The sequence below is a fragment of the Conger conger genome, chromosome 5 (genome assembly GCF_963514075.1).
Source record: "Conger conger chromosome 5, fConCon1.1, whole genome shotgun sequence".
NCBI lineage: Eukaryota > Metazoa > Chordata > Actinopteri > Anguilliformes > Congridae > Conger > Conger conger.
This window is the reverse complement of record NC_083764.1, coordinates 21,701,091-21,772,647: the sequence shown is the minus strand read 5'-3', so window position 1 is coordinate 21,772,647 and position 71,557 is coordinate 21,701,091. Positions and strand designations below refer to the sequence as shown.

General features: G+C 40.1%; 1 protein-coding gene across 1 annotated transcript; it reads right to left on the bottom strand.

Moving 5' to 3' along the window:
* Positions 1-25,800: 25,800 nt before the first annotated feature.
* Positions 25,801-47,252, bottom strand: LOC133129288 (synapse differentiation-inducing gene protein 1-like). The gene is made up of 4 exons (XM_061243256.1): positions 46,963-47,252; positions 37,919-38,443; positions 31,990-32,127; positions 25,801-29,371 (listed from the first exon to the last, which is right to left on the bottom strand). Exons 2-4 carry the CDS (start codon positions 38,342-38,344, stop codon positions 29,213-29,215), a joined length of 723 nt encoding a protein of 240 aa, XP_061099240.1. The 5' UTR covers positions 38,345-38,443; positions 46,963-47,252; the 3' UTR covers positions 25,801-29,212.
* Positions 47,253-71,557: the final 24,305 nt, after the last annotated feature.

Below are 71,557 nucleotides of genomic sequence, written 5' to 3'. Positions count from 1 at the left end.
TCTCTGGTATGACAGCTGCATGTTCAGCTCGTGGCTAAATTTTGGTGAGACAGTGTGCTAGTGATCCCTTACCGAATTGATTCAGATGTTTGCAGTAATGACCTTAGCCCACAGGCATTCCGCATTTGCAAGGAAGAAGAATTGGGATTTAAAAAGTCACTGTAAGAAAAAGCAATAGTGAAAAGTTGTGATGCACATCAGAACGGCCATCCCGGTGTGCTAAGTCGCCCGTGTATGAGGGGTCAAGACGCCAGGAGTCACGTTGGGTGCGATGGCAGCCTGCCATTCCCAGCTGGCGCTAATGGCTACCTGGGGCAGTCTGTATATCACTCTCCTTCCTCCCAGTGACAGCATTGCTCTCTGAGTGCGATGGATATTTGCCTCTCTCGCTCCAATTCGGGTGCTTACACAACGTCATCAGCCCCAGCAGGAGCCTGCTCCGTGCTCCAAGCTGGCTGGACACATCGCGAACGTGGTTTGCTGTCGGTCCCCGACCGTGGTAGACCGATGTCCTTTGTGTTGTTTTTTTTTTTTTCTCACGAATTCCAGGTGATCTGCAGCAGAGTCAACATGACATGTGAGGTTAATCACTGCCGGTAATACGATAATCCTCTCATTACCACCACCCTGTCACTCTGCGGTTGCTGTGAAAGGGAGCAATTATCTAAAAAGAAAAGATTAGCCCCGGCCGTGTGCACTTACTTGCATTCTCTGCGTTTAAAAAAAAAAAAAATCCTATTTTGATCCAGTGCACTCAAAATTGGGACTTTGGGACTCTCATTATGCCGCTGACACATAGGCCTACACTGCTGACAGTCCTCGCTTTGTGGGATTTCGTTTATGAAACTGTAGAGAAATGTAGGTACATAATAAAACACTGCTGGAGTTATTTTGCATGTAAATATAAAAAAGCAGGACTTTGGGATTCACGGCCCCACTTAAGGCAATGACCAGATGGCTTTGCATACTATTCCAACACCAATTATGCACATATTTATGTGAAGACTTTTTATTGCAAAACTGAAAATATTACAATGACCTGAGGAGTCTATGGTGAGAGGAGCCCCTGCTCTGAAAATGTAGAGCATTGGCTTGCTTATATCCAATTTTGAGGAGAGAAATTGATGGATAGTGCTGGCTGTGTTGCCCTGGAGAATCAACACTGAACCATCACAACACTGAAGAATCCTTATCTGCTCCCACACCTTTGTTGCCTGGCAACCAATGCTTCCCTGATATGGCAGTTCTGTCCTGGAGACATACCTATCACAGATCTCTGGCCCAACCAGAGATAACTCAGCTTCGTGTTTGATTTGAAAAGCAGCCTAGAAAAGTGGCAACCAAATGGACAGAAGCCAACTGCGGCCTGAACATGAGACTTGCGTAGCTGTAATTTTTATTTTTTTGTTACTTTTTGTTTAGAAATTTTTTTGCTTTCAATATAAATATGTCTGCTTCTCTATGGAAGGATAAATCCTCACCCTGATGAACAACCACCTTTCTGTTTGTGAAGGTCAAATCAGGAGGCTTCTCAGTCAACTTCAAAGTGCATACAGTATTTTTTTTAATTGAAATGTAGATATTTGATCAGATGTTTCGTGTATTTCAGTTTTGTAGCTTTGTCCTCATTAAAAATAGATTTGCAGAGAGTGATAAAGTGGAGGAATTCATATGTTATTTTTGTTTCTTGGGTCTCATAACACCTAGTCCATATGGCCAAATAAAACACACCATTAAAAGATAAATACAGATCAGTACAACTTTAATCAACAGTCTTCTATAAACAGACACTCTTGTAAACATCTGTTAAATTACCCGTTTTCTAAATGACTTTTTCTAAGTTACCTGTTGTCTCAGAGTGAACACTTCCAATGATTAAAGAGGTGCAGTAACATGGTACACTGCATGGGGGCGCCATAGTACTGCAGGTTGTGCACAAGCATATTTTCGCAATACAGAACACTTTTTATAAACTGGTTTATGCCTTCCTTGGAAGTCAGTACAACAATTTAAATCTCACTGATCCCACAATTAAGGCATTGGAGGATTAGTGAACCAGTGTCACATTTACTGCAGACAGCAGCCAGTTTAACCTATTACTGTACACGAAGATACAATAATGTGTTTGGCCTGTCTAGGCTAATTATTTCTGTCCAGAGAACTCAGAGTACAGTGTCTTGAATGGTCTTGAGCACTCCCTAGAATAACAGATTTTACCTGGTACATTTACCTCTTTCAAAATCTTTATGTGCAACATGGTGTCTACTCCCTTACCAATGTCATCTACTTTCCATCACTATTTTCACTCCTTAATGCATATCACTGCAGTGATTTGAACCTGTAGTGTCTTTCACTGCTACAGCAGCTTATGTAAGCAATGGAGTGGGTTGAGCACAAAGGACAAGGTTTTAGTACAATAGAAAAAAAAAAAGAAAAAAAACAAGGCTGTAATGATAGTCTTTGAACAGCATTCAGTAATTTTCAGTTTTATGTGCAGATGAATCAAAGACTTAATTAATTCAAAAGCTGGAATGCATACTCATTTCATTTAATTTCATGTCAATGTCGCCGCAGTGCTACTCTTATCATATGTTTTTCTCTGAAATATGTCAGGAGGAATAAACTGTTGAATGTGGACTGTTGTCTGCTGATGTTTAGCTTGTTTTGGGAACTTTCATGGTAGTGCGTGCGTGCTCACCTGCATGTGTGTGCACACGTGTGCATGTGTGTGTGTGAGTATATTTGTGTGTAGTTGGACTTGGCGTCAATAGGTAGGCATGATTACTGAGTACCCAAAAATAAATAAATTGTTAAATAAAAAAATCACTTTATCCTGTACAATGAATCATAGGCAGATGTCATCAATGAGTATACATAGTCACAGTTGTAAACTAGCTTGGAACTCAATGCAGATTCAGTGGTCTATAAATTACACTGCACTTTCACAGAACACAATATCGTATTGTAGTACACGTGGAGTGAGTCAAGACAATGGGACAGAACAGCTCATAGAAAGTACCTAAGTCATACAGTAACTGGAGAAATAGAGTAACACTAGTATTCTTTAAAATAGGTAGATAATAACAATAATGGCTTATTTAATCAAAAGCCAGTTAAACATAAATAGTAATTATATGTTTTGCAAAGTAAACTAGCCATGTCCTTTAAATCCTTTTTTTTTCTTCAAAATGGTAAAGAAAATAAATAAATTGAAGGTGTAATACATTCGCAGAAGATCAAAAAGAATAAGATAGGTAAAATTAAATGTGGTAAAATTAATTAAAATTAAGATGAAAATCTAAACCAATGCTTGGCTGCACATTTAATGGTAATGCTTTCTGCCAAGGGCAGGTGTTACTAGGGGATGAGAGTTGCCATTTGCAGACTAACTCAGTTCCTTTCCTTTCTTCCTCCAAGCCTGGCATCTCCCGCATGCGGCAGCAACAGGAAATGAGTTGTCAGGGAGAGGGTTGTCACAGGGCAGGCTTGGGGGACAGTGGTGGAGGGTTGTGTTGTTGTTTAATAGGATAGTGGTTTAGTCTGGACTTGGATGCTGATGGTCAGTACACAGAGACCTGGGTCTTTATCCTCAGGGGAACAGAAGCCCCAGAATATCACACCTATGATCTTTAGAGTGCAATTCTCAGTGCTAAATCAAGTCTAACAGAGTGCAGTAGGGACAGAATGTACTCCATTAGACTTAAAAGTATTGCAGTAGTACATTTTATATGGAATATTTTGTTGTGTACACCCAGTATTCCGAAATAATTCCAACTAAACTACCATAATGTAATTTTCTAATCCCTGGAAACTACAACTACACAGGTATGTTCTTGGTATTTTGTTGGTTAAAGTGGAATTGTAGACCAGCAGGGGTAAATATTACCTGGTAGTGATGTGGCACGTTTTGGTGAGATCCTTACTTCCGAGACTATAAAGGATCCCATGGTAGGGGCAGAGAATTGCCTCTTGTCCTTATATCAATTTCTTAATTGGTCCACTTTCAAATTATTTTAAATAAAATTGTGAAGAACAAATGAAATATCAACAGAAATATATATGGCTATAGTGTTATAAAGTTAAAACATTAATTTAAACCAACTGCCTGACCACAACCCTAATCTTGCCTCAATTCTTAACACTTATGTTTTCCAAACACTAACCCAATAATAATTTGAACCATAAAACCATAACCCTAGGTTATCTTAAGTACATATCTTAATCACAATGTACCCATCTTCTACTGGCTACTTCCAGCATGATAATGCACCATGCACCACAGAGTAAATTCATCTCAAATTGGTTACATGAACACGACAATGAGTTCAATGTTCTTCAGTGGCCTTCCCAGTCACTGGATCTGAATCCAATAGAACACCTTTGGGATGTGGTAGAACGGGAGATTCACAGCATGAATGTGCAGCTGACAAATCTGCAGAAATTGCGTGATCCATTCATGTCAACATGGAACAGAATCTTAAAGGAATGTTTCAACATCTTGTGGAATCCTTGCCACGAGGAATTAAGGCTGTTTCAAGAGCAAAGGGAGGCCCAACCCAGTATAAGTATAGTGTTCCTAATGAAGTGCAAAGTGAGTGCATAAGGCTATAGTGTCACATCCCACTTGTGATTAAATTGTCAAGTCAAATTGTCAGATGTTTGGATCATCAAAATGTAATGCTTGCCCTCGCCTTTTGCCAAGATCTTGAACACAACCCTAATCTTGCCTCCATCCTCAGACCTACCGTTTTTTCCTAACCCTAACCCTATCTGAACCCTAATCTGAATCTTAAAGCCCATTACTAGCCCTAGCCCCTTTTTTTATTAAATATACTCTCTCCAACCACCTGATGGGTGACAAGTGTTCTGGCTGACTCATCTCCCAAATGAGGACTACATGTTGGTCATGGTCATAATTCCAGCCACCCCTCATTCTAAGGCATTCCGAAGCTTAGCAAAGGCACTATATCAATGCAGTTCCTATTAGGACTATCACTGCTCTCATCCTGCTTTCTAGATTCACCATTCCAGAGGGACATGACCTTTTCAAGCTTTGCTGCTTTTTAATCAACCTCCCCATCGCACACCTATCCACTAATTGCTTCAGGGAGTTACAGGATCCAGAGAAGATAACAAATCTACAGCCTTGTCTTGGCACTTGCTTAGTTTCTACAGTTACAGAGGAAAGCCACGCCTCAGTAATATCTGAATGTATCTTTTTCATGTTCATACTACAGAAATAAAAAGCTTTTGGAGGATTATAATGTGAGACTTTAAGTTTATTTGAGGGCAATACATACGTATAGACCAGCCTTGAATATATGATGAAATGGGCCTTTCCAGCAAAGAGCTATGTGCTCTTAGAGAACCTTTTAGCCCTTGGCTATGAATCAAACTAAAGTCCTTGAGTGTGTGTGTGAGAGAGAGAGTGTAGGTGGGTTTTTTGGCATGAATCATAGGCATTGTGGTGGGTGGAGCTTGTAGGATGGAGGACAGTCTTCACCTTAATCTGAACATTTTTATTTTCCATATACACTCACCAAGCACTTTAATATGAACACCTGTAGACCTACTAATTAATTGTGTGGCAGCAGTACAATGCATAAAATCATGCAGATACAGATCAGGAGCTTCAGGTAATGTTCACATCAACCATCAGAATGGGGAAAAAACGTCCAGTGAGAGGAAGTTCTGCGGACAAAAACGATTTGTTGATGAGAGAGGTCAACGGAGAAAGGCCAGACTGATTCGAGCTGATGAGCATGCTAATTGTCATCCAAAAAGTTAATAAACAAATAAACAAGAAGATACGCTTCTCTTAGAATTCACATAATCCCTGACAACCGGCAGGTAGTGACAGACCTTTCATGTTACCCTGAAAAACATGTTTTTTTTCTCACGGTTATATCCCTTTGATCCTTTTGAGAGATATGGGTGTTTTTCGACGGAAGCTGTTTGTAATTTTGAAGCTCTGACTGAGTGACAGTCCTAATCAAAACCTGGAATACAACCAAGTGGAAGGATTTCCACATCCAAACAACAAAGCTGTTTAGGGTTGAGTCTTCAGAAATATGTGAGCTGGGGTACTATGTTTTCCTTTTCAATTGATTGGAGTATAAATACCCTGAGGGCGATTCAGTTAAACAATATCCTGTTGGCTTTTATCCTTGTTAGTGTTTAAAATTACTGACAGTTCATTATTCTGCCCATGCTGTGTACTTCTTATGTCAATGTTGGATATACCATAAATCAGGTAGTGCTTATGTTTTTGAATCTTGCCTTTCAGACTCTCATTCTCACGGGTTGTTGTGGTTGATGAATGGTGTTTTTGGAATAGTAATTTAATTGCAATGTTTTTCTTAAATCTCTAATGCCTCTAAACATTTCAAAATGCTGCTGAGAAGTAATTCATCGTGTGTAGATTAAATCTGCTAAAATGACTCTCAAATCAACCTTTATAGGTTGTCCTTAGACAATAAACAAAATGTGCAAAACATAATAATCTTTTGAGTCTGTGGATTCATCAGTGACAATACATGCCATTGTCATTTTCATAAGTTCTTAGATTTTTTTGCAAACCAGAGACTGGGGACCATACTCCTTTCATAATTGAGTTTTATGCCTCTGTTTACCACATGCCTTTTAGAAAATGGCAATCATTTTGTGGGATCTACTTTTTTAATTCGAATATTTGCAATTACCAATGCTTCTAAATTACCTAATGCTGTTAAACTAAATTCACTAATGCTGCCTGTAACTGGCCTCTTTCTCCTTGTGCTTTTCAACAGCTATTTTGCCCCGTCATTGTCTAGCTTGTTGTTTATGCTTTTTGTGCTTTTCCATCTTTCTGTGTTGGCCTATTGTAATCTTTGTGCTGTGGTATCAGCACAGATCTCTGACAACATGCTACAGCCATGTACAATGTCTACTCTATGTCAAACAACATGTGTTCACCACTGGGCAGATTGTTTAGGATTCAAACCTCAGAAATAATTAATAATACTTGAGTAGTGCACTCTAAAGTATATTGGCAATTTTGCACATTAAAGTTAGAGGCAATATAATTATTTTGCACTTTTGTAAAACATGATTTATTTCCAACATGTCCAATGTGTCCTCTTTGGGACCAGATATCTTGTAACACTCTTTCAACATAGCTTGTCCACAAACTGTCGGTACATAGTATACATTAATTGATTAATTGATATGCTGCCTGGAATCAATCTGGTTGCTCTTCTCTGAACCTTTTTTCAGTGCCTATATCTCCTGTATATTGAATAATGATGATAGTTCTTGGACACCATGATTTCCATATTTCTGACTTTTCCAGAAAAAAAAAAAATCAATAAATAAATAAATAAATAAAATATAAAATGTAACCTTTCCAGCCAGGCAGCACTGGCTTGTTCTGATTTGGGGACAGGAAGTCGTAAGTATTAGAAAAAAGACTTTTGATGAATGTGTGTGTGTATGTGTGTGTGTGTGTGTGTGTGTGTGTGTGTGTGTGTGTCTGCAATGCAATGCAATGCAAACGGTAATCCCTTTTCAATAGCTCAGGCAGACTGCCAATTCTGACTTAAGCCGCAGTCACACTTATAAAAAAAGAAACTATGAAATGAAACTATAAATAAGACATTTTATGGCCACCACAGAGAAAATTCCATTATTCAATGCATCTGTCAATCAGTCCCTTTTCTAGGCACTCGGTGTGGAAAGGAGAATCGAGCAAGGAAAATGAGAGTAACAGAGGTAGTGTTCCTTCTGTATCTGGGAACCAAATAGCTACAGACCACCCAAACCCTAACTAGCCAGGCACAGTATAAGCTACCAGGTCACTTTTCACTATTTTCCAGCCCTCTGGTCTTCTACTTCTAGCCATTTTCATGCAGAATGCTTTATTTCAATCAATCATGCACATTCTTACACTTCGATCTATATCTCATTGAGTAAAATACAGGGATTGTGTGAATTTCTGCACACACCTGTGATTGGATAGCAGCATTTACATGGAACCTTACCATGAATTGCCTTGAAAGTGAATAAGAGAAAAGGTAGACCAGTTTCGACCACACACGGTCTTCATCAGGGTATGCCTTGAAAGTTATGCTGATGATGATCATAATTATCGGTCCAGGTAATTATTTTACAATTATCACTGTGGTTCGATTATATTCATTCACTTGAACTGCTGTATGTTCTGCTACTACCATGTAACTGGGCACAGCAACCTAGTAAAACTATTTTATGACACCCAAGTTATTGTATAGAACATATTTTTACCAAAATGAATGAATGAATATTAGCAACAATAAAATAATAATAAATAATAAAGTAATTATAAATTATTGTGTCAAATCAATGGGGTACATTGACGGCCATTGGGGCAGTTTCTCAGATATTCATAGACACTTCTTCACTTGCCCGTTCTTGGGTATTTGTCTAAATGCTTCCCTCAAAAGCACCCAACCTATTTCCATATAAAAAATGAACATTTTATACTTTACAGATTACATTTCTAACAGTGCGTTTTTGGAAGGACTACATTTTGACCAAATAGTGCAATTTCATCTTTGACTGTAAATCAAATTCAATGCATGCAGTGTGAATATGACAGTTTGTCAGAACAGGTTACTCTGCCTTTATCTATTGGCATGCAACAGCAGTATTAACATAATATCCTCTAAATGCCCCTATTGGAAAAAAACAGTACCTCCAGTGTTCTAGTTTTCAGAAACTCTCTTACCCTGGTCTGTCAAGACGACAGACAGCTCTCGTTGTTGTAATTTCACACTTGGCTGTGTTTTGCACTCCGTGTTTGCTGCTCGAATGCCAGTCAGGCTATCCAAGGAAACACACTGCATCAGCATCATGCAGAAGAGCATGTTCTCACTGATACCAGATATTATGGCAAAAACATTATTCTGTGACAAGTGTTTTATTAAGTTTTATTAATATTGAGCTACAATGCAATGTTAAAATAGCCTCTGTTTTCTTTTGAAGTCTGTATGACAATGTAGGCTAAGGAATCAGAGCAAGGCGATCAATGAAGACTGGTGATGTATTCTATCTTGGGAAAACAATGTGAAAATATAGCGACCAAGCCAAAAAAAAAAAAAAAACAAGTTAAAAGGAGAGGAAGTGCATCATGCTAACATCTTACTGAAATAGACACGAGGTGACCCACATGCTCAGTGAGGTTTCAAGCAACAGCTATGAGAAAAAGGTACACTCCATTCCAAAAGTAATTCCCATCCCAACACGAATCTGCAGGCATCGATATTCTCTGTCAATTTGCCACAATTTTTCCCAACTGCAAAAACTTCCCCTAAACCTACTCAAATTTGTAGTTGTTCCTATGAAAATGTCTCCAGGTTTTTAAAGAAGAGATCTAGCTGATGAAGTTTTTCTTTCCCATCTTGCTATCCATACAATAATTGCTGACACTGAAATATGTACATGTTCAACGTACAATTCGGAGACGAGAACGAGAACTGAGTAATTTTTTATTTATTTAACACAAAAAGCCATTAGTGCAGGATCAGTGACTTCAGAAAAGTGATTAATGCACAGCCTGGTGCTGAAATAGATAAAGATGCTCGTGTTTGCATACCTAGCCAGTCTTGCCACAACATGAGATGCAGAAAATTATAATGCCCCGAGCTTGTAAATGTCAGCGCATGGACCGTGTACAAATAAATCTACCTGTTCCACAGTGCAAAGGACAGGCTCGTAAACATGAACAAGCGTGAGTGCGTGCTGCCTGTTGTCTCTTTATAGTGGGCAATAAACACCGCGACACATTATTCACTTCGCTCCCTGTTTAGCGTTTTACAGAAAATGCCGATTCCTTATCATGTTATTTCCTTGGATGGAAAAACCAAAACCACTCACAAATAAAACAGCAATGCGACTAAAAACAAATGAGACTCTTTGTCTGATAAAAAGAGCGACTGATGACCCAGAGCATAATGTAAAAAAAGGATTAACGCAGAGGAACTGAAAAAGAGCACCCAGAGAAAGCGTAAGACACAACAGAATTGCAGCTTCATCGTGTGTGAGCAGCAGGAAGCTTCTATATCCCAGTACAGCCCAATGCTGCCAATTATAAATGTCGGGAACAACGACCCCCCCCCCCCCCCCCCAACTGACTTTTCAGCGGAAGTGCCTCAGTCTGCAGTTTGAGGCAGCATTTGAGCGTGCAAGCGTAAGAAAAATTGAAACGTTTAACTGCTTTATTGCTGAGAGATACACATTAATAATAGAGCCTGTGTTTGTCCATTTAAAAAAAAAAAATTGTGCAATCTTGGTCCCTTAAGGTCTAAGTATGTAATTGTAGATATTACATCTCCCTAAACATGAATACTCTGTTTACTTCATGAGTAAAAAAAATAAAAAAAATAAAAAATAAATAAATAAATAAATAATAATAATAATAATAAGGTAAAAACAAACATCACATCACATCCCAGTCTTTCTGTATGGGCTGCCATTTTGACCCTCAGGTTCGCATCAGGTCTGACATGCTTGACATGATGAAGACCTGAGGGTTGAAAAAATGTTTGTAACATAGTTCAGTAAATGGGAGCAAAGAAAAGCAGTGTGCAGGGGTTTCCTTCTTTTTAGAATAAATAATGCTGCCACACATGCATCTCTATTCAACTCTATTCACATTTCACTCAGGGTTCTACAGGGCCCCAGCTGTATCATATTTCTTGTAAACACCATGACATACATACTGTATATATGAAAACATTTGTGAATAAATTTATAGTTGACCGTATGATGGGTGGTTATGGTAGGTACTTTAAGTTGTTCTTGAAGGACACCACCACCATGCGTCTGCCTTAAGTGAAGAGAGGAACTAGTTTCCAGCCAGAAAATAAATGCCTTCTCATTGTTACTTCCCCACATACGGTATGGCGTCGTTGCATGTCGCAGTGCACTGTTGCCAAATTTTGTCAGTTGTTAAAATCTAGACCTCGGTTACCATAACTGGGCTGGTATGCTACAGGCATGCTCGCTCTCGATGTTCAGCCCACCCGCCTTCACTGATACAAGCTCTCAACGAAGAGGGTTGTAGCAGGAGCGGCGCGATAGCCGTCAATCACACCAGCCTGTTATTTTCAGCTTGGCTCAACAGCCCCCAGGCCTCCATTTCCCCTACCCACCAGACTTAGCGCTCAGTGCACAGGCCACCCCGGGCACCGCGTGGCATAATGAAGTGCCTGCTTCCTGCGCACACGGAGGGGTGTTTATAAGCAGTGTTTATTAACCGCCTCCTCTACCCCCGTGCTTATTTACACTGGCAGCCCAGCTACTATCCCCAATATGGCTCCTCAGGCTCTAAATTTAGCCAGCCCCCAGCACACCCATATAATCGTTCTCTAATGCTTCCTCTGCCCAAAGCTGCGCGTTCCTCCTTTCACGTGGATTATTTCTTCTACCGTATCTCTTCATTGCTTATTTCTGTGCCGTTCCTGGGAGGTGAAGCTCTGTTCTCTTTAAATCTGCTTAGCAGTGACAAGGCTGCACTTTAGGGTGTGAGGCCAGGATGTGCGTGGCCCACTTCTTCTCAGTTTTTAAAATGTTTGGGATTTTAATAAAGGCTTTTAGCTTCATAATCCACTGTGAACTTCCATGTGACAACTTGTGAATATATTAATAGTGATTGATTGGCTGATTTCTTGATGTAAGATGATGTCTGGTTTTGACTGACTGTTGGAGGAATCTCAGTCCATGTAAACAAACAGAGAAGTTGAAGCCAACATTGATGAAATGAGCGTGAATTATGTTTTTGTACACATTGTACCATCGAGGAGAGAGCCTGAATATTGACGGGGAAAGAGCTGGTGGGTGGTCCCCATTCAACAGAAAGAGACGTTGTAAGCAAGAGTAAGAAGCGAAAGAGTTGTTGATGCTGCTCGCATTGATTTCGCAAAAGATTTACCATTTCTACTTTGTCCTCAAAGTTCTTGAACTGATAAGCAATGTGAAGGTAATGAGGACTAAAAAGAGTGACAGATTTTTCTTTTTACTTTTCAGCATTTACTTTTAGCCACCCGCTGTTCCCCTAGTTCATACATAAATGTACTCCAATCAGTGAATTTCTATTGATTGATGCCATTGATTTCCTGATGGTTTGTGTATGTTTCTTTTTTCTTATCATTTTTGGGTCCCATTTAGACACCAGATGGTAAATTACATGTGTTTAATAATTACATAAGGCAGCTGGATGCTAGATCTTTCTTAGTGATTGGTGGCTGTGTTGATGAGTCATTTTTAAGTAGTGAAAGCACAGAGGGTCTATTTTGGAGAGTAACTGTTCTTGAGCTGGGATTGGTCCCATAGCAACCTCAACATACACTCAGTGATCACTTTATTAGGTAAACCTATATGCCAGCTTGTTAATGCAAGTATTTAATCAGCCAATCATGCGGCAGCAACAAAATGCATAAAAGCATTCAGACGTGGTCAAGATGTTCAGCTGTTTTTTAGGCCAGATATGTGATTGAAGTGACTTTGACCGTGGAATGATTGTTGGTGTCAGACAGGGTGGATTGAGTATTTCAGAAACTGCTGATCTCCAGGGATTTTCATAACTGTCTCTAGAGTTTTCAGAGAATTGTGCGAAAAACAAAAAACATCCAGTGAGCAGCAGTCCTGCAGACAGAAATGCGTTGTTAATGACAGCGGTCCTAGGAGAATGGCCAGACTGGTCAAAGCTGACATGAAGCTGACAGTAACACAAATAACCACACATTACAACAGTGGTATGCCGAAGAGCATCTCTGAACACACAACACGTCAAACCTATAAGTAGACAGGCTACAGCAGCAGAAGACTTAATAAGTCTAAAAAATAAGTCTAATAAATACCTAATAAAGTGCTCACTGAGCATAATCAGGATGAATGGTTTCATGTTCCACCGTCCCTATGGTTTGTTCTGAGCTTAAGGCTGTTTCAGCCAGACCAGCTCCCCTTTGGCTAAAAAAGCCATTAAAACCTTTTACCTGTTGATTCACTGATGAGGGATTTGTTTGAGTGCACAAGCTGCTCCCCTCTAATCCACTCTAATCCTACCTCTCGCCCATTTCCAGACTTCCACAACAGTATGTGCTCACAGTTCATAACACTCAGAAGATACAAACACTCAGTGACCACTTTATTAGCTAGACCCGTAGACTAGCTTCTCCAATATCCGATCAGCCAATCGTGAGGTAGCAGCTCAATGCATAAAACCATGCAGGCGTGGTCAAGAGATTCAGTTGTGTTTCAGACCAAACACCAGAATGGGAAAGAAATGTCCCTGATTTGCACTTAATCGTACGTCGCTCTGGATAAGAGTATCTGCCAAATGACTGCAATGTAACGTAAAAAATGTGACTTTGACCGTGGAATTATTATTGGTGTCAGACGGGGTGGTTTGAGTATCTCAGAAACTGTTGATCTCCTTGGACTTTCTTGCACAACAATCTCTAGTGGGCAAAAACAGCATTAACGGTAATGAGAGTGATCAGAGGCCTTGGAAGTCTGACGTAACCCAGAGCAAAACCTTTGCCCGTATATGAAAGCACAGTTTCTCTATGGAAAAAAAGAAATGGGGTTTTCACATAAGCGTCTCAGTCACAGTCTGTGATTTAAGCTGGCGTTTAATACTTGGACTTTTTTATTTGAACTCATTTCTCTCTTAAGCGACTGAATTCCAATGCCATTTCCAATAATAAGCCTATATTCGTCACCCCTGTTGGTTCCGTGAAAAGGGTTCTCAGGCAGGCTACTCAAAGCAACGACTCAAATAACTTGAGGAAATTACTAACATGAACACCAACAAAAACAAGAATGAAGATGCTTGCAGCAATATATACAACTGTAAGTTGTAAGTAGAAATACATATAATTTATTACACGAACGGATAATAAAGATCGGCAATGTGTGAGAATGGTAACTGAAAATACAGCCAGATACAGCCTTGTGCATGATATTGTTATTGTGCAATGGGTTGCTAACCACTTAGCCATAGCAATTTGCTTTTTTACCACAGAATATTTTTAGACTATAAAAACTGATGAAAAGCATTTTCATATACGGACAAACATCCAAATGTCATAATTTATTTAACAGGACCCAAAAAACACTCCAGGCGGTATGGATGGTGCAGTGGGTAGCACTGCTGCCTCACAGCAAGGAGGTCCTGGGTTCGAATCCCTGTTGGCCGGGGCCTCACTGTGCGGAGTTTGCATGTTCTCCCCGTGTCTGCGTGGGTTACCTCCGGGTACTCCAGTTTCCTCCCACAGTCCAAAGACATGCAGGTTAGGCTGATTGGAGAGTCTAAATTGCCCATAGGTATGAGTGTGTGAGTGAATGGCGTGTGTGCCCTGCGATGAACTGGCGACCTGTCCAGGGTGTATTCCTGCCTTTCGCTCAATGTATGCAGGGATAGGCTCCAGCCCCCCTGCGACCCTGTTCAGGATATGTGGGTTAGGATAATGAATGAATGAATAAAAACACTCCATTAATTTCTCCCAGAAATCGTCAAATTTTTTGACCAGTCTTTTTCTCTTTTGCTTTACCCATCAATCCAAACCAGACTCAAAAATATTGGCAGAAGATAGTCGTTCACACCATGGGAATATAGAAAACAGATTGAGCAGAGTGTCTAGGATGGGTCCCAGGCTGCACCAAGCTTCTAGCCGGGCTTTAAAAATCGAGATGAAAGTCATGACGTGCCAGGAGACCTTCTTCATGTCTCCGGGCCACACCACTGCTGTAGTCACATCCATCAGAATAATTCCGGAAAGCTCCACAGCTCATTTCCATCTTCCTTCATGAGATGGTTCAGCACGGGGGTTAAGACACGCGTGCTTATTAAACCAGTTTTTTTTGGTGCCTACTACCCACGGCTGAGTCCCTGACTCATCCATCACAATCTGCCACGTCCTTTTTAGCGAGCCCTGCCCGTTTTTCCTCGCCCCTACATTTCAATTCATTTCTCTCCGCAATATTCTACCCCTGACTGCAGTAACCACAGGTGTCCCATACGTTTCTGCATCAGTTCACCAATTATCCCATTACCAAACCGAGACGGCATGCTGGTTTAACGGAACTGCTGACATTTATCCTCGCATTCACGCTTTTATTAGACAGTCTGCATAATGATTATGAGGGACCTGACATATTTTCAGCTCTGTGCCAAGACTATAGCCTGGGAACGGTAGAGGAATTAGCATTAGTGAGTTACATTTTGCACATTTTTTAATGCTTTTAACAGTCCTTCTTTATTCTCTGGAAATAATGAGCTTAGAGTCAGGATGCTAATCTGCATTGAAGATGAGTTGTGCTTTCTACACGACTTGATTGTTGACTGCCCGCCTGCAGATTTAATATCCTTTAAGCAGATGCAGTACAATAATAACAAATTAGAAAAACTAGAGGGCTGACCGTAAGATTGAAACACAAATGACACTGGACTCTTTTTCAGGAAATTCTAAGATGTACTTCAGTACTGAAGAAACCCTTTGCTTTTTTTAACTCTTACATCCACTGCTCTTGCAGGTGAAGTATGTAGCGCATTTCCCAGCAGATCAAATATCTATTTATCTCCAAAAACTGTGTTTTAAGTAAAATGTATGCATTTGCTGAAAGCCTCAAAAGACAGGAATTTAAATTGATCAGCCATAACACTAATATTAGCCTGCATTCCAAAGGTATCTGCACAGATTTCAGACAACTATTATAGCCATGTATAGTGTCTTTTGTATATGTAACAACATGTGCTCACCAATGGGCAGATTGTTTAAGTTAGAGGCAATATACTTATTTTACACTTTTCTAAAGGATGTTTTATTTCCAACATGTCCATATGTCCTATTTGAGACCACATATCCGCTGTGTTGCTGCTGTGTTGGTACATAACTTTATTTGATAGATCCTGCATTAAAGTATACACTCACCGAGCACTTTAGTAGGAACATTTTTACTTTATTACACCTACTTATTCATGCAATTATCTAATCAGCTAATTGTGTGGCAGCAGTCCAATGCATACAATGTTCACATCAGCCATCAGAATGGGGGCAGACAGGGAGGTTTGAGTATCTCAGAAACTGCTGATCTCCAGGGATTTTCAAACACACTAGTCTCTAGAGTTTGCAGAGAATAGTGCAAAAAAACGAAACAAAAATCCAGTGAGCAGCAGTTCTGCAGACAGAAATGCCTTGTTAATGAGAGACGACAGAGGAGACAGACTGGTCAAAGCTGACAGGAAGGTGACAGTAATGCAAATAACCACACTGGTGGTATGCAGAAGAGCATCTCTGAACACACAACGCATCATAACTATAAGTAGATAAGCTACAGGAGTAGAAAACTAAAAAGTAAGTAATAAATAATTATTCTTATAAGTAATAATAAGTGCTCGGTTAGTGTAAATGGTAAATGGTCTGCATTTATAAAGTGCCTTCATCCAATCCGTGTCCAATTGACGCTTCTCATTCACCCATTCATACACATTCACACACAAACGGTGATTGGCTGCCATGCAAGACACCAACCAGCTCATCAGGAGCAAGTGGGTGTTAGGTGTCTTGCTCAGGGACACTTCAACCATTCGACTGCCAGACAACTAAGAATACATTTATGAAGTATTCATTTGAGGTTAATTAATGGGAGCTTCATATAAAATGTTATGATACCCTTAAGTTACTGATAATTCAACAAAACCTACAGTTGCTCGAAACCACCCTCATGTGGGTTCACAGCAAAAGTTTTGTTGAAGTGCTGAGTCAACGGCATCTCTGACCCAGTTTTGGGTTTGTGTATGAAACCCAAACCCAGCCTCTGTCAGCGGCTTCTGCCTGCTCCCTTCTGTCCTTGTGATTGACAGATCGCTGTCATTCCTATGCTCCTGGGCAGAGAACACTCTGACAAGTTGTCATGGTGACAAAGACAAAAGTTTAGCCTTTAGTGAAGGGAAGTAGGGGGAATTACGGAAGCCAAAGAAAACAGAATCTGGAAGGGGTAGACACCTAAAAGAGAGATACCATGGCGGAGCAAATGCTTTGTTAGATTCTAAACGTAGCTTTGTTGGTCTGAGTTTGCATTCAACGTATACTTCCATCCTTATATACTGTGTACTGTATGTCAAAACCAGTCATTCTGAGGTGTTTGGCACAAGATATCAGTTTTAAGGAAAAACGTATTTCTCAGGCGTACTTATTCTAGTCTTAAAGGTCACTAGTGTTGCTTATTCCAATGCAAATATCAACACATTTTTATAGCTCAGGAGATGGGAGTCCTCTCTGGAAGCAAACGTGGAGGTCTGAGCCCAGCTCTGTCAAATCTGTTGTATACTGGTCGGTCTCCCAAAAATCCACACCAACATTTGGAGAGTGCTCCCTGTGACGTGCCAGGAATACGATATCTGCATTTTGGCTGATCCAGAAAGTCGTCCATTCCATCCATCAATCCTCATCCAGAGCTCGTATGTCTAATTCCACTGCTTTACCACTTCATTTACTTCCTGTCATAATAGGACCAGGGTTTTCCTAACCAGGGAGCTGGTGGCTTGGGCGTCTCACAGCAAGCCTGTCAAAAAAGTGCACTGCACCAGCTGTCTGCCTGAGATTAGGAGCCCTTTGGGATCGGAGCAGAGCTTCGGCAAATCACAATTTCCTGACACTGTAATTACATTTTAATATCAACATCACTGTAATTGCACCCCAGAGCATTTTATGTAGATTAAGGTTCACAGTCAAATTGAAGAAACTGAATATTGTTCAGATCTCCAGTACTATCAAAGATTCACTCGCTGAATATGTTATGATTAAGGCATTGTTTAACCAGTAGTATATATTATGGAGAATGGGAGGATCTTATAGATTATGAATATTCATAAACTCAATTCCATTGCATTGTCCTTGGTAGCACTACTTCAGGAGTTAAAACCTACACCATAGGAATGTTTCAGCTTTAACTGTATGCAAATTAAATCTTCGAAATGAAGAATATAATGCCGACCATTTGGTCAGTCTATTGATTTTATGCTCTAGGTAGCATGTTTTATGCTTTCTGTGAAATTCAGGCCACAGTTGGCACATATGGCACAAGGCTTGGTTGGTGGAGACATAATTTTGATGAGCAATTATTTTATGATTACAACTGAAAATGTCAAACCCATCACATATTGTCAATTGTCTAATATGAGGATGAAAATTGTGTTGAAGACTATATCAAGAATCTGTTGGAATCAGCTCCATTTCCCAAAAAAGGCAGAGAGAAAATACCAGAAAAACAAACAAAAGGCAATTAAGCCAATGTTCTCCCTCCAGAGGCACTGTACGCTGGTTCGAGATGGGTCACCATTAAATTTTCTGTTGCTAATTGGACGGGAAGGGGGAGGAGGGGGCATCGGACATTTCATCTTCCTTGAAGCAAGCCTGTGAAAAAAAAAAAACACACAGAAAGCACTTACCACCTCATAAAGTTTTCATTGTTGAGAGCCAAGATTACATCATCAAATGCCTACCCTCTCTCTACCCCAGTCCCGCAGGAGTGTCTCTAATCCCACACCCTATCTGAAGAGGGGGAAACCACATCCTGTTATGGTGGTCTACCTATCAGGCCTTCTTGGAATGGTTTTCATGGTCACGGCTTGTTAAGATAGTCTCCCCTGTTACATTTCATTAGGAGTCGCGCACAATTCATCTTATTAGAACGGTGACCCCTGTCATGCTTTGTTAAAAGGTCTTGCCATGCCTCATTAGGAAGGTGTCTTCCACTGAATTTCATTTGGAAGGTGAAGGGGATGCTGGGAAGACCAGGCCAGCTTAACACACAATCGTATGGCTGTTTTATACCCAGTCCATCCATCCATCCATTATCCTAACCCGCTTATCCTGAACAGGGTCGCAGGGGGGCTGGAGCCTATCCCAGCATACATTACATACATACAGCTCTCATTAACAACACGTTTCTGTCTGCAGAACTGCTGCTCATGTTTTTTTTTTTTTTTTTTTTGCACCATTCTCTGCAGACTCTTTTCCCCATTCTGATGGTTGATGTGAATATTAACTGAAGCTCTTGACCCGTATCTACATGATTGTATGCATTGCACTGCTGCCACACAATTGGCTGATTAGATAATCGGATGAATAAGTGTTCCTAATAAAGTGCTCGGTGAGTGTACTTGCACATAGTTTGCATTGTGTGCGGCACTCGAGACCTACAGTAGCAGAGAAGTTATACTTGTGCAGCATGGTGCACAGGTTGCGTAAGCTGAGTAATCAGATTTCTGGTATATTTTTTTGTATTTACTTATTGATAAAATGATGTTGGTATCGACACAGCTCTTTGGCTTGCCTCAAGTCAAACCGCTCCATATTTGTTGTTTAAAAGTCACAACAGGAAGTTTACTAATGTTATACGAGTTTCTGTATATCACGTAACATCACCAGTCAACCAATCATCATCTGTGCGGCATATGCGGACATGTTTACATTTTTGGGGAGATGTGCGACTATGCGGACATCTATGAGGATGTGGTCTGCAATCTTCACACATACCACATGATGCCTACATAGACCCATTATTTTGCGTACTCTATCAAAGTATAGAATAGCTTTTAAACACACCCTTTTTTTGCTTTTCTGCTGCCTGGTTGCAATACAAACTAATAGTTCTGACCTGGATAATTATTTTTACCTCTCACATTCCCATCAGCATGTGTCTATAAATACCTGGGCAGCAGATGCAATTAACAACTGACCTGCTGGTGTTTCTGTGGGCAGGCAGATTTTACAAGAGCCCAGGCCACTGTTGGGGTTTGTCTGTGGTTCAGCTGCTTTTTAGTTACATTAAATTACATTACATTAATGGCATTTGGCAGACGCTCTCATCCAGAGCGACGTACAGTTGATTAGACTAAGCAGGAGACAATCCTCCCCTGGAGCAACGTAGGGTTAAGGGCGTGGCTCAAGGGCCCAATGGCTGTGCGGATCTTATTGAGGCTACACTGAGGATCGAACCACCGAGCTTGCTGGTCCCAGTCATGTACCTTAACCACTATGCTACAGGCTGCCAGTTAAAACATGTCACGGCAACACCTGGGAAATCTCCTGCCCACACTCAGAAGCCAGAAGCGGCTTGGGAAGGGACGGTCGTAACGCAGGGCTTTTATTCGAGAGCTCAGATCATGGCGAGTTCCTCCGGAGTACAAAATGGGTCCCATAGCGGGGGTCTCTGTCAAACTGGTGAACCGCCGAGGAGAAAAAGAGGGCTTGTCAGAGAAGGAGAGCGAGAGCAGTGTCCCGGAACAGAACGGAGGAGGTAATGTGCACAGATCGCTTTCATCTGCTCCGACATCAGCTTTACTGTCCCCGCCACACCCGCTGCCCACCGCCAGCAGCGGCACCCGGAGGGCGGGGCACGTCTTAGGGTTGTCACCGCAAGGGCTTGTAAGGTGGTGAAGCCTGCTCCTTCAATTTCCCAGAGCTGGTTCCTGAGGGATTGTGGGAAACAACCTTACAACATGGAACATCACTCTAATCCCTCTCTGTTTCTTTTTTCAACTCCAGGACCGTTTAACAGTCCATTTCGTTTAACGTTGTGTTTTTGTGAACTGCAGCTTTTTGTAATTTAATTTATTCATATGTTGTGTATTGTCGTTACCAGTGATTATCATTTTGTCCACTGAATTCAAAATATGAACAATTATGAAAAAAGATGAAATTATCATAAGCCAATGGCAAACTACCGTAGAAGACATTTCTATCACTGGTTTGCTATTCCTTTCAGAACCATGTTCTTTCAGAGAACGGTACATCCACATGGGCTTTTTAAGCTGGTATTCCACAAGGCCTCTTGGAAGAACAAGCCAAGCTGCAAGTTGTGTGAATCATATTGAAGGCTGAAGTTCCACGGCTATCTGGAAAGCAGGTCTGAAAAAAAACAGAGTGCACTGGGTTTCTTTGTAAAAAATCAAACGGCTGTTTGCTTTCAGCTCCTGGTGAAGGACTAGTTTTGAGGAGCACCTTAAATCGATCAATTCGATTGATTTAAAAGAGGTAACACTACCACCACGGTTCCAGGCCTGTAATGTCTACTTTAAAAAGACATTCATATGTGAAACAAACAAATGGCACGGAATTGAGAGAATGAGTATTTTCATATAAAAAAATTACGAAATATGATGATTATTCACAGAATATGATTCTGAAAATAATAATGAAAAAACGTGTTTGGGCATGTTTAACTGGGCGGTTTATATTCATACATGTAAGACTGACCTGCGTGTTCATACTCCTCTGGGCAGAATTCTCTTCTCTATTCAGTTCTCCCACTAACAGTAACCCAAACAGCAGTGCGCCCATCATGGGTCACTGGGTGAGTTTGAATTGATGATGTGTGCATGTACCGCAGCTTGTGTGGGAATAATGAGTCATCTCTGGCCTCCGTGGAGATGGCATGATTTGCTAGCAGAGAGCCTGCAAACCATTCCTCCTAGAGATGCTGTGTGTCTCTTACAGAATAGGGTATTGCATCAAAATATGCACAAACTAGAGACATGTGAAACAAGCCACATACTGCACGTGCAAACATACACTCAGGGACCACTTTATTAGGTAGACCCGTACACCAGCTTGTTAAGGCAAATATTTAATCAGCCAATCATGTGGCAGCAACTGAATGCATAGAAGCATGCAGATGTGGTCAAGAGGTTCAGCTGGTTTTTCAGACCAAAATGGGTAAGAAATGTGACCTACGTGACCGTGGAATGATTGTTGCTGCCAGGCAGGGTGATTTGAGTATCTCAGAATGGATCCTTGGATCTAAGTTTGCAGAGAATGGTGCAAAAAAACATACAGAGAGCAGCAGTTCTCAGGGCAGAAACATGTTGTTCAGATCTCTGAACACACAATGCGTCAAACCTCTAAGTGGATATGCTACAGCAACAGAAGACTTAATATGTCTAATGAATATCTGGTAAAGTGATCACTGAGTACATGCACTCAGCAAATAATGACACACTCACAAACACAGACAAGACACAACCACACACAGAAACATGCACTGCTGCAGGGGCTCCAAAAGGGGATGTTTTTGTGTGAAATTCTTTCTGTTGGTGAAAAAAACAATGCTAAAATTGGAAACAATTTCCTGCTGCACTGATAATTCCTAGAAGCAACACAAGACAGATTCAGATTCTTTTTGAAGACACTGTAACCTCTCATGTTATTAATACCCCTCATTATTCCGCAACATATTGCAATGCACTGACGTTATTCAAATCAACTCATTCTGTGAGCACTGTGACATAGCATTTTATAGTCAGGGCACGGCAATGTAATGACAATGAAATCTAAAGCACTACAGCACATCTCCTTTTTACTGCGTCACAGGCATATGCGATGAGACAACTGGCATAAACTGGAGTCATTACTTCAAACTCTACAGCAGGGGTCGTCAAATCTTATCAAAGCTTACTCTACACCCTCCCTTTACCTGGGAGTCAAATCAGTAGTCAAATCAGTAAGACAAATCAGTAGCACTAATTGTTCAGTCAATTACCTGGGAGAAAAGAAAACCGGGGCTGGATTTGAATTTGTGGGCCAAATTTGATGACCGCTGCTCTACAGATAACATTCCCATTTCTGGACAGGTTTGACTGATCTACTCCCTGAATTCTGATTGGGATTTAAATTCATTGCTGTGAATCTTTATTGCAGGCAATATGGAACATGTTTTTCCTCTTTAAATCTCACTGCTCGTACCCCAAATCCCACTGATCTTACCTTGTAAAAACACTGGAATTTGAATCAATTGAATTAAATGAATTCACTAAATAGTTTGGTTTCCAATTAGAATTAAATTATCAACCAACTTCATTGAGTTGCCCCACGTTTTAGGACATTATTCTAAACAAATATAATTGTTGAATTAATTGTTTCATTTTAGTCAGTGTATGAATGCAAACAGAACTTCAAGGATACATTTATTTCACACCAGACATACAGGAGATTAGCTTACAGGAGGTATTAAATACAGATAAGTGTTCACTCAATGCATCAGCAGAACCTGATTAATGATAAGCAACTGGAACAAAGGCCAGAACATACATTATGACCCCAAGAGCCTGGAGTGGGTGACTGAGATAGGAATAGGGTATTCAAATGATAAGCAACTGTGACATACCACAGACAAAAAAGTATCACAATAAATACAGCACATATTCCTTATGAATGTTGTTGCGTGCAGTTCATGACATGTAAGAGCACTGATAGAGGACACAGGTATGACCAGCTTTAGGGTTCAAGGTTGAGACCTGTTGGCCTTATTGAGGCAGTTGCCATGGAAACTGAAAAGGTGGAAAAGGCAGCTTAAGAAATGAGCCAAGCAGGAGGAATACAAACCTTTGTCACATACTGTAGAACCGAACGATGTCTCTTGCTACAGTCTCTTAATTAATTATAGCTATATTCCATCTGAACTAAAACTACAACGCAATGCAATTGAGGTTTCTTCAAATTCATAATTTTCCACAAATTATTCAGCTTCAATGTCCAGCTGCCCATACTTTCAGAATTTAGGGCTCAGACCTGGAACAAATATGTATTTCTTTAAAATTCAAATACTTTTCTACACTGTATTGTGCTTCTCTGGTGTAGTGGAACCTGAAAGTGCAAGCCCCACCTTCTGGCCCTCTAGGTTGGTTCAATTTAAAAAGGCAAGATTAATCGAGCACAGAGAAGTATTTGCATCCAAAACAAATACAGTAAGTATTTGAGCCAGGTCTATTCAGAGTAATGGATTTCAACTGCAGGGACATCTTTCATAAGGAACCATTTGCCTCAGCACATTACAGGAAATTAAAGCATTCGTTGCCTGAGAACTGATCCGATAAGATGTCCATGGGCTAATATGGAATATTCATTCTATATCTGTATCTTTGATTTGGCATTAAGAGAAAAAAAACATCTCTCATTTGATAATCACATTTCTGATAAAAAAATACAATGAACAACTCTTTATACTAATATATAAGTATTGCAATTATGGTTGGAAAGAACACCAGCATGCAGCAGGTCTCTCCATGGCCACGGTCAGGAGCCCCTGCTCTAATGTTATTGGACTTAACTTTTTGTCTTTCAGTGAAACATTTTCTGCATAACTTCTATAGCCAAACTTTCCTGCCTGATCAAGTGTTGGCCCTGTGACCACTACTTGACCCTTCTTAGCAGCCCCGCTACCATTATCCTTTTAGAGGGGAATGGAATATAATCTTACTTCTACTTCAGAGTGAAGAAGATATATTCAAATTTAAGGTGGTCATGCTGAATACTGTTTGTGAGAGCAGTGACTCTTCCAAGCGTGATGTAAAGACTGTGTCCAATACGCTTCGTCTCTGGCGAAAAAGCGCAGGCAGAACGCTGGAAAATGCTGGGACGATGCGCCAGAAAAAAAAGCTTCGGTGAGCTGAGAAAGATGTTGTTTGTTCATTCATTTATTGTTTTCGACATGAGTTCAACAAACCAAAGGATACTCCGACACTGCTAAATCTTCTCCGCCATATTCTTGCCATTGTATTTGAAACAATGTTTGGGCAATGTTTAGGGTCGTTAGGGTGTTTTTAAGTCTCGAGCCATCTAAACAGTGATTGGGGGGGAGTTAGGGGCTCTAGAGGCCTCACCTTCCATGACCTTGCTGGATGAAGAGCAGAATTACGGTGGTTCCCTAATGGAGTGTGGTTGAAGCAGACCTGGGTCAAATAAGTAATTGTGTTGGATTCAAATACTTTTCAGAGCTTGTTTGATCTTGCCTGGTGCAATTGTGCCAAGCAAGAGAACCAGAAGGTGGGGTTTGCACATTTTCAGTGTATTTACATCAGACAAGCTCAGTAAAGCATTTTGAATAAAAAACAATTACGTATTTGACCCAGGTCTTGAAGGGTGTCTGCAGAATTCTGAAATACTGGCTAACCTCCCTGATTATGTCACTCATTAATCAGCATCAGAGAAAGATGATATCACCAGCTTTATTAACTTGTGCAGGTCCCTGTTGCTGAGCCAAATGTCTGTTATTGAGCATGATACTGACATTGGCAACGATACCCTGATCAAGCAGCATTCTGTTACATTACTGCCCAGCATACTGCTGGCTTAAGTGGGTGGCAGATAACCTGTCCATTTATTGGTAAATCAGATGCTTCTTTTTGCATTTGTTTGGATTTTCTGTAAAGTCAGTGCCATAAAAATGCCTAATTGTTATCTCACAATTTTAAGATTGCATAACTGAAATTTGTCAGTAAGTTTGATGTATTGTCCAGCACTGGAGTTACATTTACCGTTGCTGTGCACTGGAATATTTGTGTATTTGCTCTGCCTAATTCTTTGTGCTCTTACAGGCTGTGGTTCATGCATTGCAGCATTTTACTTTAAAAAAGGTCATTATAGGGAAGCTAATTGCAGGCTATAAATGTCAGGAATGACTAATGCATAACGTGGACAAGACTGTATATACTGCTTCACTGCCCAGAATGGAAAGGCTTTGTCATTTATTCGACTCTCGTAAGTCTTCTGAAAGCCTCTTTCTCATGGCCTTGGGAGGACCTTGCAAACTCTTGAAACTGTTAAATATAGCAGTGTCCATTCAGCTTGTTCATTCATTGTTCAAGAAGTAGGAAACTTACCTGTGAGCATTACATACAGTATATTACAATGTTACACAATGATTACACATGTGCTCGGATGAGTGCCTAACATATGTTATGTAGTTAAAAGGCAAGATAACTCACATCCAAATTTAAAATTCATTTTAAAAATGGTTTAATTTCAATACATAATTACAGATAATAGAATGCACAAGTAGATGCAATGGCTCATATGAACATAGTACAATATTTCTGTCACATGACTTGCAATAGCACAGAATATGAAAATGCTGGTAACACTTTAGGGATTATGTCCATGGATTATGGTTCAATTATTAAAAAAGAAACATTATTAACTGATTTATACTTACCCAATAAAGACTATATTATATATTTTTAATCCAAAGGTAATAAATATTATTAAATAGGTGGGTATTGTCTACAGATTGAGAATTTCCATATAAAGTGACAATGTTCATATCGCAATGTTCATGTCACATATATACAATCCTGCATATTGTAATTCTATATAGAGTTTTACTAAGCTGGGCACCAAAGTCTCCTCCTTAACAACATTTTTCTTAACATTTATTAAGGTTGACTCACCAATAATATACTGAATCACCTCTATGTGGCACAGTTATTTTTTCAGACAGCATGGGAAATTAGACAATCAAAATGAATGGCAAACAGCGAACACATCTGTTTGATTGGCACCGCTGCTCAGGATTGGCTAACCAAAGCTGAAGAAGATGGCGCTTCATATAGTTTAATTTACAGTCCTGTCTTTGGCCTTTCCTAGTGGTTCCAGGTGCATGATAAAGAAATTCACATCCATCCATCTTCCACATATTCGCTCAGTGTTGTGAAGGTACCCTGATTAAATTCAGGTCTTCAAAAGGCTTGCTTTCACTAGGCTTGCTTTAGTTGGCTATAACTCTGTGTTACATAATGGCTCTTATGTTGGTTGAGTCATGAAGGATGGAAGTCAGCAAACTGATTATTGGACTGTTATAATCAGTTTGCTGATGGCTCTCTCCGCGTGCTGTCTCATTGCTTTTGTTCATTGTGTTCCCTCGACCTTGCTGATATTTTGGTCTAGTGTAGCATCTCTCCAAATTGTTTTGTTTTGTGGTTGTTACTAATCACTGTGAAAACTTTGATCACTCATTGTGTGCTGAACATTATTACTCCCAATACCCAGTTCTATAATGGACAGAATATAATTTGTTTGCTTTAGGATGACATTTGTACATGTTAGCTTTAAATAGCAAGTCCCATGATTTTTATGAAAATACACTCAACAGTTTGAATGTTCATTTTGTGTGGTCCCTTACAAAAAATCATGTGAAATTTGTATCTTCACATGTGAAAAATCACAATTTTACATGTGTACTTAACATTTAATGAATAACCCCTTAATTCCCCCTTAAGGTGAGTGTTTTTTTGCATTCATTCATTTTTTTCAGGGTGCAATTTTCAATCACTGTGGTAACACTGTTTGAAAGCATTAAAACTCACGGTCTGTATCTGTATAATCTATTTTAAGATGCCAGTGCTTTAGCGATGACAGTTCCTTATTTTGTAACGTGGGTGGTTAAGCAAGTGTGGGGGGGGACCTCACCTTCTCTGCATTTTGGAAATCCACATTCAACAACAAATTCTAAAAATGTGCTAACTCAGAGAAATGTTGATAGAATTTCCAGTGTTTACTTAGAATTTCTCTGGAGCAATTATCCTTGTTGTATACTTCTACAAAAGTACTTGTAAATAGAAATGCTATTATCTACATTTTGTATATGCTCTCTCGAACACGATGAACCCACATACAAGCGTCTCTGACCAGTATTTGTAACGTTGTTGCAGAGAAAATGTGTTACCCCCACCCGTGTGTAAGAAAATGCCTTCAGCTAATCCAAGAACCTACTACAGGAATGTTATAGAAGTGATGACTAGCCTGCATTTTAGCCTGCATAACGAAACTATAGCATTTTCAATATGCACGCAGAGTCTGCTGCACTTCAGCAAAAACAGTTATTGAGATTTTATGCCAAAAAAGGTTGATATTTTGCGGCAAAAAAATTTTTTGTTGATGCCTATGTCTATATAGAGGACTTCTTTTGGAGGAGTTCCAAGGAATCTCTTGTCTGAGTGAATATTTCTGAGGAAGACAGAAACATTGACAACACAATAAAAAGCATTTTCAGTGACATGATCCATTTTACATCAGTGAGCATCTAAATACATTCTCAAAATATTTTATTATTATTCAGTATGCTTATAAATAATCAGCCAGACTGCTTCTTAATAATATAGACCTCAATTAATATATTCGTATACAAGATGGTATTATTGCGATTATTGTACTTATTTTTTATGATCTTCTCGACTTGAGGATAGCTGCAAGGAGAGAAAGTTTGGGACAGAGAGGTAGGGGAAGTGCAAATACTTTTTTTCAGGATAAAAATAAGTTACCTTTTTTCTTCTCTCATGTTATAAGAGGAATTATTTTAATAGATCACATGTGTACTCTTTTACAGTTCACATTTTGGGTGTTCACATGTGGTTGTTGAGCGCATGTGGTTTTTGAACACGTGGTTTTTCAAAAAGGGTCATTATGTGGCCAGGCAGAACAAGCTAAGAGAGGTGTGAAAGAGATGCAAGAGTAGGCTGAGTTCAATCTTGCATGTTGATTATATGGCAAACACAGAGAGAGCGACACTTCTCAGTCTTACTGGGGGGGGCAGGGGATTTCACCTTTACTGTGGTTACAGCTTAGCTGAATAGAGAACATCTCCACTCTGCCTCTGTCAATGTCACCTCAAGACTAGAGTGCTTGTATTTAACAATGGAGAAGAAAAAACTGCAGGCTTCCATGACAAAGGCACCCAGAACAGTACAAACATTGCTTATCTGTCAGGGATGGATTGATTCAGAACATTCCCATTAAGCCTGTGGCGTAGGATTGCTATATCGCTGTGATCACTCAGAAAGCTACTGTACAAGGCAAGGGCATATGTTATTCATGCCAATTTTTATTTATTTAAATGATTAATTATGCAGAAACCTCTCACGATCTCGATGCAGGTGGCCAGCGGTTTACTGAATTTGTGCCCGCAGAAGAGCAGTGGACGCCATATTGGCATTAGGGATAGTTACAGTAAAACAGTTTCTGTTCAAATCCAAGCAGGATAATGCTGAGGGGATTTCACAGTCATAGCAGCAATGGAGAGAAACAAGAGAGGACCCTTCCTACAGGAATGTGTGGTTCTTTCCAATGAACTGTCTGAAGGTGGCAGCTAGGACGTATTATGTAAATGCAGAAATGCCTGCAGGACAGGGTGGGTGCTGGTCTCACACGATCATACGTGCCCTGCTGTGCATCCCACAGAGCTTTCTGCAGTTTGAGTGAAGTCCAGGATAAAAGGCTCTCAGTACACCAAGGTCTTGTCAATGTCACCTCCAACCTCCAATGTCCATCCCACTGTTCACAATGGCAGGCGTACATGGGGTGGGCATTCAGCCGATCGTTGTGGTGGTGACGAAACCGGAAGGCCCCTCTTTCCAGTGCTATACGTGCCCCGGTTTGGACAGGTAGGCAACGAGGGCGACCACCACACCCACGTAGACCCCTGTACCTATGGTGATGGAGAGGGCAGCCAGGAACAGCGCTCTCTTGGAGGCAGTGCTTGCCAGGGGGAAGTCTCCTTTTGTAATTGCTTTACTTGTCTGAAAATAAAACGAGAGAAATAACATTTCATAACTGCAACTGCATAGTCAAGTTAACTGTGTTTGGTGCAAATGTGGTGCCACTAACGTGACGTGGTGCTAGATTTGTGTCTACAGAAAGAATACATTGTGACCTTTACAATGAGCCTATAGCACGCTTTATTGAACAGCCCACTACACCTGGGGTTAAGTGTGCTGTATGCAGTTGAGCTCTCAGATTCAATTACTTTAATAACACTGGAACCCATCGTTTAATTATTTAATTAATCCCTTCTACGATTCAGAAGAATAATTACCCAGCGGGTTGCAACTGGTCCCTGTGGAATATAGTACAGGCTTGGAATATCGAGTGCTGAAGTTCTGAGCACTGGCAGTGTTATTTGTAGGATAGCTGGATAGCATCTGATGTCTTGACTTATTGTAATGCAGTGTTGGGATTTCATTGACAGCGCTTCCGGACAAACGGTTGGACCATTAACAGGATATTTAATGAACACAGCCCTTGTGTGAGGAATTTGCATCTTCATATTTAAATTGCAAACCGAAAACGGATGTGTTGCGGCCATAAAGCCCTGCTCACGTGCTGTTTCCGGAGTGTGTTCAATACTTTAAAATGTTCAGTGTGTACCTATTAGCTACGTAGTATATAATGTAACACGGACCCTATCGTAGGCAGAATGGAATGGCTCTATGTGGACCCGAAGGGAATCCATTCCGGCACCACAGATAACGTGATTAATATTGAGTGTTGAATTATCAAAAACTGAATTTAATTAGAACCAACAAGCTCCGAGCGTCAGAACTGACAGCTCTGCAGCCACGGACTGTATTAATCCACACCACAAAAGAAAGCTGTATTAGTCAGATTAAACTAATATAGATTATTTCGCTAATTGAATATGACTATTATCTCGGGCTCAAGGCAGTTTCCCTCTCTCCCCTGTGTCCAAGTGCCTCGCTGGCTCTTCCGCGTCAACGGTGCTGTTCACGCTCTCGTTCTTTTGGCCGTTTGCCCAGGGTGAAGCTGTGTGTTTTCTGCTATCTCAGTGGGAGGCCTTGTGCTACAACGCCGCAGTGCTCGATCTTCTAACCCCCAGAATGCAATCGATTTTCTCCTGTTGCTCTCCAACAGTTAATAACGCGCTGGCAAGCCTGGCTCCGAGACTGTACTGTTCATCTGCTGTTTGGAAAAATGTCATCATTTCGTCTTACCCGCTTAACCGCGAAATCCGCTGTGTGAGTCACATTTTTGTATCCATGGTTTCCTATGGTCACTGAATTGAGGGAAAAAAAACTATAAAAACCCAGTGTCACAGTGTGCAAATGTACAGCCTCCTACCCTTTCACAATGACACCGAGGATAAAATAATATTCAACTGCTACCTTTGAAATTGAATGTATGAAAGAACCTATTTAAATGCTGAAATGGTGGTTTTGCCATAAACCTTGACGTCAAACAGCTGTGGTTACAAGGGCTAATCAATCGTGGTGACATTACTATAGCTAGGTTTGCAGATAGAGTTAAGCGTTTGGCCAAAAATGACTTAAATTTGGGAATGGCTTAAACTATACATTATATCACTAATAGTACTTGGGTATTACTGTCGCAGCATGGAGAATCACAGGTCCGAGAGACTCTGCCGTTATGATCAGTGACTGTGTCTCATGTTTAAACATATTTATCAGTATTATCTTTGATCTAGCTGATCAAACAAATCTTTGATCCACTAGACCCTTCCTTTTTGGCTGATTGATGATAATGAGCTTATTATTAGCTTTTTCCCTCCCTAGAAGATCACAGTATGCAATATGCTTAGTTTTTCTTTATTTGTTACTATTTTATTTTTAATTAAGTTTTCAACCAAACAATTCTTGACAACGGTCTTTTCTGTTCCATAGCAATAAAGACAGCCCCGTCTCATGGCATATACGTCTGAGCAATTCGACCATTACCATTATGTTGTCACAGGTATGCTGTGCTACAGTTTTAAAACGAATTGTCCACTAGGGGAGGTAAAGAATCTCAGACTTTAAAGGAGTAACATGGTGGTTGGTCACACTTTCTAGGTTTTTATATGCAATTTGCAGAAGCGGGCATTGAAGAAACACAATTAAAGTGTTAAATATGTCCATTCTTTAGTTTTGGAGAAACTTTGAAAACTTTTAGTTTCAAATTTATAGTGACTGAATAAAAAATAAAAGAAATGCACATTTGTTTTATTGTTTTAGTGTTGCCTAAAGACAACCACCATGTTACTCCTTTAAGGACTATAACATCATGAGCATTTTTTTAATCCTCCGGAACTACCCATTTTTTACATATTAGGTAGACTAGCAAAAATAAAAATGAGAAATTAGAAATCGAAATTAAGATTGCCTTTTGCCAAACCCACTGGACCCTCCTCCTCAATTTGTTTTGATTTAATATAGTTTGTTGTAATTACACCAAGAACGTCTGTTATGTTATTGTATAAATGTGGTCTTCGCAAACGGGAGAAGCTAACGTGCTAACTACTAGATTGAACCGCTGCTCTAAACAAGCGGAGTGGACCGCTTTGCTACCGTTAGCATGGACGGTCCGTGGGAGCGCTGTCCCAGTGGTGGGGAAGTGATCTTACCCCCTGAGAGAAGTAGAATGCGGCGATGCCCAGGGGCCAGAAACAACAGAGCATGGAGAAGATGGACAGACCCAGGTGGTCCCGGGGTGGAACCATCAGGAAGTTATCCTCACTCTCGCTGTCACTGGAGCAGTCACTCTGTAACACCAAGGCAAAAACTCATCAGAACCAGAGCCAAACATATGTCAGACCCAGAGCTGAACATATATCAGAACCAGAACCGAAAATATATCAGAACCAGAGCCGAAAATTTATCAGAATCAGAGCCAAAAATATATCAGAACCAGAGCCGAAAATATATCAGAACCAGCAATAAAGACAGAGCCAGCTGCAGTGAACATATGCAAGTCCATGGACCAGCAGTCCTGGAGAGCCCTAGAGGGTCTGCTGCTTTTTATTTTCACATTAAAAATCTGCACCCTGTGGAGACCCAGGTAATCAGATGAGGTGGGTTAACTGTGTAGTCAACTGCTCTAATTTATTTATTTAAATGCAGATTAACAACGAACATCAGTAGAGCCTGTAGCTATCCAGGATCACAGTTGGAGACCATGGTGTTAGATGATAGTGGTACCCTTTCATTGTCAACATACATATTTATCAGATATTTTTCTTTTGATTCATCAACATTCCCGAGAATAACTGCATTGTTTTGTTGCATTAATTTGGTAGAATGAGTCAGTGGTAATCTGTCAGACCTCCACAGCCATTTGTAATGAATGGGTGGAAAAATGGCCATTACCCATGATCTTGGCTGCATGAGAAACCTGTATCTGTATATTAATCTATGAACACCACGCCCTTAGCTGCTTTGATGTAATTGGATAAACACATTTTGAAAATGAGGATTTTCCTGACATTCTAATAATAGGAGGGTGGGTCAGTGTTTTCTGGCTGGGTCTCAGTAGCCAACCAGAATCAATCACTTGACATGAAGTGCACAATATCCACTCCACTGAGCAGATCTCTGCTCAGGTCCTGAGGTCTAAGAAATGCTTGTGAATGTTATTTATTATTTTAAGTAAGGGAGGTGTCCTCTACCATACTGTGAACATGCTAAATAGCATACACAATACTTGTGTTTGGACGCCTGCGTGTGCAAGTGAACATTTCATGGAGACTTCATAGGAAAACTGGAATAAGCCTGATTAAGGGAAAAGGATGCTACTTGAATTTACTTAGTGATACACAATTCAACTCAACACAAATAGCAAGAACACCAAGTAGGACTGGCTCTTTTCATTTTCCTTGACTTTTCAGACTTGCTGAACTGTTGAGAGGCCACTATGCAGTAAGCTCTGGTGAGATCAGCGGGTTCCCTTCAGTAGTCCAGTTGAGTTCAGCAATGTGTTTGGAAACATTTGACAATTACTCAAACCATTGTTTCCTGATATTCTATAATCAATAGCTTCCAATTACAAAAGGAGTTTAATTAATCTCCAAACAAATGTGGTTCTATCTGTTTGTGTTGCAGTCTGTCTGCTTAGTTTATTGGATAATTTACTGGTATCCAACTTGGCCAATGAGGCATGGATTTCTAAACAAACACCACACAGATGTTGTTATTGTGCCCTAGACTCCCCTTGATGTGAAGGTAAAAGGCACTTTGATATCCAAACATTCAGATGAACCAGTGATATTTTTAATTAATAAAAGTACTTTCCTCTCTGTGGGCTGAGCCCAGTTTAAAGTAGTTACAATGCTTGTCAGGGGAAAGCCAAATGTTTTTTAATAGAAAATTATTTATGGCTCAGCTGTCATCTTAATGTTTATAAATGAAAACACTGGACCCTATTCTTGAGTTTTTTCCAATATGGCATGGAGTTCAGGCCACTACTCCACCTACTGTGCAAGTGGAATGAATATCAAATTAATTTAAATAAAAAAATAAGTTTCAAAATCGCTGGTTGCAGACAGTACAAAGCAGTGATCTGGTTATCTTTGGAGATGAACTAAATGATATCTTCATAATATTACAGTTATAATTACAGTCACACTTCAAAAAAGACCTAAAGAGTGTATGCCTGAACTGCCATCTTGAGGAGACCTTACGGGAGAGAAACTGTCATCATAAAAGTCTGTTTTTCAGAGCACACCACTTCTTGTATAAACATTTCATCAGGATGCGACTTAATTTGCAACTCCCGCTGCTCTGTGGATCAAACAAAGCCGTGCTCTGTGGGGGATACAAAGTTCCTTGGAGGAAAACAAACAGGGCAAAAGGTAGGAGGTTCCTAAATGCAGATCAAGTGTAACAGTGCAAAGACCCGGGATGAGGGATCAAAGTAACCTTGCTCATTTTACCATGCCAAGAAACCACTTTAAGAAAACGCCCAGGCCAAAAATCTTCAGCATTTTCCTCAGCAGAAAATTGAAAAACAAAACACATACAACAGCAAAAGTGACAACAAATCCAAAAGTCTGATCCGAATTGGGGTTTTGGGTATTTATGAACTGTTCTGATTGATAGCCACATGGTGTGGTTAAAAATACTAATATCTATGTGGGTTTTCAGCCCTGACATAAGTGCATAATCCGCATGGGGCTGCTGGTGGGCGCATAAAAAGTTGCTTCTGTTGACACTGATCATCGAGTGGATGTAAGGGTCAACCTGGAAGGTCATCACTGCCGATAATCCAGGCAATTTATAGTATCCGCTCTACCCCAGCTGTATCTACTCCCCCTTCCTCTAACTCAGAGTGGAGCTTGCTTGACGCAATGAAAAATCATTTTCTTTTCCCCAGAATGTAGCTCTCTAACCCCTACTCACCTGAAACCACCATTTTAATGCCGAATATAACCTACATACATACAACCACTGTTCCACGACTCACGTGCTCCATAGAAAATCTATAACATCCATGTCAGATTCTGGTGAAACGTGAAGTGTAATGTGGAAGCTACTGGATGATTTATGAGGTTGATTTGCACAAATGTGGTTCGTGATCAGATGATTTCGTGAAAGTCATAGATAGCAATGGACAATAGTGCTACAGTGATATAATTAAATTCTCAAAGGTGATTCAGCTCATGGCACATTTGAATCAGCACATAAAAGCACAATCACCTATGAATATTGAACTAACAGATAATAGAATGCACAGCATATCACAGTTAGCTGTGATGAACGTAGAGAGTGACTCACAACTGGCAAAAGGCAGCTCCATTTCTGATGGTGAATAGTTACTCATAGTCCTACTATGACTGCTACTACTACTGATAACACTACTACTACTACCAATAATAATAATACTACTACTAGTAGTAATAATAGTAATAGTAGAAGCAATTAGATTTACAAAACATTTCTATTGTTTTAATCCTTTCATAACAAAAGATTTAAGTATTTAAGATACTAGACTGAAGGTATGTGAAAGTCCCATCCAATGAGAGAGGTGTACAACAGGTAAACATAATTCTGCAACATCTGTCCTACTGCTCACATAACTGCTCCGCAGCTTTGAACATCTGAATCTTAGAGATTCAGAGAACGGCTAAAGAATTTCTGGCAGTTTTTCTCTGATCAATTAATGTCTAATGATCAGCAAGATGAGACACACGTATAAATATGACTATGCTTACTGTGACACCCATATTTGTTGGAAGATGCAAGATAAAATGGTTTTATAAGAAAGTGAGTCTTCGTTATCAGTGGCAGGCTGTTTAGTCCCTCCTCCAGGAGAATTTATTAAGTGCAAAAGAGATATTGCACTTCACTGCAGGGAGCATAAAAGCCACACCTTCTGGAGATACTGTATTTACAGCATTGCTGTGAATGAGGCTTCATATTGGTGTGTCTGTGAGTGTAGCGAGATGTAAAAGCAAGAGGGAAATTTCACGGTTAAACCTGTCTCATGAAACGGGACAAATTCACCTCCTCAACCCTGGGATACTAGGGAGAACAGCTGCTCATTTTCCTGTCACTCCAACATTTCATTACTTCGGCGATCTGCATCACAAGGACACTGTTACTAAGTAAAACTAAACAATTACATTGAAAAGTGGTTGTGGGATGTCTGATGCTATAGACGAATATTCAAAGACGATAATTATAATCATTGCCATTACAATCATTATCACTCACATAATACACCATGGGAGAAGAAATGCCATTTGTCATAGTTATAATAATTATAATGACGGCCATTACTCACTGAGGAGTATCATGCATTTAAATCACTCTAAAATGTAGCCCTACACAGAGGAGTTTTAATGAGATTCTCTCTTTGAAATTATTGGAGAAAAGTGCTGCTGTCTTTCTCTCTCTCTTCTTCCACAACTTCTCTACGCCGATCAAATGCCAAAACTGCATTTCTGTGAGGTTATCATACACATACAAGGAACCCTGTGATTCCATAGAAGAACCCTGTCTAGTTAAAGGGTTCTTTGGTGGGCAAAATGGTTGACTGCCACACTTCACAGCAATGATACAGGGTTCCATAAAGAATTAAAAAGGGTTCCTCTGTGGAATTAAGCCAAATAACCTGAGAGTATACCCTGCTAAAAAAAAGCTCAAGCTTGGTCTTGAAACAGCTGGTAGCTGGTAGACCAGTTCAGACCAGCTCCCAGCTCGACATGGTTTGACCAGCTCAAGCTACTTGCTGGTTGACCAGTGACCAGCTCAGACAAGCTACCAGCACTAGTTGGTTAACTAGCTCATACCCAGCTAGGCCAGCTTGACCAGCTCAGTTTTCAAGCTGGTCAAGCTGGCATACAGTAGCTGGATTCTATAGCAGGGTATACTGTATTCTGGTAATTCTGGTAACATTCTCGTTTTGATTATTTGAAAGCATCGTGTCTGGCCAGGAGATGCCGTTCTGTCACGAAACACAGACATCAGGTTTTTTCATTTAAAATTGCCAGCAGCCTCTGTGGGGGACCCAGATCTAACACACAATCACTGTTTATAAAGGGAGGGGTGAGGGAGTGAGGGGGTGGTGCTATCCCTGTAGATTCGATTCAGGGATAAATTCATTTAGTACAAAAGTTGGATTCACAAATGTTGAAGATACAAAGTTAGAGTGGGATTTTTTTTTTAAGCCGGCACTGTTTCAGACTCCAATGTGTCGCGGTGGTACACGGCTAAAGCATCATACCTTGATGCAGTTGCACACCGAGGGCTGGCACATGAGGGAGTGGCATAATTGGAGAGAGTAGGGGTGTATTGATTGATTACCAGGGGCACTCTGACGTTAATATTCACCCATTTTCTGCCCTTGCAGGAGGCCATTATCCTTTATACAAAACACACTGAATGTACCAACACAACAAGACGACAGTCCTTGCGTGTGATAATACATGGTCACCCCACCATCCCACATGCCATAGTAAGATAGGCCACCCAGCAGCCCAAAGGAAATCCATGTGTACACAACTCCCAGAATGCTCTACTTCCAAAAAGGCTGCTCCTTTTTAAACTTGTCCTAGGTAGCGGGGGTTAGCTCAGCTAGTTCGCTAATAACAACAATGAAATGCGATGAAGGCTTGTAGCAGGCTACCGGGACAGTGCTCTTGGTTATGATGACATAACCCTCAAATTCAAACTAATGTCATTGTCCTTGGCTAGGGGTGATTTTGCCTGTAGCAGACTGGTAATGTGTTTGTCTAAATCATCTTTGGTGAGTCGAATTGAAGGAGGAGTCAAAAGGTGAGTGTATTGGGGTCAGCTCGGCTAGTTCGCTAGTAAGCACGGTGAAGTACAGTGAAGGCTTATAGCAGGTTACCATGACAACGCTCCCTGATAACATAACCCTAAATTCAAAATAACGTTGTTGTCCGTGCCAATTTCGCCTTTAGCTGACTGGTAACACGTTTTTCTGAGTAATCTTTGGACAAGTGCGAGGCCGGGGTTCAAATCCCACCTCGGGCTCAGGCAAATCTCTATCTCGTTACAGTTTCTACCCACTCCCCACCTTCCACAGCCCCTAACCTCATACTCCAAGTACTCCTCCTCCTCCACGTCATATGAAACAGTCTGGATCTTCACTTCCTTCTCCCCCAGGAGCTTGGCCTGGGGGTCCTCCGTGCTGGTGGTTTCAGGCTCAGACTCCTTGTCCTCCATGAAGGTGGTCTCACAGTTCTCCCCCTTGCAGTCCTTGCTCTTGGCTTGGGCATTGTCCTTACACAGAATGAAGTTGGGCCTATAGAAGGCCTCCACAGCCAGGTGTAGTGATGTGGCATCCAACAGTTGGTGGGCCTTGGCTTGGCCGCTGCCCCCACCAGTCACAAAGTAGCTGATAATATTCTCCTGACACTGGTTGGCTGGGAAGTCACCCTGGTAACCATAGTCATCACCCACCATGTGCTTATTGGTCTTGTCCAAGAGCGGGTTCTGCAGCTCGCATAGGCTCTCCATGGTTGATGCAAGACTTACTGCCACAATGACCAATGAGGAGTGAGACTACAGGCAGCGAACAGGCGTAACAGATGTTAGTGATGTTCAATAGGCCAGGAGCTGTGGGGACAAGAGGAGGAAGTTAACAACTGATTATAATCAACTCAATGAATTAGCATTCAGGATTTTTAATTAGCATTTCAGCACTCTACATAGAAATACAATGTCAATGCCAAAAACCTACCACTCAGGTGGAACTAACCATTCAGTGCAGAATAAAACCCACTAACATGGAACAGGAATATAAGTGTCGAATAAAACCCACTCGCATGGAAATAGATTTCAGAGCTGTTAGACTGAAGGCTAAGTCAGTCTTCAGAGATAATATACACTATATAGTTATCATGCTAGCTTGCCTCAATCACATTGTAGAAGTTGAAGCTTCAGTAGTCACAGACATCCTTTCAAAACATTAAATTTTAAAATGTGTCTGTTGTGTTCATCGTTATGACTACACTTTTAATTATTTCATTGCTATCGATTTTTGCCTGACGATTTCTGTGTTTATTCCCAGAAAGTTTAACAATCATGTCTTTAGTATTCAGACCTCTTGTGCCTCTTCCGTAGCTAATCACACAATCTGTCAGGTACAGACCACAGCAACCGCGAACAAGATTACCCCTCAGTCTGCTTGTTCCAGAACAGACATCTCAAGCCATTTGTTCTATCGCCAATGCAGACAACTTAATTAAATGCTTGGGGTATACCGCAGGCAATGCTAGAAAAACTCTCATCTACTCCTCAAGCAATGTTTGGCCTTCGGCAGTGGGGGAAAAAAACCCAATAGAAATTGGCACTTCTGCAACTTCTGATCTGATTGACATGATCACATTTATGCTGCAGCCTTGGTTGGCCAGATCTGATTATCACAGCATTGCTCATGCATACCAGCACAGATGCCCTCGGTGGCTCTTTTTAATATTTCATCTGGATATTCGGCCATAGAAGCACAGCTTATTTGAACTCTTTCCAACTTCTGCCTTCTTGGCTCACAGTATGAATAACTAGGTAAAACTGTAAGGCTTTTTACTTTGGTTGGTTATTTTGTTTTTACCTGTGAGAGTCTTATTGGTTTGGATCAAACGCAGACAACTTAATGTATACATCTGTCTTAAGACGGTTGCCTAACTGTATTTCATGGCTAATTCATGACTAAATAGGTAGTTATTTGCCCTTCAAAAAGTCTTAATTTTATTGTAACTCTTATTTCTGTAGTTGCATAATATTCTCAAACCAGGTCAGTACCCCTGAAGGCTCAGGCAATGCTACCCTTGCATAATATGAGGGCGCCACCCCAGAACCACCTGACCTGCTGCAACAGGAAGTCCTTCCCACCCACAGGCAGTGCGGAGGCTATCTAGCTTTCCCCAGAGGTTTGGTTGAGCGCCTACATTCACATAAACAACCCAAAAACAGATGTTTGGGGTTAAATATTGAATACAGAGAACAGCGCTCTGTATTGCCTGTTGTTTTTGTTCATGATTCTGGCTTGGTTATTCCACGCCATCATGCTAATCCATATTAGAGGGGGAAGGGGCACACCGTAGCAAAATAAGAAATAGCAATCTACTGTAGGCTGATTGAGAGATGCTGTGCTTTATAAATGTAATCCTTTTAAATATAAAAAGCGGACACTGAGAGGCGTTTACGTGGGGTAAGAAAATAAATAACGCTCTTTGTGTTTCCGAAGAGTAATTCTAGAACTGTGAAAAGAGAAACTGTCAAGGGATTTCATTTCATGTAGGAGGCCGGAAGACTGATGCACAACAAATGGTTTTGTCATTTGTCATTAGCCAGTTTGAGAAAAATAAGAACATAAGAATGTTTGACGATTGGAACCGACTGGGGTCCCAGAATTATTTCAGAAGTGTCAGGGCCAAATGCTCAACACCCCCAACCCTGCCCCCTGGCAATTATGTGACTTAACCGCAGACCAAAGAACCATCCGGCTATGCCAGCTTGAAAATTCAACTGGTCAAGCTGGTTATACGCTGGTCTAGCTGGGTATGAGCTGGTCAACCAGCATGGCCAAGCTGGTCATAAAGCTGGTCTCGCTGGGTATGAGCTGGTCAACCAACTAGTGCTGGTAGCTTGTCTGTTTCATAACATAGCTTGAGTTAATCAAACCATGTCAAGCTGAGGGCTGGCCAGCTAAACCATTTGAGCTGGGAGCTGGTTGAGCAGACCAGATGTTTCAAAACCTAGCTTGAGCTGTTTTTTTCAGCAGGGAACCCATAGCTGCAGTCTGCAGACATGGAATAACAATACATTTAGCAGCAATGCAGCGCAGCCCATTAGTATTTGTACAGTGGTACAATTCCTTTGGCTCTGTACTGGATTCGAAATGAATGTGTACATGCATAGATTGTGAAAGCAATGAATATCAGGTTAAAGTGCAACCAGTCATGAAAGTTAATTTGAAGGTATTTAAATCCATATTGGATGACCCATGTAGGAATTACATCGATTGCCTTTGGAGCCTGTTATTGGTGCTTGTCATCATGAGGACTAGAGTTGTGCAAATGAATGTCAAGGAAGCCATTATGAGGCTGAGAAATAAGTAAAAGAGACATAGACCAAACAATCGGTTTACAGAAGAAAAAAAAAAACTGAGACTCAAATTAAAGGCGACAGACAGAACTGTAACCTCATTGTCATTGTTCCATTTCAACTCCAATGTGCTGGCGTACAGTGCCAAAAGAACAGAAATTGTACCACAGTCCAAATACTTATGGACTGCACTGTATAGTAGGTAAGGCATTACATGTATAGACAGGCACATGAGAGGAGAACTCTGTGAATGAGCAGAAAGGTGCCTCAGGGCTACAGACACATAGAGTACACCTGTGAGCATAATAATTCAGGGCTACAGACAAGCGCAATACACCTGTGCTCGTGCAGGGCTACAGATGAAAGCAGTACACCTGTGAGTGTGTTTGAACAGGGCTGAGTGAACACACACAGATGGATAGGCACACCTGTGATAGAACAGACCCTGTGCTTTAAGTTGGCTGCCAGTCTGACAACTCTTCACCCCCAAAACAAACAGGAAGGCGAATTTGAGCATTATCAGATGTGGTCCGTTGCCAGCTGCCCAAAACGCAGTGGAATACCAATGTGTCTTATCTGTAATCCTTTTTTTTTTTTTCTTCTCCTGTTTACTGTTTCCATTCAGGTATTGCAGAAAGTGTTCTTTGTCTGCCCAAGAGGGACACAGAGGGGGGGGGGGGGGGGGGGGGGGGGCAGGGCAGGGCAGCCGGCAGCTTTATGAGAGATGATCGATAATGCCTGTAAACAGCTGTGGCTCAGGTGGAACGTCTAAATCACGAAGGTTGTGCTTTGTCAATGCTTTATCTGTGCAGATACTTCCAGACCATAGGAATATAAGGTTCTGACTGATCTGTTTGACAAAAGTCAGTTAGTGTCATAAATACACTGTTTATAGGGCACTAAATATATGTATGAAGTATTACACTAACATACTGTTAATTTAACTTGTCCAAAGATTACTTGTAATGTAAACTTTAGAAGGTTGTATCAGCTTGGAGCCCATTCACTTTGGTATCTTTGAAGCTCAAAACCTCAAAACCACTCGGAACTGAGACAGAACCTTATAATTCCAACGTCATGTCTAGCTGCATTAAAACAGGCATTCATAAACTCACTACTGATACTACTGTATATAGTAGGAAACCTCAAACCCATTTCATATATAAATCTATAAATAATTCATGCTTGCATGAAAGTGCTAAAATAAGCATTTTCAGTGAATTAATTAAAGTTATAATACATGGTATGTTCCTTTGGATGAGAGCACTTGCTAAATGAATGCGATGTAATTAAAACATTTCCACATGCAAACTACATGAGCAGATTCGCCAGTTGAACAGAAGGCAGAATTAAAAATACAGAGGGTATTTTGTGTGGCTTATTGCATAACAGCTGTGAATGCTCTCCGTTCTATATTAAGAATGGATTCGCTCAAGTATTATTGCTGGAAATCAAGCAAACGCACAGCCACACCCAAACAATAATACGTCCCCTGAACTCTGAATATACAAAGTAAGGGCTGTTTTTCTCACAAATCCTTTTGAAGTTGAGCTACTGCTGATTCAGTTTCATTAATTGTAAACTGGCCTGTCATTCTATGAGGGATTCATGTTATTAAAATGTGATGCACAAATAACTTGGTCACAGATTAAAATTTGTTGAATGAACAGCAATTTTAGTATCTCAATTCACAACACTGGACTTTAACAAACACTTTTATAGTGTTTGTTAAAGTAACATATTTATAACAGTCTAAATGTTTGTCTCCATAAAATCAAATAACCTACTTAAATTATAGCAGAGAACAAACTCTTTAATTCATAGAAATGCTAGCATGACAAATTATTTCAGTCCTTGTTAACTCAATCAGGGATATTGTTGTATGGAAGACCCACTGTTGTGCATGTTTAACATGTAAGTAAATTTTGGTGCTGAAATTTATGAAGACAACACAATTTATATACACATAACAAAGATGATGAACTATGTACTGTATCTATTTCCTTGATAATTTCGTTGTGTGTGCTTTCCACCCACTTTAGTGCTTTGTGAATTTTGCAACATTTTTCTCTGGTACTTGCAATGGTTTAATGGGTGTTAAAGCATTAGCATCATTTTATGGATTCCACCTTAGATTCTACACCATCTATGTAATGAAATAAGAACCATAAAAAACACAAACCTATCTATATAAAACACTGGAGTATTACCCAACATACACCACTGATGCAAGCAACCAAATTCTATAAAACCAGATTCATAAACTTACTCCCAAGAGTCGTAAATATGCAGTGCTCACTAAATTATTCACACCCTTGATTAAAATGGGCAAAGAAGACTGTATAAAATAAACAACACTTCTACTGAACTATTTTAAATTAAAAAAAATGACATTATTTAACACTAATACAATTGCCCAGAGAAAAATATTTTGTTTAAGAAATATATATATATATATATATATATATATATACGCTCACCAAGCACTTTATTAGGTATTTCTTAGATTTGCATTGTGTGTTCAGAGATGCTCTTCTGCATACCACTGTTGTAATGTGTGATTATTTACGTTGCTGTCACCTTCCTGTCAGCTTTGACCAGAACGCCTCTGATGTCTCTCAAGGCGTTTCTGTCAGCAGAACTGCTGCTCACTTGATTATTTTTAGTTTTCTGCACCATTCTCTGCAAACTCTGGAGACTGGCATGCGTTAAAATCCCAGGAGATCAGCAGTTTCTGAGATACACAAACCACCTTGTCTGCCACCAACAATTTCATGGTCAAAGTCACCTAGATCCCTATTGTGAACATTAGCTGAAGCTCCTGGCCCGTATCTACATGATTGTATGCATTGTACTGCTGCAACACAAGTGGCTGATTAGATAATCGCATTACTAAGAAGATGCAATAAAGTAAAAATGTTCCTAATAAAGTGCTTGGTGAGTGTATATATTTACCCACAGTTATGTTTTGGGTCCTTTTTGCAATCTTCCGTCACAAGGATAACATTACTGAGTCTTCTATCGTGTTTTATGAGATTGGTGAACATTCTTCGTCTGATTTGTGTGGCCAAAAAGCCCAATCTTGGTCTTGGTCATCTTTTTTTTAAATGTAATGATATTAGTGTCCAATGTGGGGCTGAATATGTCCAATTAGCTATTTGCAACCAAAGCAATGCAGCAGTTTTGAGAGTTTTGAGACATCCGGTTCTACTTTGAAACATGTTGTGTCACCAGCCTGCTTCTTTTTACATTGCAGCCCACGGCTAAGCTTGCATTGAGTGGAGGCAGAGGAAGACCTTTCATTGGTGGCTTTGGCTTGTGGTCCACATGTATGAGCTATGAAACACAAACTCCTAAAATGACTGAACCCTCCCATCACCGGATGTAAATGCCTACATTTATCCAATGCACTGTACAACTGATGCTTTTCATTCACCCATTCACACACACACACACACACACACACACACACACACACACACACACACACACACACACCAATGATGACTGGCTGACATGCAAGGCACCATCCAGCTTGTCATTGTAGCAGCCACAACATAGTCTTTGTTCAGTGTTACACATGTTCAGTGTTAGACATTTTAGTTTCTATGCCCCTGAATTATTGAATGCTATTCTATTATACATTAGGGAGGTACCAACAAAAGGACATTTTAAAAGCAAGCTGCATTTTTATTTCTTATTGGGGGGGGGGGGGGGGATTTGAGAATTTGATTGTTCTTCTGTTTTTATTGTCGGTTGAAGTTCATGCTCAGATGAACTTTTCCCTAAATTATCTTGAAAAATTAACCATGTATCCGGTGTTAATTATTTTATATATAATAAAATTATATCTTTTATTTGTGATTATTATTACGATTCAAATGTTATAATTTATGATTTTATCATTTCTATTTTATTATTATTACTTCCAAAAGCGCAAGTTTATAGAACTGCCAGAAATTAATCCGCATAAAAATATATAATCATTGCTGGAATGTGCAACAGTGGCAGAAGCATTCATTAGTAGTGACTTCAGTAGAGCCTTTGAGTTCAGTAAAGCTTTTTCATTTAGTAGAGCATTTTCATTCAGCATTCGTTGAACTCAAAGTGAGTTCACAGTGACTCAGAGTACAATGGAGGGAGTTGGTACGCACCCTTTGAAACAAACTTTTTATCGTTGACAAAACTCTTGTTCATGCATGTTCTTAGTTTACAATATCATGCATTATATAATGTGCTTCACTCTGGAGAAAAGCATGTGCTAAATGAATACAATTGAAATGTGACATCACTAAGAATATTTCTCATTAACATTTTCATCAAGTCTCATTACTCACGAGAGTATGGATAGAAGTACACAAAGCATTAATGCAGAATTTATGTGATGATGACACCTTAAAAATAAACATAACATGAAATACAAATAAAATAAAAGCAGCCATGTATTTCAAGATAGGTTTGTGAAGTCACTTCCTGCAGTTGTGTAGCAGTGTTTAGAAGTGGAGGCTTTTTCGTACATTAAGAATGGGATCTTCTTATATAAATAATATTTCGTTTGTGATGATCTGTTTGTGAAGTCTCCCTGTCTCCAGCAGTCCCACTGATACCCTTCTGTCTCCAGTAAGTATCTTGGATGTAGTGGGTAAAGCAAAGTATTCTGGGACCTGTAGGAGTGGGTTTAAAATTCAGGGCAGAGATACCTGTTGTCATCTTGAATAAGACACGTAAAGATTTACTTAGAAATGTTAAGTTATTAAATAATTAAATCTTGAATTTAGAATATCATTATTTTATTTTTATCGACTATGTATTGTCACCTGTGAATAGTGCAATCTGACTGAGTAGTGCTCGTCCTTGCACACTAATGGAGGTGCATTCTTTTTTCAACAGAATGATGCTCTGAAGTTAATGCCTCTGCCAATTTCATGACTGTATTTTACTGGACATTAAAAACATAACATAAGCCATGCTTCAGATTTGAAGATAATAAATCACAGTGATAATGTGGTAAATGCAAACGGGGATAGAGCTTTGGCAATATGACTGTGATTGTCCTGCCAATGAAGTAAATTAAATTGTAATTGAAAGAGAGAGAGAGAGAGAGAGAGAGAGAGAGAGAGAGAGAGAGAGAGAGAGAGAGAGAGAGAGAGAGAGAGAGAGAGAGAGAGAGAGAGCTTCATGCTCACAGATAATTAATCACAGGGCCACTATGAGACAATCTTCGGGCTTGGATGATTAGTCGAACAGTCGGCAGGACCCCCTGAGACAAAAGATTCGGCGCGCGCAAGGGATGCACACGTTTGCCGTTTGAATTTGTTATCGTACTCAACCGAGAAAAACCCTACTGTTAGACACCACCTAGAAACGAATATCATTATATTATATCCCAAATAAATGCTTTTATAAGTTTTATTTGCCACTCAATCTTTTAAACACATTTTGAAACTTCCCATAATACATTACGTGCGTTTTCCATTTAAAATTAGTGGAATAGCCTTTAACATCAGTGCACTGAACGCCGTTCAGTACGGGTTTGTGGGGCGAGTTCCTTCAGCAATGTAACACGTGTGCATGGTTATTCAATTGCTTTATTGTCCGGGTAATACGTTTTAGTTTCTCTATAACGTATATTACATATCTTATCACTGTCGCATGGAAGACAGGATCGTACAGAACACCACAGCCTACCATTACACTGTGTTGAGTATCTGAATGACGTTATAGTGAGCACATAAACGTCATTATCAATATTATTTCACTTAAACGCAAACGCAATTAGTTATAAGGAAATGGCAAAACAATAATACATATAGTCTACCAACTGTTTTACCTTGACTCTGAAGCAAAGGAAATCATAATATAAAGGCTTTAATATGAATTCTGGCTATTGCACTGACTTAACACAAATTAAACGTATGATTATTATGGAAAACGTGAATATTGTGGAAAAAATTCACTCACACGATTCTACATTGTATTCTGGTACACTCAAATGAAAACCAAGAGCGGCGAATTAACTATCGTCTTACCTGCTGTTTTCAGGAAGCCCAAACGTCATTTGTTGGAAAAATCCTCTTTCAATATTCTAAGCATTATTAGATTCCACTGAAAAGTGTTGAGCGTTTCTTATGACTAAATTTCACTGAACTGTCAGAAGTAAGCTGCACATAAGCAGCGCGTCCAGGCTCGCGGTGTCCTTATGAAACATTTCTGTTTGAAAATCCGGTGATTTGATGGATTTCCAGCATTCGAATACGGCAAAATTCTGAATTGTTATAGGTTCATTTCGAAGCCTGTCATTCTGAGCTGGAAGAACGGTTTCTGCGCGATTGCTATTATTGTGAGAGAATTGAACGCTGCCTAATAACCGGACGAAAAGATTTGAAAATCTACTAAAAAGTTAGCGCTCCTCAAAGGATATGCGCAATAATGTCATACTTATTCAGATGACTCCTTTTAATCCTCAGTTATTGATAAGGTGCTTAGATGACTATTCATGTGTGTCTTTAAAATTGCGATATTAAAAGTAAGATTACGTAGATATACTGCTATACAACACGAATGACTGTCCAGTTTGTAGCTATACATCCCCATAGGCATCCGTAATTATACGAGGGTCCTGAAGTTTGGTCATAACATATATTTTCTGATCTCTAAGAAATGTGAGCTTGTCGAAGGACTGAGCCATCGTCTCGGTTATCTGGCTGAAATAAAAATGCTCTCCCTGCTCGCGTTCATATTTTCTTTTATTCAATGCGTCACTTGTCCACTAGGCAATACCTAGCTACCCGTATATCCATACGCGCGCCTTTGCGCTGCAATAAAACTAAAAGGTAGATAGATATCATGTCCCCTTTTTTGCTCAGCATATGTGTCGCCCTGTATTTTCGCAGTGGCCTATATCACATGTTCAAGCACACATAAATGTATTGAAAAGAAAAATAGAGATGGGACCCACATCGATATTCGCTCAGCACGAACTTGGCCTGGTTTTTAAACTTGATAGTGAGTAACCTATGCGCGACGGATGCCTTTAAGAGTGTTTCTTTATCTTACGCACACGTTTTTCAACAATGCTTGTACTGTATACCCCCAAAAAACTGTTGTATAGTCTTGTCCCTCAACAAATAGCCTAACAATAACTGGTCTCTTTCAACTTCCGTCTCAACTAGGGCTATGTTTTAAGTTAAGTAACAAAAGAATAAATAATAATAATCATGGCGCGTTTTTCTGAAATGTGACAACTGCCTAAAATAACGCTGTCTACAGTCTCTGCAGCTAATAGAGAGCCTATTCCACATATCGCCGATAGGATGTGTGAAATGAGTAAGGACACTTTTAATAAATACAGCATGATTCTGTCTTACAATATGAAATAATTAAGTATATTTACACCGATTGCTTCTAATCTAGTAAATATTCTTCTGATGTCACTGTCAGCACTAGTTTGCACAATCAGGTTTTGATTCATAGGACATACCCATGAATTAAGGGACACTGGCATCCTGGCACCCCCCTAAATAACTACAAATGTACACTCTCTTTATTAGGAACATTTTTACTTTATTACACCTACTTATTCATGTGATTATCAAATCTGACAATTGTGTGGCTGTAGTGCAACACATACAATCATGTAGATACAGGTCAAGAGCTTCAGTTAATGTTCACATCCACCATCAGAATGGGGGAAAAACTTTATCTAAGTGACTTTGACTGTAGAATGATTGTTGGTGACAGACAGGGTGGTTTGACTATCTCAGAAACTGCTGATCTCCTGGGATTTCCATGCACACTAGTCTCTAGAGTTTGCAATGTTTTGTGAAATTATCATTTTTTTAAATCCAGTGAGCAGACGTTCTGCAGCCTTGTTAATGAGAGAGGTCAGAGGAGAATGGCAAGATTGGTGGTATGCAGAAGAGTATGTTTTTGTGTGAAAAACAAAAAACATCCAGTGAGCAGCAGTTCTGCGGCCAAAAGCGCCTTTTTAATGAGAGGCGGAGAAGGGCCAGACTGGTCAAAGCAGACACAAAGGTGACAGTAAGACAAATATTACACCATTTGGCAGACACTTTTTATCCAAAGCGACTTACACACAACACATCATAACTGTAAGTGGATAGGCTACAGCAGTAGAAGTCTAAGTCTAAGTACCTAATAAAGTGCTCACTCAGTGTATACTCACTCCAATAGTCTATTATATACTGTACTTGAACCCATTTGAACCCCTTTGTTGGTCTCAAACAAACATTTACTGTCATGTGTTTTGGATAGTACACTTCTATTCATGCATTTCATGTGATTGCATAGCAGTCACAGCACCATTTATGGGACCAAAATTAATCAGCGGTACCTTACTCTGCTGTGCTGTGGGTAATAACCAAAAGGAGAGGCTGGAGTAACCTTTTGTCATATACCAAAGAACCCAGATTGTCACATTAAGTGGTTTAAGTCATAATAAAGTGGGATTACTGGACATAAACAATTCCCAGCTCGGAGCACAGTATTTAATTCAGCTGACTGTCTTGCTAGTTAGCCGCAGCTAGCTGCAGTGTTAGCAAGCTAAGCAAGCTTAGTCTACTTGGGAATCCAGGGCTGGGCCGCGCCAGCTATGTGTAGCTTGCTAAATGCTGTTCAGTACAGTGTATTATATTTGATATTTAAAGTGGAAGTTAAAAGGTTTTCATGTTCTCTATTCCCCTATTACTTCAGCTATTTTGCAGCTTATTGCAAATTGTATCGCAGTATTGAGTTCACCTACAAAGTGATGAGTATTAAGTAATATCGGAATAGGAAACAGGCACCGAAACATTTTGCAATGAAAAGACATCACATTATTTATTTCTTTATTGAATATGCAAAAAGGTAGCTTCAGAGACTGTTTCAAGTTTGAAACCAGCACACACACACACACACACACCCATACACACACACACACACACACACACACACACACACACACACACACACACACACACACACTCACACTCACACTCACACTCACACTCACACACACACACACACACACACACACACACACAGACATTCAATGCACCCAAGAGGTTAGTGGGTATACCCTTTAAAATCATTGCCCATATGCTGTATAAAAGAAACAACACAGGTAAAGCAATATTGCTGATTTAAAAATGGCACAATTGCATTTGTGTTAGTCTAATGTAAATTGGCAGAGAAAAAGGTACATTCTTTTTCACAGCATATGAAGAGATGGTATTTTATCATAGGCATAGAAAACATTGCTCCAAAAGTTTCTGCATTGAAAGTGCATTTTTCTCTTGGTTTGTTGTTTTTTTTTATTTATGGAAATGCACTTTGAGAACAACAGCAAACAGAGGGGGTACGGTGTACGTGAAACCTCCTATTGTTTAGAAGATACAAAATCCAGACATTACAAGATGCAGATGGAACGGGCTGTGGTTTCCGCAAGATAAGGGCTGCTCCCAAGAGTTTTACATTTGAACAGCCATTACTCAGCGGTACTGCAGGAGAAGAGAAGTGGAAATAAACTGTAAAACAAAGGCCCCACGGGACCCAGCCTGAATTGTGGTAAGGGATGGTCCGTGGTGTTTGGGTGCAGGTGGTGGCAGATTAGTACAGTCTTCGGGCTGGGAGCCAAATGCTTTGCAGATGCACTGATTCCCCTAGAGGCCACTGAAAAGATGAAGAAGTTGAGAAGATGAAGCAGAGCATATGTTGGTCTGAAATATGTAACGATGCCAGGTTACTGAGTATCTACTGTAGGCATTCCTCTGTAGCCGTGAAAGACCTGACTTTAAACTGCAGATTTATTTCAGCCAGGAAGAAGGTAGAAGATGTCACCGTCACTAATCCTTTTTTAGGGGGAACTGGTGTAAATTCAAGTCGATTGACAGTTTCATTTAAAGGATTTGTATTTTTGTACTTTTTTTCCATTTGAAATTACAAATTTTAAAGCCTTATACTTCAGGCCAATTGTTGTTGTGCTATGGCTGCTAGCTTTAATTAATTGCAGTTTTACCGCTGTCATTGCTCTACACAAGATTTGGATCCATCCAATGGACAACAAAGGAAATTGTAATTGTATCTTTTTTTGTTTCCTTATGTTTCTTGAACCATATTTTGGCACTACAGGAAGTAAGATAGAAACCGGAAAAGGTATAAACATACAAAAATGCACTGTTTGGCATATGCCTGGGGTGGGGAGGAGAAATGTTTTCATGTTTTCCTTATTTTGTGATGCCTTTTTCAGGCTAATATTCATGAATTATGTACCATTAATTATGTAACACTTTCAGGTAACATATTTTCCTTTTGTAAACAATTTTTGTCACTGTGATTTTAGTCTATAGCTTATTGCCATATCTTATGTATACACAAATAAAGTAGTACAAAGTAGTACAACTGTAAATGAAGGTGTTGCTAATGTAAATACGAATATTTACAGTTTGGTATACATTTGCACTTTTCTGTGAGAGCCTGTGAGGACTCTCATTTTTTGAGCTTTTACCAAGTTTCAGGTAAACACAGCAGTGGCCTTAATGCATTATTCAATAGTCAATAAAGCTGGGTGCACTTAAGAGACTGTATTATAAAACACGAAGACGGAGAGATATTTAAAGTGGACTATTTCTGAAATAATTACCTTGTTGTAGACAGGTTTTAGTTTTTACATTAATTGGCGTGAATTAGCATTACATTTTCATGAAAATGGAAACGCACCTTCATTCATTCTCTTGTATGCAAGTGCATGCACACCCACACACAATGTGCACTCAGTGAGTACCTTATTAGGTATTTATTAGGCTTATTCTTGAGACTTATTTTACTTCTGCTGCTGTAGCCTATCCACTTAGAGGTTTGCAACATTGTGTGTGTTCAGAGATGCTCTTCTGCATACCACTGTTGTAATGTGTGGGCGGCCTGAGGGCAGCCTGTAGCGTAGTGGTTAAGGTGCATGACTGGGACCCACAAGGTCGGTGGTTCGGTGCTTAGTCTAATCAACTGTAGTCTTGCCATTCTACTCTGACTTCTCTCATTAACAAGGCTGCAGAACGTCTGCTCACTGGATTAAAAATAATAATAATAATTTCACAAAATATTGCAAACTCTAGAGACTGTTGTGCGTGAAAATCCCAGGATATCAGCAGTGTCTAAGATACTCAAACTACCCTGTCTGGCACCAACAATCATTCCACGGCTGAACCTCTTGACCATGTCTGCATGCCTTCATGCATTTAGTTACTGCAACATGATTGGCCGATTAAATACTTGCATTAACAAGCTGGTGTACAGGTCTACCTAATATAGTGCTCACTGAGTGTATATAACCTTAGGGGGTACAATATAGTGTGTGGTACTGCAGGCAGTTTCTGCTTTTACCAATATCTTCAGTACATATCTCAACTATATGGTCTTCACCAGACAATGTAATGGCCCACTGTGTCTACTTCTTCTTTGATTATGAGTATAATTGGTTGCATTGTGGTGCAGTGAAATAACTGTTATTATTGGGGGGACTGCAGTGATAACCTTTTTGTAAAGATCTATGTATATGAAATAACCATCATTGTAAAAAAAGATCATGTCACTCATGCTAGCTACATGAGTTATACTTGTATTAGAATATAATCGCTGTGAAGGTATTCCACTACCTATGATTACTTCTGCTTGAACATTAAGAGGAAACATTGATCCTGGAACCAACATTAAACAGTGCAAACCCGTAATTAAAATAGGTAAACCATTATAAATCCAGTTTCATGGCTTCCTTCTGCAGAATAATCCCCTCCCACCATTCCCCATAACACATGCCCCCTTGATGAATCATGCACTTTTCCTACTCAGAACAACTTGGCTATTTAACTGTTTAATTGCATCATAAAAAATAGGAAAATGAGATATTAATAAACATAAATAACACCTTTCCTTTTCAAACTATGTTCTGTTATACATCTGCAATAAAGATCCCTTTTCCCAACATAAAGCAGTAAGGGCACTTTTAGCATTTTTACAAGTGATATAAGTTTTAACTGCTTATTTTTCAAAATGCCCCATTTAGATGGCTGCATGTACCTTATCACGCTCATTTTATTTAATTGATGCATATATTCTAGCACGGCATGTTTCAGCTGGGGGGCTGTGCCCCAGAAGGTATCCTCACATAGCTGCAAGCGGGGTTGCAAGGTGATGTACTGAATAAATGCAGAATGCTCCATGCACAAAAAAAGAATCAATATTTGAATAAATAAATAATCCAGATAACACTTCATACCTATAAGATATTGAAAAATCTACTGTCATAAAACAGATTGATTAACACAATTCTGGTCCACTGTTTTTATTTGTTGGTTTGTCTTCCAGCCAAAACAAAAGTCCCAGTCACACAACAGGTAAATATAATTTCCATACACTACTTTTAATATCATTATACAAACATAAACATTGCTACTGATTGATTTTGTATCATGAAGAGCAAAATTACTGAAGCAAAATGTTTAAACCAGGGGTGGCCATAGAGGGCCATATCTGTTTCTGGATTTCTTGCCAACTTAATTATTAAACTAGGCCTGTCATATTTTAGAACCTGGTATCTGTATTGGCTATTTCTTGATAAGTTCATTAATTATTTACCTGAGGACTGCTCTTGTGACCCAACATAACATATCATATTGTGGTGTAAACAGTTAAACAAGCATAAGTGTATTCTAAGCTGCTTCTAACAAACTCTTTTCTTTCTTTTTACAGAACAAGCTGCTGCACCCCCAACAGACCATGCCCCCTGGCCAATCACGAGCAGCCTCACTCTTCTCTGTCCTGATTTTTCTGGATCTTTCTGCGGCCTTCAACACTGTGGCCCAATCCATTCTCCTATCCTCCTTGGCAGCAATGGGGATCTGCAGCATAGCCCTAGACTGGATTGAGTCCTGCCTCTCTGGTCACACCTTCCATGTTGCCTGGGTCGGTACAGTATGATATGTGATGTCTAGTCATGTTGTATCACTGTTAAGCTGATGAGACCCAACTGTTTCTCACCTTCTCCGCATCTGACACACAGGTCTCGGCCCATATCTCTGCTTGCCTGAGTGACATCCAAAGCTGGATGGACAACCACCAACTAAAGCTCAACCCAGGTAAGACAGAGCTAATCTTCATTACTGCTCTAACCTCTCCCCTCCATGGTTTCCCTTTTTCACTAGAGTGGCGGTGACCTGGGCATGCAGATTCTTCCTGTACAACATCTGGAGAATCTGTCACTTTCTCACAACCTGCTCATGTTCCAAGTGATTGCACTGTACCATCTGGACTAATACAACTCTCTTCTGGCTAGTATCAGACCCCTGCAACTCATCCAAACTTGATCTTGGGATTGAACAAGGTCTTGATTAAATACTTATGTTTAATCTTAGTTAGGTTCTTTAAAGATTTTGATTGAATCCTTAAGGATCTTAGTTAGGGTCTTTAAATAAAAAATATATACTTTAAAATTACTGGAGAATCACCTGAGATTTTCCTGTATTCCTATTGTTTCATTGATGCAGCTTTTCAGTTCTATTAACTTTCAATACATTTGCTGTTTTTTCCATTTTTGTTTCTAAATTCTACTGAAAAATGAAATAACAGAATTAACATAAATGTTTGAGGGTGCTTTTCAATTTTAATGGAGATTCAGTGGGATAATACTGCTTAGGTTTATGTGAAGCATAAATTTGCCCTAAACTTTGTCTCGGGATTGTTGGAGGTCTCAGGATCACAAAAATAGCAAAATGCTCATATTTATTTTTCAGCTTCTCTAACTTCTTTCTTGGAACAAACAGGACAATCTAATGTGATCTCCTCAAGATTCAGTCCTTGTTTTCTCAGTACAAACTAAAAACCAAAACTAAAATTAGTTGTATATGAACATGTGGTTACCTATGCTACCTGCAGATTGACCAAAAACCTTCATAGAATCTTCCAACAAATCTCTTAATCGTATTACATTACATTATTAGCATTTGTCAGACGCTCTTATCCAGAGCGACATACAGTTGATTAGACTAAGCAGGAGACAATCCTCCCCTGGAGGGTTGAGGGCCTTGCTCAAGGGCCCAACAGCTGTGCGGATCTTATTGTGGCTGTACTGGGATTCAAACCACCGACCTTGGGTGTCCCAGTCGTTCATCTTAACCACTACAGGCTGCCCCACTGTTCTAGATGATACTGCCTAAAGAAAAAATACTACAAATAGTTTGTAGTTACGATAAAGAAATAATGTCAAATTAATTATTTACTTACAAAATCACCTCAGTGAAAAGTGCTGCATTGCCAGGGTGTGGCCATCTAAGTTGCTGATTAGTTCTACTGGCACCAATTAAAAAACTTTGTATATTGCTCAGAAATAAGCCATATTATTCTTCTGGCACTCTTCAACATTGCCTCTTACTGTACCTCTTACTGTAATTCTCCAGAGATAGTACTATATATACCATACAGATGCCGGCACATACACCCACACACATACTGTAGAGTCTAGTCATGAAATGTGATTTCATATGCCAGTGCATAATGATGTGGCAATGCAATTACACTGGTATGATTTCTAGCAGTCAGTATGCATATTAAGCACTTCTGTGAGCTGCTATGTATATTTTGTTTCTTTTATGCTATTCCCATTATAATGTCCTTTATACAAACCCTTTTATAATTTTAAGCAATATTCTGTGTAGGAGTAATGTAGATAATTCACATAGAATATATATTTTTCTGGTATGCTTTATGTTCACTGGGATAGTAACTGCTGTATGTTGAGAGAAGAGTCTATTCTAAGACTGGGGATAAAAAGTCATGGCACGATTATGTGATTCCCAGTTTTACTGAATGTGCATGGGGGATTTGTACCAGCAATTCACTCTCATAGTGCAACTGCAGTAGCCTAAATATAAAATATGAAACATTGAAGACTGAATTGCCCATTAAATGAGCGTTAATATGGTATGCTGTCCTTTAAGCTATTTCCTCTGCAAAACCTAAAACCCCTACGTGAACTACTTTTATGCTGTTATTATAATTTTTTGGGTGGGATGAGGGGTGACAGTCGTCCCTCTCAAAACTATTTTGGAAACGCTTTCCTCAAGCGACGTCTCGATACGGAGCTTTCTGGGTCATGTGGAGGCTCCGGGGTAGGGCTGGATCACTTAGAGTCTCCGCGTCGGTGCGGAAGCTCTGTCGGGCGGAGTTTTCCCACGCAGTGCCGGAGCCGCGGCGGGAGACGAGGCTAATAGAGCGCGTAATAGCCTGGAGTTCTGGCTCACCGCGCAAACCGCGGCGCGTCCGACATTCTGCCATTTCTCCTGACAAGGTCTCACCCTCGTATCAGTTCGCCTCTCCGCGTGACCGTTTGGTAGCGCTCATCGCCGCCGCGGTTCGCTGCTGCGCTACGCCCCTCTCACCACCTCCCGCTATCTGTCTCAGACGGGAGCAGCAACTGGCTTTTCGCTCCGAATGGAGAGCTGTGAACCCCCCGGGGTCAGTCAGAATAGAAGAGGCGTAGTGTGGTGATAAGCTTCCAATCCAATCTGCGCCTAAATCATCTCACTCTGCCACCGGGCATTAGGGCCACACATTAACGAACAGCATCGCCCCCTCATGCTCAGCTGAAGTTAAATCTGTCTCGTGATGGCTGTAGTCTTTAAAAAGGCTGTAAGTCCACTGACTGAGTACCTTGCCTTCAAAAGCTGGTAGATGAAACACATCTTCAGAGCATGTCTGGCTTTAAGGGAATTCACCACAGGTGATTTGGGCTGGAAATGATATTATCTACCGCTCCTATGGTTTCATGAAATACATGAAACAATGATCAGAAATCATTTTAAGTTGTTCGTGTAAGTAGTTAGATGTTTGTGTACCAGCTGTATCAAGTATACCATGCAAAATTTTTTTTCCTTTCTATAAATTACCTATTTACTGGGCAAATCTTTCCCTCCAACTTATAACATAGATAAATAGCCAAAATAGCTGATAATTTGCAGAAGCTTTTTTATGTTTTGTCATGTATATTTTATAGCATATTTCATGTGGAATTTTTATTTGCACGTGCATTAAAAAAAACCAAAAAAAACCAAAAAACTATTTGACATTTGGAAAAACCCCTCTGTCAATTACTACATATTGAGTTAGAAAAATCAACTCGTACTTAATCCGCAGAGACAAAAAGTGTTGTAAATAATATGCACATTTGCATGTTTTAATTATTAATTAGCTATTTGTTCACATTAGCATATTTTAATAAAAATAAATAAAAGTCATAAGTTTGTATCCAATATTCAAAATATTAAATGTAATTTTGATTGAAGAAATAGATTTTTTCCCAAGTCACCTGTAGTACTTCCCCTTCAGCTAACAATGGGCAGAATGTCACCTCCCTCATCTGACAATGATGGATATTCCTCCATCTCCCATGGAAAGTGCATTAAAAGGAGGCAGAGACTAATTGAACCAGTAACCGTAGGTAGACAGACAGCCATTGTGGATGCTTGTGTCACTCTGGCACGCGAATAACAAGCCCGCCGTGCTTCCATGAGGAACCAACGGTTGCTGACGGATGTCACAAATGAGGGAAGCCAGCCTTGGGCTGAGGACACAGGGGGCCAGATTGCATCAGTTCAGAGGGAATAGGGCCGTCATAAACACAAACACTTCATGCAGGTGGACTGAAACGTATTAGACTCAACTGTTGGTGCTCAAGTACTTTTGTACATCGCTTTTTGATAAAGCGTCTGCTAAATCAAACGTAATGTTATGTAATGTAGCATAATAGCATGCGGCATAACTGCACTCTCTGTTGCTTGCAATAGAGCACAGCTGGTACCTCTTCGGCCCAGTTGGCAGTGCTTAGCCTTGCTATGGGCTTGCTCTGGTTAAGCGCACAATGGCTTGAACAGATGTGTGGTTGTGTGTGTGGTTCATTAATTTAATTATTTATTTATTAATATAAGTTTTTTTTGTTTCGTTTTTTTACAGCGCACAACATGAAGAACCAATGGGGACAGCCTCTAGCCTATCGGCTAAGTTGTATGACTGGGACCCGCAAGGTTGGTGGTTTGAGCTCCAATGTAGCCATGATACAGATCTCTGCAGCTGCTGAGCACTTGAGCATGGCCCTTAACCCCACATTGCCCCCTGCTTAGTCTGATCAACTGTAAGCCACTTTGGATGAAAGCGTCAGCTGAACTGTAATGCAATACAGCAAATTGGTTAAAGTGACTGTAAAGTGGTTGGAAAATGTATCCACTTTATGTATCCACTACACATCCTCCAAATATCTACTCAAATTAATGTAACTAGAATAACACACATGATAGGGTACAGGTTCATACATTAAGTTGATATTACAATTCACTTGATTTATCCTATTTTGCTGATCTTGATACATACCCTAATAACCACATAAAATGTAGTTTGAATCCATTCACAGATTTATTTTTACAGTCACTTTAAACAATTAATCAAATGTGCTGATGGATACTGAGCCTTGTGCTTGGCATTAGTTTTGTACCCCCTGACTATTCTCTCCTGGTCAGAATGCAGCTCAAAAGGCTGTCTGAGGAATCTTCCGCTCAAAGGTATTCCCATAATAGTATTTTTTCAAACTGCCCTCAGCTCCTGCTTGCTTATACTGTGCATTTTCTAGTCTATCAGTGACACACAGGACTGGTTTGTATTCTACAATCTGGCCCGAAAAAGGGAAGCACGAGACAAAAATAAGAGAGAGTGCAATACTAAAAATGGTCCCTACTCCTTCCAATATCCGTCTATTCTCTGAGTCACAGCATGCGGTCCAGCTGGACGGCACTGTGCGGCACAATTTGTTTTAAAACGCCGGAAGGAGAGAAAAAATTATTCTGATACAGGTTTTTTTTTTAAATAAAAGAAAAGAAAAAAAATCAAAGCTGACACGGAAAGGCGTTTCTCATTTATCAGTCGTTTTCAGCTGTCTCTTTTCCACAGTACCAGCGTTCTCCCTCACCCCGCACTTTCGGTGGGAAAACAGTCGGAGCTGAGGAAGACCCATTTTTGTCTTCCTTGTCATCCTCCGCTAACTGGCTTTAATCATTTAAGAGTCGCGCTTTTGGGCAGATTGTTCCCATCGTTAAAGCCTCACACTTTTCGGGGCAGCAAGCAGTCTTTGTACTCTTTTTTTTTTTGGGGGGGGGGGGGGGGGGAGAGTGAAAATCACTTTATTTAATCTCCTTCCTCTAAGCTTTGTCAAGGAAGAAATGATTTTGCCCTCTTTTTTTATGGTTTATAGGTTAAGCCACCTGGCTTTCCTTAGGACCATTACATCCAATTTTTCCACTACAAGAGCGCTTTAATAAAGAATGTGCTCGACTCTCCTCAGGCGAGAGGAGTCTAGAAAGCATCAAACTTCAATTAAGAGCTGCTCAGCAATACTCCCTCTCCAGGGAGGCGGTTGTAAGATATTACTCTGAACCTTACCGATGCTTCTGAAAAAGACACGGCTCAAAGACCTGGGGATTTCACCCTGGCGGACGGGGAACAGACTATATCCATGTTCATTATACCCATATTCATTCCAAATATATGTCTGGTTTCCAGATTTCCCAAAGTCATCCCCTCCCCTATAGGAGTGATGGCGAGTGGGGATTGTGTAGGTGGAAGGCAGACCTGGGTCAAATAAGTAATTGTTTTGGATACATAAACTTTTCTATACTTTACTGAGCTTGTCCGCTGTATTGGAACCTATGAAATACTCTCAAAAAGTGCAAATTCTGCTTCTGGTGCTCTGGTGCACTAGGCAAGATCAATCGAGCACAGAAAGGTATTTGAATCGAAAACAATAACACATTTGACCCAGGTCTGGTGGATGGAGGTGGTAAATGGTAAATGGTTGTCATTTATATAGCGCCTTTATCCAAAGCGCTGTACAATTGATGCTTCTCATTCACCCATTCATACACACACTCACACACCAACGGCGATTGGCTGCCATGCAAGGCACCAACCCACTCATCAGGAGCATTTAGGGCTTGGGTGTCTTGCTCAGGGACACTTCGACACAGCCCGGGCGTGGGATCGAGCCGGCAACCCTCCGAATGCCAGACGACTGCTCTTACTGCCGGAGCCATGTCGCCCCCAAGGGGCAGGATGTTTAGTACAGGGCTGTGCATTGGATATGAAAGACAAAGACACAGGAACTGAGATGGGTATTGCAAGCTCACGCTGTCACTGGAGGTCGGTGCACATCTTTACCTGGCCATCTCCCAAACTACAGTTCAGCACCTTCCGAAAGCACAGCACACCGTACTCAAACCACAGTCCAGCTCCATCCGAAGGCACAGCACACTCTAATAAAACCACATTCCAGCACCTTCTGAAAGTACAGCACACCCGACTTAAGACACAGTCCAGCATCGTCCAAAAGTACAGCACTCCCTACTCAAAGCACAATCCAGCACCGTCTGAAAGCACATCACTCCCTACGCAAATTACAGTCCAGATCCGTTGGAAAGCACTGCACACCCCATCTGCTTACCTATCTCTATCTGTTTTAGCTCTTTCAGTTTATTAACCTGAATGGGATTTGTACCCTGGATTTCATAGTAATTAACCGCAGGCAAGCATGTTGGGAAACACACACAGTCATGCTATCATACTGTATTGTTGTGCTTGCTAGAGGACTACCACATGGACTTATGATTCGGCTAAACATATCTCATATGTAAGCAAACAGCGATATTCAAATATCAGGCTCATAAGCAGTACAGAAATGTACAAAATTATACATTCCATTCAAATGGTCTTGCTGATTATCTGTCTTCATCGTCATTTATCACAACCTACATTTGTAGGGTGATCCAGCTATTCAAATTAGGCGCGTTTGGTGGAATTTGGATCCTTGGGAAAATGGTAACCATTTTAAATATGTGTTAAATTAGCATGTTCCCTTGACAGCAAGGGTACATGCAGATCATATGTATGCTCTCCTGCACTGGTGAACAATGGATGCCAATGCTGCAGTGAGAGTAAGAGTAAGAGATGGAGGAGGGGTAGGAGTCCTCCAACACCATGCTGTAAAACCCCACGCTAACCCAACGACGGAATTTAGCGAGGGCTGAAGGTATCAGCTGGTGTTGCTGAAAGAATACTAATAGGGTTAAAAATTAGTGGCCCCTATGCAGACAGTCTAGATCAGCCAATAAACAAACCACGATACAAAGGCAGTAGTACCACTCTGCCTTCCGCTCTTTACTGGTCCGGGCTGACCCAGAATCTCCACAATAGGGCCAATAGATTCACCTTCGTTTATCTGACTCCATTTTAGAATAATAATTTAGATTAGTTATCCACATTTAGTGGATGTCGTATTTATAATTTTGACTTAATCGCTATAGGAATCCTGTACTGAGATTTACTCTCCGAACAGTCCTCTGCTGGTACCACCGCATGTCACATCGCGAGTAATGTGCACATCTCACAAACTGACAAGCTATCTGTAGTCATCAGAGGTCGCAGGAATAGCTACTCTTGGGTATATCTGTTTAAAGCCTAGGGACCCAAGCAGACCAACCTAGCTACGGCTGTGCTCGACATGAATGAACTACCATGCGGAGGCGAGGGATTTACCAACATAGGTCTACGGGTGCTATACGCCGTGATACATTAAGTGGAAATAATCATCCTCCCTAGACCAGTTCGAGGGGGTAAACCACGCATTCCCTGTATAACTTTGAGTGTCAGTAAGCAAAACCAAACAGATCAAGTTTTAACAATTTATTTTACCAGGCAGGTTACATACACGTAATTACATACTAGTTCCAAATCAAAAAACATCACAACGGAAACAAATTTTGGTTTGGGGGCACATGGCTTTCACTGGGGCAGAGCTCCACACAGTTTCTCCTGGTTGGTTATGATGTCCAGGGTTTGCTGTTGCAGAAATAAAACCATTGCACCAGTTGCACTGAAACAATCAGAATAATACCAAACATGAGTATTATCTAAACTGACGTTGTCATGAAACATTCAATGCTGTACACATCATTTAGTGACTGAGTAAAGAGGGAGAGAGCAATAAAGGGGGGTTCAGGAGAAGGTCAGGGCCTAACAGGCCGTGCCCTCTGAAACCTTCCCGTGCCGTAAAGGATGTTGCCCCGTCGTAACGAGTTTTACGGCTGGAGGCCTGAGTCTTCCCCCACAGGCTCTTGCCCGTATGGGTGCGGAGATAGTCGGGGTTAATGGTGCATGCTCCTGAGTTAAATTACTTTACAGCCACATATTCCACAATACCAGAGGAAGCCAGCAAGCTGACCAGCCCTGAGTGATAATGCCAGATTTCCAGTCTTACAATGCCAACCTTGGCCCCATACAATACTGCCCATCTGATCACCTTTTGGACTCCCTCCACAACATCATGATTCCACCAGCACAGATGAATGAGCCAGAGCAGCCCATGAATGTTATCATCTGGGACAACGTTAGTTTCCACCAGACTGCTCCGGACCATAACTGGTCCCTTGCCCATCCCAGAGTTTCCAACATTTATCTCCCACCATATTCACCATTTCTCAATCTAATTGAAGAACCTGTCTCTGCATGGTGATGGAACGTGGGGTTAAGGTGACTGCAACGTTTACGACTGGAATCCACACACACAGATGCGCCCCTTCTATAGGCAATGGAGGAGGCATGTGGTGATATTCCTGTAGAAGCACTCCAGGGCTGGATACCATCACGCCAGGAGATACCTTCTGCTCCTTAGCCGGGGAAAACATTGCATGTGACGTGGATCTGTGGCCAGACAGAATGAAAGACAGGACGCAGCCAAAATGTGTTTCGTTTTTTTCATTTTAGTTATAATTTAGCCTACTGTATACAGTATTTGTACTTATCTTGTGTATAGGGAACACCTTGAATACCAACAGCTTGTGTTGAAATGTTTTGAAAAAAGATATATTTAGTTATTTTATTAGCATACCTGCTATATATTTTATAATATACAGTGACATGTTCTACAATCAGTTATTGTCCATAGTTTGTATGTGCAACACTGAAAATGTTAAATTCATAAGCCTACTGTGTCCAATTGGTTCTCAATACAGTTTATTCCAGGGGTGCACAGCAAGGGTCGAAGCATTTCAGGATTTCGAGCTCAATTAGCTCAATCATAATGCCTCTTGGTCATTTATGTAAGCACCAGCTACAGTCACAGGTTTTCAATTTCACTGTGATCCAGTACAGGAGTGAACCAGTGTAATCTATAGAGCCGTCAGAAAACTAAAATAAAAGTAACTGGTTGGAACAAAAACCAGCATGCAGAACGAAGTTGTGCACCCCTGGTTTATTCATATGATGCAGGCTTGTATAATTTTGACAGAAAAATATGATTTTGAGAAGAGGCAATATGGTTTTGACAGAAAAGTTGCATTTAGCCAGATATGTATGCATATGTTTTTCGGCATTGTCAATGGTATTCTAGTTTTTTTTTTTTAGAGTTTTGAGAACTTGAGGTATGGTTTCAGAAAATGTATGTGAACTATTTTTGTCATGCTCACTCATGCACGACCAGCACTGTGTATAACAGAGGTAGTATTAGTCGGGTGAGAAACCACACATATATGCAGTTTTCAGCTTTGCAGCTTCTTAGCACATACAGTGGGCTCAAGAATTATTGGCACCCCTCACCAGCAATGCACAAACAAGGCTTAAAAAAAAGGTAATACACCAACATGTGCCAAATACTGTACTTTATTAATGTTTCAATGGAAACAACCAAAATCATAACAATCATTTAATAAAAAATAAATTTCAACAAAATCAAGGTTTTAGAATTATTGGCACCCTTTACCTAGTACTTAGTGCAACCACCTCTGGCAAGGATAACAGCATGGAGTCTCTTCCTGTAATTTTTGACAAGATTAAGGAACACATTTGGAGGGATTTTGGACCATTCCTCTTTGCATATCCTCTCAAGATCCTTCACGTTCTTGGGTTTGTGCTTATCAACGGACCTCTTCAACTCAGCCCACAGGTTTTCGATTGGATTGAGGTCTGGTTACTGAGATGGCCATTGCAGAACGTTGATTTTGTTGTCACAGAACCATTTCTGTGTGGATCTTGAGGTGTGTTTTGGGTCATTGTCTTGTTGGAAAGTCCACCTACGACCAAGTCCCAGACTTTTGGCAGAGGGAACCAGATTTTCAGCCAAAATTGCCTGATACTTGCTGGAATTCATTATGCCAACAATCCTAACCAGTGCCCCTGGACCTCTAGAATTAAAACAGCCCAAAAAACATGACTGACCCACCACCATATTTCACTGTGAGTATGAGGTGCTTCTCCTTGTATGCATCTCTGTTCCTACGCCAAACATACCGATGCTGTATCTGACCAAAACGTTCAATTTTGGTCTCATCTGACCAGAGAACCTTGTTCCAGTCATAATGTAAATGACGTTTGGCAAGCACTTTCTTCTGTGTCTTGTGGTCAGAAAAGGCTTTCTTCTGGCAACCCTTCCAATGAGGCTGTGGTTATGGAGGTGGTGTCTGATGGTGCTTTTTGAAACCTGGTGACCCCAAGATGCCACCAAGCCTGCAATTCTTTCACTGTGATCCTTGGGGATTTTGTTGCTTCTCTCACCATTCTCCTCAGTATCCTGGGGGGCAAGATGCAGTTGCGTCCTCTACCCATGAGATTTTCAACAGTTCCATATCTTTTGAACTTTTTTATAATTGCTCTGACAGTGCTCAGTGGTATATTCAATTGTTTGTGAATTTTCTTGTAGCCATTACCACGTTTATGAAGGTCTACGACCATCTGCCTCTTTTGAACTGCCAATTCTTTTGTTTTCTTCATGGTGTTGGATGACAAAGGGATATTGCATGTGTGTTACCTCATTTTTATACCCTAGTGAAACAGGAAGTGATGTAATCACTCAATACAGTTCCTTAACACATAGATAAACTTAAATAAGTGGAATTTAATACCTGGTTTAATTCTGGTAGGTGTTATTTACAATAATCTTTAAGGGTGCCAATAATTGTGAAACATTGATTTGGAGGAAATTGATTTTTAATTAAATCAGTAAATGATTTTTGTTGGTTCCATTGAAACATTAATATAGCACAGTATTTATCACATGTTGGTATTTCGAGTTTGTCTATAAATATATTGTTTAGAATTTTTTTGAGTATTGTTTGTTCATTTTCTGTCAGGGGTGGCAATAATTTTTGAGCCCACTGTACGTGTAATAATTCATGAAGGGTCTTGCTTTCTCTTTTATGACCGTGATGTGCAGGAAAGAAAAAAGCAGAGCGGAATGGAGGCTTAGAGCCGCTGTCCTGTATCTCTGTGTGTGAATGCGCTTTCCACCTCATCCTAAGTTATCATTTCAAGAACACAACGTTCAGGAAGCCTCCTGGCTGAAAACATGACGCTTCTTCTTTCAGTTGGAATTGATTTTAAAATCCTCTTGAAAACGTGTGCTGCCGCTAAACCAGCTAAATCTTGCGCTCCTGCTTTTGACTCTTCAAAGGGGGGAGGTCTGACTGACGCCTGTTTAATGAAATGCCGGACGGCTTGGTATTTCCACAGGTGCAAGCTGCACGTCAGATCGAGAGGATTAATTGAGGCAGGGACTCCGGGTGTCAGTGTTCTTACGCAGAGAGCTGACCTCCTGTACTCCCCTCTGTAATCGCCAGATGAGTGTGTCGAAATTGCACTTGGAGGGTAGGGCAGTCTTGCATATTTTAGAGGAAATTGAAAATGAGGTCTTAAAAGGTGATACACATACACACATGTTCTCAAACTCAGGCATCCATTATATATACAGACAGACCCACACGAGCACACACACACATATGCGCAATCTTGATACCATTACTTTGTTCTTGTAATAACTGCTTTCTGAAGAATATAGACCTAGTGAAAGATATATCTTTCACAAGGACCACCTACATTGTACTTGGAATGAATGACCAAATCTTTTCACAGTCAGCCTAAGAGAACAAATAGATTTAAATGATAATGGCAGGACCAAGTGTTATAAAGTGTGCTTTCCAAATAATGCCAGCTTTTTATCTGTTATTAAGTTCAAGCGTCTGTGTGGGAGTTGCCATTAGCCATGTACTGCAGCCATAATCACATCCTCTGAAATAATTTGTAATCCATTGATGCAATAATCACATCCTCATAAACCATTCATAATCCACAGGAGTGATAATCACATCCACTGAAATCAGTCCTAATCCATAGAAACGATAACAAAATCCACTGAAACCATTCCTAATCCTTTGAAGCGATAATTATATCCTCTGAAACCATTCATAATCCATTGAAGCTGCAATCACATCACAAGGGATCCACAGAAAACACATTTGCACAAGTGGGGCCTGTTTTCTGAAAGACTGCGACCCACTGCTCCAGAATAATAGATGTCTATACTGGAGCTGGATAGTGGGAGTGTAGAGAGAAAATGGAAAGCAGTTAGCTCCATATTTCAAATAATGCACATGATAGCGTGTGTGCTGAAATGATACAGCACGTTACATCTATATTATCTTTATTTTTTAACACACACCACATCACCACATTCCTACAGTCAAAATGTAAAGGTTTCTGAACAGCAGGAAGGAATTTGGTGATGAATACGATTGCCTTTAACAGAAGTCTTACCCACTTGGCTAAAGTGGAAGAACATGGCCTTGCAGAAACGTTTTTGTCTGCGTTCATGAAAAAGAAGCCCACACGTTTCATAAGGACCTCAGAAATATAAAATTCATATATAAATGCTAGGGCTGTAATGTGTTTTGCATCCTTTTCACTCTGTATTCATAAAGCTAATGAGATGTAGAGAGTGTGTGATTTAGCAATCACACACTGTCCCAGCAGTAGTCCATGCACAGAAGAGATGATGAAGTTGGTTGTAATGAAGCAGAGATGGCACACAGCTTCCCTGCTCTCTCTAGTTCCATCTGTACATTTCTTAGACAGGAAACGATAGAAAGACAAAGTTCTCCTTTGCTGCTCTCTTTTCCATTATGTGCTTGAGTGTGTTTCCAGTTTTCCGAATTAATGCCTCTAATTTTCATCCTTGCCGCTTTAAATGGTTTTGTTTTCTATATTGTATTACAGAAATGAATGGTACATCAAACGTATCTGGCTATCTTCACTAAACCAAAGATGCTTTTAATATTTACATAATAGTCTACTTTGTACTACATTTAAGTGCTCGAGAACTGTAATAAAAAATGTGTTTAAAAGCTAGTTTAAGTTTTGCTCAGAAAAGAAAATGTAGTCAAGCCCACAAGCCAAATAGATAATTGAAAATTAATGCTGCAGGGTGTGCTCTTATGAGGAGCGTTTAATTTACTGCTGGGACACAACCAGACCTTTGATGCCTTGCATGCTAATCAAATTAAAACATTGCGCGCTTTCCGTATGGCGCAACATGATCCACCTACACACAGGTGGAGAGAACGAGACTATATTAATTTGCTTTCCTAGCACACAACTTGCAAAGTGAAGCCAATCAAAAGAGGGGATATTCTGCATTGTGTGCATAGGGGACCGGTACATGCGGCTTTTCTTGTGAAAGACGCAATCCCGGTAATAAAAGAGGATTCCATCACCATGCGATAAATTAGGACCCAGTTCCTATCTGATAAATGAGTAGAATATACCGAATGAATAAACGAGTACGCTATCCCCGTTTGATAAACGAGGACACTATCTGGACGTGATAAACAAGAACGCTATGCTATGTGACAAATGAGAACACTATCCCTATCTGATAGAAGAGGACACTATGTGTCATACAAAGAGAACTCCCTTACAGTGAAATAGGGCACCATCCCTATGTGAAAAAAGATAATGCTTTTTTGTGGAATTTTTGTCATCTCCTCTCACATCCATTCAGAATATGGGCAGATGAGGTGTATAGCAGATTTAAATTTAGGTAAAGTTACAGATAAGGGCTGGCCAACCCTGTTCCTGGTGAGGTTTTCACTACAACTATAACGAAGTGCACCTCATTGAACAGCGAGAGATCTCCTTGAGCTGCTAATTAGTAGAATCAGGTGTGCCAAATTAGGGTTGAAATGAAAACCTAGCCTGGATATTAAATCTCCAGAAACAGTGTTGGGAAGCCCTGTAGCACCTTGTAGATGATCTGCAGTACTACACAAGACTATACAAATAGTACTACGCAGTATTATACAAATATACAGATGGTGCAGGACTATGCACACTACCCAGGAGTAGAATTCTCCAGAACAATCACACTGGGGTGAAGTGGTTTCAAATGACAAATGAGCACACAACAAATAACCCCAGATAAGGGCATCAGCGAAGCAAAAAGACTGTTATCTCACACTTACAGGAACCTTTTTGTAGACGGTCTTAAGTGCAATCATCAAAACCCAGTCACAGATAAAACCCAGTTTTTGATAAATCCCTTGTACTTTCAAAAGAAACATACAGCACTCACTTATGCAAACTAATATTCAATTATGAAATCAGGCTCAAATACAGATATACACAGAAGATATTTTCAGAAAATACATATATTTTCTGAAAACGTAGCTCAAGTTCTCAAAATTCAAAACCACACTACCATTAACCATACTTGACAGTATGGTTAACAGTACACATCTCTGGCTAAATGCAAATGTTCTGTCAAAACATAATTACCACATGCATCATATGGCTAAACCTTACAATTTAACACAAATTTGTTCAATGAAAAACACTATTATGAATATATTTACTTATCAGTATGCTTATAGAACTTTCAGTGTTGCACATACACACTATAGACAGCAGCTCATTGTAGAACAGATATTATTGTATATGATAAAATACTGTATAAAACAAATGCACCAATCAAATAACAAAATAATTTTTTACTCATGTAAACATTTCAACACATGCTGTTGGCATGCACGGTGTTCTCTACATGTATTCAATGTGTAATCAACAAATAGTGTATACAGTAGACTGAATTATAACTATCAAAATGCAAAAAAAAAAACAACTAAAAAACATTTTGGCTGCATCCTGACATCCACAGCACATCACCAAAGTTTTCCCTGGCCAAGCAACGCTTTTATAGGATGCCTCCTCCATTGCCTATAGAAGGGGCACTTGTGTGTGGATTCCAGTCAAAAAAGTTCCATCACCATACAGATAAAATTTCTTCAATTAGATTCAGAAATGGTGAATATGGTGGGAGACAAATGTTGGAAAATCTGAGGTGGGCAAGGGACCAGTTATGGACCGGAGCAGCCCGGTGGAAACTAGCATTGTCCCAGATGATAACATTCATGGGCTGCTCTGGCCAATTAATCTGTGCTGGTCATGATGTTGTGGAGGGAGTCCAAAAGGTGATCAGATGGTCAGTATTGTATGGGGCCAAGGTTGGCATGGTGTTGGAGGACTCCTACCCCTCCTCCATCTCTTACTCTTGCTCTCACTGCAGCATTGGCATCCATTGTTCACCAATACAGAAGAGCCATTTTATTTATGTGTAAGTTGTGATTGCTAATTGAAAATTTACTGTTTAAACTGGTGAGGAGGTAATGAGGGCAATTGGCATTTTGTAAAGTAGTGCTTTCCATCTGAATACAAGAAATTTCATGAGACTTGTGCCAAAGCTAGAGAATTGTGTGTATAGTTTAGCAAAAAAGTGTGATTTAGAATTGTGATCTGAGTTGAAACAGAATGTGCTTATATTTTTGCAGAAATGGTAGAGGGGTGTTTCAAGTCCCAGTGTTAGTGTGTAAACATAACCACTCAATATACTTTCATGTGCCTTTGGATTTCATGATGCCAAGGACACACTGTGAAAGCACAGCCAATGATTTACTAATGTGTTTCTCTGCATTCGGATGAACAGCATGACAAGGTTGCGGCAGTTATGGCGAAATGGCTCCCTTATCTGTGGGCTTCACTGTTGTGATGATGCTGTGGGTTACTTGGTTAATAGGAATGATCGCAGGAAAAAAGCATGAAGTTACACTGCAATATTCCAGCTGCTTTGTTCAATACTGACCTAAAACCTGTGGTGGGATCTCCCGTGATTTAATGCAGTTTTGTTCCCATTATGCTGTTTAAACGGAGAACACGGCAAACTTGAAAGCCTGTGGCAGGTGCTCTCTACAGGCATTTTGTTTTGTCATTTTATTCTGCGGAAATAAATTAAATATTTATATAATTCATTACTTACATTACCGTAACTGCAAATAGTTATGGTTCTTTTTATTTAGGGCACAGTGCCATACAGTTTAACCTTTTTTTCTCTTGTTTGCCAGGGTGTCAGTGTGTGTAGGGGGGTTCAGAGAGGCCACTATTTGTATTTGTTGAGGCTTAATTATCTGTGTTTGTATTCAGATAAAAATGAAGTGAGCAGAGTTTGCAGCTTTGCAAAAAAAAAAAAATCTAACACTTCTATCCACCGTTGGCCACACTGAGTCAGATTCCTCGAACCCTCTCTGCCAGTCTTTGAGAAGAGCCTTTGAGAAGATCTTGGACAGAGCTATTGCAGAGATTGAGAACAGGTTTTCAATATTAAAATATTGAAATATTGACCTGATGAGAGCGGTAAGGTGTCTTGTTCCCCCAGTCTACGTCTTTTCTAGATTTGGCCCTGTTGAAACCCTAGACCCGTGTCTGCTACTTTTTTGCAGCTCTTTTGCAGTGACGTGTGGGTTCTTCTGAGTATTTCTCACTAGGACTCAGGCCATTCTATCTGAAATCTTTCTTTTTAAAAGTAACAAAGAATAATCCAAAAGGGTTCCCAAACACTTGCACAGGGCCCTTTTCCTTTTCTATATCATTTATAAACAGTAGAAAATTTGCAGAAAGGTCTCATGTTTAGCTCTGTACCATTTAGAGTTCAGGTTTGCTTATGGTCACATATAAATTCATTGCAACAGACATTTAAACCAGGGAAAGCCGACTCATATTGGCTTCCTTGACTGTCATTGGCACAACTCTATATTACATATTAACAAACACCAATAACAAATGCCAAAGGTAATCAAAAGCCTAGAAACAAAACTAGCCTATATACTGAAAGTGTGTGACATGCAGACTTGCCTTACTAACTGCATTAAATATAGTCAAGCTACAAACTGCATTAGTACTAAGACCTCCCAAACATTGTTTAAATTATTATTAATAATTAATAATTATTAAATAGACATGACTAATCAGAAACCGCTTAGATGCCAGCTGTCCAATGACCTTTGGTCCCCTTATGGGGGGACTGTGTATAAAAATGGTTGTGATTCCCAATATGGTTGTAAATGCCCTCAAATTAAAGGTGACAGTCTGCACTTTATGCAGTGCTAGCGAGAACTCATAGTAAGTTTAAATGTGTATAAACAGGCAGATTTGTGTGCATATAAAGAATATTGCAGTGAATAAGAATGGATCAGTCAGAATTGGACATGGACATAATGTTGTATGTCAGCCATGCTTTGGTCAAGCTCAAGTTATTTTTTAATAAACTGACAAATGTTCCATTTCACAGCAGCATATTTTGTGAAACTCTTCTTGACCTACAGGTTTAGAACGCATAGCAGTTCTGCGGTGAACCAGCCAAAAAAGTACAATTTTCTAAATGTTATATTC

Excerpts from the sequence above, each read along its gene's own strand:
- LOC133129288 (XM_061243256.1), bottom strand. The coding sequence starts at position 38,344 with ATGGAGAGCCTATGCGAGCTGCAGAACCCGCTCTTGGACAAGACCAAT. Across the intron at positions 32,128-37,918 it reads AGGAGTACTTGGAGTATGAG|AGTGACTGCTCCAGTGACAG; the intron begins GTTAGGGGCTGT and ends TTGGTGTTACAG. Across the intron at positions 29,372-31,989 it reads CATTCTACTTCTCTCAGGGG|ACAAGTAAAGCAATTACAAA; the intron begins GTAAGATCACTT and ends TTTTATTTTCAG.